The sequence below is a fragment of the Leucoraja erinacea genome, chromosome 8, assembly GCF_028641065.1.
Source record: "Leucoraja erinacea ecotype New England chromosome 8, Leri_hhj_1, whole genome shotgun sequence".
NCBI lineage: Eukaryota > Metazoa > Chordata > Chondrichthyes > Rajiformes > Rajidae > Leucoraja > Leucoraja erinaceus.
In genome coordinates, this window is record NC_073384.1 from 48,652,759 (window position 1) to 48,724,847 (window position 72,089).

Consider the following 72,089-nt stretch of genomic DNA (forward strand, 5'->3'; position numbering starts at 1 on the left):
CAGCACGGAAACAGGCTCTTCGGCCCAACTTGTCCACACCGCCCAACCCGTCTCATCTATGCTAGTTTCACCTGCCTGTGTTTGCCCCATATCCCTCTAAACCTGTCAATGAGAACAATGTAGACAGGTGGATTGCAGATGCTGATGTACAAATAAAAGATAGTATTGGATTAACTCAGTGGGTCAGGCAGCATCTTTGGAGAACATGGATAGTGGCCCTTTTTCAGACCGATTGTAGTAGGGAAAAGAAAACTGGAAAAGTGGGAGGGGGGGGATAGGTGGTAACTGATAGGTGGTTATAGGTGAGAGTGGTTTTGATTGGCAGATGGTTGGACAAAAGATAAAGTGAAAAGAGGACAAAAGACTGAGAGATGAGGAGAGAGGAGACACACAATGTGAAGCCAGTGGAAAGGTGGCATGGAGGCGTAGCGGTGGCGTTGCTGCCTTACAGCAACAGAGAACCGGGTTCCATCCTGACTATAGGTGCTGTCCGTGTGCAGTTTTTACGTTGTCCCTGTGACTGCAAGGATTTTCGCTGTGTGCTCTGGTTTCCTCCCACATCCCAAAGAAGTTGTAGGTTTTTAGGTTAATTGGCTTTGGTAAAAATTGTAAATTCTCTCTCATGTTTAGTGTGTGCTAGCGTTATGGGGATTGCTAGTCAGCACAGACTTGGTTGGCTGAAGGGCCTATTTCCATGCTGTATCTCCAAACTAAACTGAACTAAACAAAAGTTGGAAGGGAGCAGGGAAAGGGGAAATGGGGAGGAGGGATTGTGGAACTCTGGAACAGCTTCTATCCTGCATACTAGGGACAATTTAGAAAAGCCAATTACCCTACAAACCTGCCGTCTTTAGAATGTGAGAGGAAACGAGCACCCAGAGAAAACCCACGTGGTCACAGGGAGAATGTACAAACCCTGTACAGGCAGCATCCGTAGACAGGATTGATCCCGGGTCTCTGGTGCTGTTAAGGCAGCAACTGTACCACTGTGCCACTGTGCCATGGCAATAATACAACTAAACTTAAACCATCTAGGAAACAATTTAGCAGAGTGAATCTTATTTATTTAAAAGGCAAAGATATTGCATTTGCAGAATTTGCTGCTTTATCATTGTGTCATCCAGTTGAAAATGTTCCCTCAACAATTTGCAAAATACATCTTTGTAACAATGCAATGGAGGTGATTTCCCAAACGTTTCACCTGTTGAGTGCTCAGATATTCAATGCATGATAAACATTAGTCCACAATGTTGATGCAATATCTATTGGGCCTACGTCTGCAGTAAATGGACATCCGAGTTAGAATGTCCCCCATGTGTGCGGCACGGTGACGCAGCGGTAGAATTGCTGCCTTAAGCACCAGAGAGACACAGGTTCGATCCTGACTACGGGTGCGGTCTGTACGGAATATTTTATGTTCTCACTGTGACTGCTTGGCTTTTCCCTGGGTGCTCCGGTTTCCTCCCATGCTCCGAAGACATACAGGTGAGTAGGTTAATTTGGCTTTGTTAAACAAAATTGTAAATTGTCCCTAGTGTGTAGGATAGTGCTAGTGTGCAGGGATCGCTGGTCAGTGGGGACCCGGAGGGCCGAATGGCTTGTTTCCACGCTGTAAACTAAACTAAGCTAGCAAGAGAGCATGTCATCACCACCCCAGGTGCCTTCCTGTTTCCCTGATGCTGCACTACCTCGTACATGCAACCTGACTCCAAAATCAAAGGAACCTTTAGAATCAAAATTATGTTGATTGACTTTTAGCGAAAATATATGGTTTTATATATGTTTTTAAACAAGTGCAGGTTGCAAAACACATCTCTGTGCAGTGCAGGCTCCATGATAATGTAAAAAGCATTGGTTTGGAGAACCAGATGTCATTTGATCATAGGGTTTCCATTACAATAAACTTACCTTCCTTATAATCTACATTTGACATTTTCATGACATATTAGCTATTTCCTTTGCTGGCAATTTTTTCATTACGCATTCCTTTCATCCAATCATGTTTTGTGCAATCTTCTTACCACGTCCATCAATGTATGAGGTGATAATTATCCAGGCAGTTCAGCAAAATATAGCACTTTTCTTGTCAAGTTTATTTCTTGTGAATTCCTTTATTATTTTATGCAGTTTGCACTTTGGAGTTGAACATTGGGCTTTCTTGTGGTTTTGGTTATGGTTCCATTTAAATTTAACCTTTATTACTAAAGGCATTGTCTGCTGGATTCAAATGAAAAGATGAACTGGCTCATTTCCTGTTATTAGAGTACGACATCAGAATAATCTCAACCATTTTACTACTGGTAGTAAATGAATGTACAGCACTGTGGAAATTATAACATTGACTTTGTGCCAAAATGTTTTAACACGTCATGGCCTGATATAATTTCAGGATGCATTTTGATGTCAGTATTTCCTTAGCCATTGAAGTTGCATTTGTGATGGTGAGTGGTAAATGCTTATTTTGCTGTGGATTGTAACCCTTGCTTGTGTAGTAAGTAGTAATTAGGGTGGCACAGTGGCACAGCATTGGAGTTGCTTCCTTACATTGTTTTCAGCGACAGAGACCCGGGTCCGATCATGGTTACGGGTGCTGTCTGTAAGGAGGTTGTGCATTCTCCCTGTGACCTGCGTGGGTTTTCTCCGAGATCTTTGGTTTCTTCCCACGCCCCAAAGATGTACAGGTTTGTAGGTAAATTGGTTTGATAAGTGTAAAAAATTGTCCCTAGTGTGTGTAGGATAGTGTTAATATGCGGGGAACGCAGGTCAGCACGGACTTGGTGGGCCGAAGGGCCTGTTTCCGCACTATCTCTAAAACTAATCCATGGACTATCTTTCCAAAGCTTCTGATTTGCTTTAAACTTAGCAGATGCAAAGCTGCTGAAAATGAAGTATATTTTTGTATTATTATTTTCTTTGAGTTGTGAGCACCACTGGCAAGGTGACCATTTAATACCAATCCACAAAGAAAGCAAAAAGTGGAGGCACAGGAGACTGTAGATGCTGGAATCCAGTAAAAATCAAATTGCAAGAGGAACGCAGCAGGTCGGGCAGCATCTGTAAATAAAGTTATAGTAAGGGACTTCTTTGAATCACTACAAATCTTTTTGATGAAGCTTCTGCCACTTGGCTGTAAAGTGGGAGGTGGGCCAATAACATCTGAATTCTCGATTTTATCTGATAAATAATGAATGACAGACAATGCATTCCAATTGGGCTTTTATTCAAAAGACAGGAAACGAGTAACTGGTACACGAATTAAACTTAGTTTAGTTTTCTTCAGAGATACATCATGTAATCAGGCCCTACGGATCACCAAGTCTGCGCCAATCAGCAATCCCCGAACGCCAGTTCTATCCTACACACTAGGGACAATTTACCGAAGCTATTAACCTCCAAACCTGCACATCTTTGGTGTGTGGGAGGAAACCGGAGCACCTGGACAAAAACCACGGATTCATAGAGAGAACATATAAACTTAAAGGGTTGGACAGGCTAGATGCAGGAAGATTGTTCCCGATGTTAGGGAAGTCCAGGACAAGGGGTCACAGCTTAAGGATAAGGGGGAAATCCTTTAAAACCGAGATGAGAAGAACTTTTTCACACACAGAGTGGTGAATCTCTGGAACTCTCTGCCACAGAGGGTAGTTGAGGCCAGTTCATTGGCTATATTTAAGAAGGAGTTAGATGTGGCCCTTGTGGCTAAGGGGATTAGGGGGTATGGAGAGAAGGCAGGTATGGAATACTGAGTTGGATGATCAGCCATGATCATATTGAATGACGGTGCAGGCTCGAAGGGCCGAATGGCCTACTCCTGCACCTAATTTCTATGTTTCTAAACTCTGCACGGACAGCACCCATGGGCAGAATTGAACAATAAATGATATTGTCAAGCTTGAAAGGTTTCAGAGAAGATTTAAGAGGATGTTGCTAGGACTAGAAGGTGTGAGCTAGAGGGAGAGGCTGAGTAGGCAGGGTCTCTATTCCTTGGAGCGCAGGAGGATGAGGGGTGATCTTATTGAGGTGTATAAAATCATGAGAGGAATAGATCGGGAAGATGCACAGACTCTCTTGTCCAGTGTCAGGGAATCGAGGACCAGAGGAGATGGGTTCAAGGTGAAGGGGGAAAGATTTAATAGGAATCTGAGGGGTAACCTTTTCACACAATGGGTGGTGGGTGTATGGAACAAGCTGCCAGAGGGGGGAGTGGAAGCAAGGACTATCCTAACATTTAAGAAACTGTTAGACAGGTACATGGATAGCTCAGGTTTGGAGGGATATGAACCAAGCACAGGTAGATGGGAACATGTGACCAGTGTGGGCAAGTTGGGCTGAAGGGTCTGTTTCCACACTGTATCACTCTCTGACTCTGACTCAATGACTCTATGAACCTTTATCTCTGGCACTGTAAAGCAGCAACTCAACCACTGTGCTGCCCTAAAAGTAATGTAAAAGTCATCTGATGAAAACCCAGAAAATGCCAGAGATACAGGGATGCTGGAATCTTGAGTTAAACACCAAGTGCTCGAGTAACTTTGTGGGTCAGGCAGCATTTGTGAAAGGAAATGTGTCAGGTCAGGAATGCTCAGTTGGCGAAATGTTGGAATTGCTCAGTGGGTCGAGCAGCATACGAGTTGACCAGCTGAGTTGATTCAGAGAAACAAAAGATTGTGAGGAACTGTTCACACTGATGAGAAAGGACATAAAATGAAAGTGGTCAGCTAAAAAAAAAAAAGCAGAAGTAGCTTGAGGAATAATTTGTCCACCAGTTTAGTGGTTAAGATAAGAAATGCACTGATGGGAAGAATAATGTTTACACATTTAATGGTCGCATTCAAAAGGGTGTTGGATTAATTTCTGAAAGGGTCGTTTTTGTGGGTTTCTTGGGTAAGAATGGAAGAATGGGACCGTCTGGATTCGTTTTAAATTTGGAAAAATGTCCTCCTTGTTGCAACCAATTTCTAGTGGTGGAATTCTGTGCTCTATTTCTGTCAGAGTACAGTGATTTTTATTCTGTTGTTTTCTACGTTTTATGTGCTGACGATCAAATTAATTGAAATTTTATGGATTCATTTGATCCCAGCAGAGGACAGCAGGCGGCACCGTGGTGCATCAGGTAGAACTGCTGCGTCACAGTGCCAGAGAACTGGGTTCGATCCTGACCTCGGGTGCTGTCGATGTGCAGTTTGTTCGACAAACTATTAGAAAGAAAGTCTCATGCAGACTTGATCAAAGTCTACACAAAGACTCGATCCCATGTTATCAAGTCACAAACATTGCAGAATGTAAGATATGCTTCCTGGTGTTTCATACAAGCAAGCCCTATTTAATAGTTTGATTTTGCCACACATTGCGCTTGGTCCGCCAATGGTGCTGAATAAGTTTAGGTTTAGGATCCACCAGTTGTTGGCCATTTGAACTCCGCTTCCCATTCCCCTACTGACCTTTCAGTCCTATGACTCCACCATTGCCTATTGGAGGAACAACACCTCATATTCTGCTGGGGGTAGCTTGCAATCTAATGGTATGAACATTGAATTCTCCAATTATAGGTTAACCAACATATATCCTCCACTCTTTATTTTCTCTCCCTGTGCCCTACCTGTTTGGGCATCCACTTCATAAGTTCCCAAGTTATAGGAGCAGAATTAGGCTATTCGGCCCATCAATTCTACTCTGCCATTCTATCATGGCTGATCTATCTCTCCCTTCAAAGCCCATTCTCCTGCCTTCTCCCAAGAACCCCTGACACCCGTACTAATCAAGAATCTATTTATCTATCTCCACTATACTAAAACTCTCATCATGTCTTCTTCCGGTTTGTGTTGTTTTTAAATTTGTGCAAAAACGGTACCCTACATCGCTAGGATTTTTTCGTCCCCTTACTTATCGTTCTCCTCTACTCCAAGCTCACCAAGTTTTGTTTGGATCAGAGGAATATTAAAAATGTTATGAAGATTTAAAAAATAATGAGATCAGCAGATTGGTCTTCTCACCTGTCAGCCACCATGAAGGTAAAGCTCCCTCCGGCACCCGCTGTCAATCACCGGGGCGAGGAGAATAAATCCCCGGAGTTCACCTGACCTGTTGAGCTATTCCAGCATTTTGTGTTTTTAAATTAAAAAATCAGCTCCTGCAGTTCTTTATGTCTCGATTTTCTTTAATGTTACATTTGAAGATACCTTGTCACAGTTGGAGCAGGAAGCCTGTAAAGTAATGAAAGAGTGCTTTACTGCAACAAGTGCTGAGTTTCAGATGGGACGGTAAACAGACATGTTGCCTCCCCTCCGGGACGCATGGCAGAAATAGAAGAGGATCAGGGCACGTTCCACAAAGATCTGACTAAGCTGCTGCTCCGGAGCTGGAAAAGGTGCAGAGAAGATTTCCCAGGATGTTGCCAGGACTCAAGGACTTGAGCTATGGGGAAAGGTTGAGCAGGCTAGGACTCTATTCTTTTTTATTTTTTGTTGGGGTGTGTGTGTGGGGGGGTGGGGTGGGAGGGAGGGGGTAACTTTTAAATCTCTCCCTGCACGGAGACCCGACCTTTTCTTTGTAGGGTCTCCGTTGTCGTTGGGGCTGCAACGAGGAGCGGCCTCCAACAGGAGAAAACCGGGGACTCTGGTGCCGACGACTCACCTCACCGTCGCGGAGCTGGCCGAGTCCGGAGCGGGTGGAGCGGTGGTGGAGCGCTGCTGCTACTGCGGCCCGACCTCCGGAGATTCGGAGGCTGCAACTGCGGGTCTGGTAGATGGCGGCACTGGATGCCCGCGGGTCCCTGGAGGGTCCCTGATCGCTTTTCAGGGCTCTCGCAACGGCGACTTCTCCCGCCCGAGTTGCGGGGTCGAAGAGCTCCTGGAGCGGGGCCTTACAGCACCGCCCCGCACGGCTTGGAATGGCCGCGGGACTCTGCGAGCACACGCCGGGGGCTCTAACACCAAGACCCGGTGTGCGACCTCGCACCACCCGGCGTGGCTTTAATGGCCGCGGGACAATCGCCATCGCCAGCCGGGGGCTTTGACTTTGACTCTGACATCAAGTTTTTTTGGCCTTCCATCCCAGCGATGTGATGGATGTTTATGTAAATTATGTTGTGTCTTGGGTCTATTGGTTTGTAATGTATGGTTGCAGAAACGGCATTTCGTTTGGACCTCAAGGGGTCCAAATGACAATTAAATTGAATCTTGAATCTTGAACATTAAAGTTGAAATGAACATCATTGAACATGTTGGTTGATGTCGGCAAGTTGGACCGATAGGCTTGTTTCCATGCAGTATGACTATGACGTTTTCCCATCAGTAAAACGGCCTGAAACAATGTATTTTCTGGGATCTTTCAGTACACAAATTGCCTGTTGCATTCTGCTATTATATGGACTACAAAGTATTTTGCATTTGTCTTGAGCACCTAAAGAGTATTCAATGATTTAAGCTTTTGAGAAATAGGGGGTGGAATAAAGATTGGAAGCTGAATTTCCACTTGATGGATCCCCGATTATTTTGCGTTTGATTACATTTTTCTTGAGGGTAATTTGTGGCAGGTCATATCAGAGGAATACAGTATGATAGTTATTTGAAACATAAACAAATAGCAGTGTCTGGGAAACCGCCTATGATTTATTTTTATATCTATGATCAGATGCATCTGTTTTCCACTTCTGTGCTGCTGCAAACAGCTTTTAACTTCAGTTATTTATGTTTCCAGGCATCTCAACACCCCTAACTTAAGACCCTACTCTACCATGCTTGTTTGGAAGCTGGAGAGAAAGTGGACCCCTATCTCATCTAAACTGCCATGAAATGTTTATGGCAACCAACCCAGTGCAAAAAGGATTGAAGCATGACCCAGGATAAGTCATTCAAATGTAATAAGATAGGTTGCATAACAGTCATTTAGAGCTATTCTAGACATTGCTGCTTCACCATGCCCCGACATGCTTTCCTACAGGGTACAGCTCACATTTCACTAGGATCATGTTCGCTGTTGAGAAACAACTTCAGCATGTCTGCTCGCAAACAGGATGTGGTATCCATTATTAAATACATCACAGCGATGTTTATATTCTGAGATACAGCACTGAACATTCTTCCCTCAGTTGCTCATGGGCAGGTTTTTGGGGGCATTTTCTTTTCTATTGTGTACTGAGACTTTCTAAATTGTAATGTGTTCCTACTGCTTCTGATGTCAGCAGTTGTTTGATGTTATAATAGCTTCTGATGCAATATTTAGTGGATAGACTACAAAAATATCCCTGATGTAAGTTGACTAAAATCTATATTTGCTACCCTATTTTTCTTAAAACTGGCATCCGTGAAAATGCTCTACACAATCATACGATAGATGACGACAAATGTATCAATGGCCTGTGTTGGCAATCTCTCATAGAATCATACGGCATGGGACCAGGCCTTACAACCCAACTTGTCCATGCTGACTCAGATGCTCCATCTACACTAGTCCCGCCTGCCCACATTTAACCCATATCCCTCTAAACCTTACCTATCCATGTACCTATCCGAATGTCTTTAAATGTTGTTATTATACCTGCTTCAGCTACCACCTCTGGCACTCGTTGCATATACCCTGTGTGAAAAAGTTGCTCCTCGAGTTCCAATTAAATCTTTCCTCTCTCACCTTAAACCTGGTTCTTGATTTCCCTACTCTGGGTAGAAGACTCTGTACATTTACCCTATCTATTCCCTCACGATCTTGTACACCTCCATAAGATCACCTCTCATCCTCCTTGTGCTCCAAGGAATAAAGTGCTTGCCTATCCAACCTCTCCCCATAGCTCAACCCATCAAGAATTGGCAACACCTTTGTAAATCTTCTCTGCACTCTTTCCAGTTTAACAACACATTTCCTACAGCAGGGTGACCAAAACTGAAAACAATACTCCAAATGTGGCCTCACCAAGTCTTGTACAATTGTAACATGACATCACAACCTATATTAGAAACATAGAAACATAGAAATTAGGTGCAGGAGTAGGACATTCGGCCCTTCGAGCCTGCACCGCCATGCAATATGATAGCTGATCATCCAACTCAGTATCCTGTACCTGCCTTCTCTCCAAACCCCCTGATCCCTTTAGCCACAAGGGTCACATCTAACTCCCTCTTAAATATAGCCAATGAACTGGCCTCGACTACCTTCTGTGGCAGAGAGTTCCAGAGATTCACCACTCTCTGTGTGAAAAAAGTTCTTCTCATCTCAGTTTTAACGGATTTCCCCCTTATCCTTAAGCTGTGACCCCCTCTGTGACTGTATTCTCAATACCTGGCTCTCCTCAGCTTCAGAATAGTACATTGTTGCTTAAAGATGCTTCCACTGAGGTTGCACCCATAAACCCAATCTTGTATGATAGGTTTTAATTGCTCTGGAGATACCTGTGACAAATTGTCTAAGTTACTGTGGGATCCATGGAACAAAAATGACCACAATTAGATACTGCTTTTAATGCAGGACAATGTTTCATCCTGAATCACAGAAGTTTAACGGCACATGAGCTTGGCCACAGAATAAGGTATCGGTGGAGGTTAAGTAAGTGGCAACATGAAAAAGTTTATCGTAAGATCATTGATTTGTTACAATACAGAAGATATTGAGTTCAGACTGGACTTCAATAGAAAAGACACAATATGCTGGGGTAACTCAATGGGTCAGGCAGCCTTTCTGAAGAACATGGAAATGTGATGTTTTGGGTCATTGAGTCATACACCATAGAAACAGGTCCTTCGGCCCAACTTGCCCACACTGACCAAAGTCCCATCTATACTAACCCCAGCTGCCTGCATTTGGCCCATATCTCTCCAAACCTATCCTATCCATATACCTGTCCCAATGTTTCTTCGATGTTGCGATAGTTCCTGCCTCAATTACCTCCCCTGGAATCTCATTCAATACACCCATGACCCTTTGTGTAAAGAAAGTTACCCCTCGGGTTCCTATTAAATCTTTCCCCCCTCACCTGTAGCCCATGTCCTCTGGTTCTCGGTTCCCCTAGTCTGGGCAAGAGACTTTGTGTGTTTACCCAATCTATTCCTCTCATGAATTTGTGCACCTGATTGATTCAGCCTGAAGAAATCTTCTGACCTGAATCATCACTAATCCATGTTCACCAGGGATGCTGCCTGATCTGCTCAGTTAGTCCAAATGTTTTGTATCTTTCCTTGGTAAATCAGCATCTAAAAGTGTTTCTTGTTTCTATGTCTATACTCCAGTAGACTCCAATATCATTTCCTTGCTCTTTCCTAAATTCCTGAAATTTACTTCCTTTCAAATGCCCAACTAATTCACGTCTAAAGATGCTGATTGACTCCAACGCTGCTTCCAGAACCCTACACACAAATACCAGATCACCACCAATCTTGAAGTGCCATGGTCTTTCATCGTGTCTCCCTAATGTTCAACCCTCATCACTTTATATCCATCTCATTATCTTTGTATCTTCTTCTAAAATAATCAGCTTCTTCTATTTACCTTACAACATTTAGTGCTTGTCTGGTAGCTGGGACAAAGTGCACTCCATCTCATCCAAAGCTTCATGGAATGCTTGTTTAATGGTGCACAAACAAATGAATGAATGACTGAATAAGTTTATTGGCCAAGTATGTTGACATACAAGAAATTTGCCTTGGTGCTCTGCTTGCAAGTGACAACATGACATACAGTGACAATTAAGAATGACACATAAAACATTAAACATTAATAATAGAACATTATCGATTAAACATGTGAATTAAATCAAACTCGTGGTAAGTACGTAGAATGTACGTCGGAGCTCATGGATGTCTCGTAGCGGCTCGTAATGCTAACAACAGGTACTCTGGAAACGCGGAAACTCGTGAAGTTTGTTCAACGGTGTGAAAAATTTCCAAGAGTAAAAAAATACTCGTGATGAAGTACCACAAGTTTGATTTTTTTTTTTAACTCGGGAGAGCTCTTGGGTAAACTCTTATTGTGGGATTGGGGCTTTACAAACTCAGAAATCCATGACTAAGAGAATTTTGGTGCAAAACAGATGATAGTTCATGTTTGCAAATACATGAATAAGCTGCATATAATGGATTGGTTATTTTCTATGACTTTGCCTATGTTTTAGCAATGAATAAAACACAATGCTGGAGTAATTCAGTGGGTCAGACAGCATCTCTGGAGGAGGTAGACAAAGTGATGTTTTCGGTTCAGGTCCCTTCCTCGCACTGTAAAGCACAAAGTGCTGGAGTTATTCAGCTGGCCAGGCAGCATCTCTGAAGAACGTGGATAGGCAATGTTTCGGGTCGGGACCCTTCTTCAGATTGTCAATGAGTTGTGTTTGGCTTGCTTCAGATTTTATTTTCAAAAGCTAATACATTCTTAACAATAATCAGTTCAATGGTTGCTAAAGGCATCGCACTGGGGCCACATCAATGAATTAAATGGCAGAGCAGCTACTTACTGAGTTAAAAAATGATGCCAGCATCTGCATTCTTGTGCCTCTGGCTGCTCTCCGAGTATTCTGTCATTGCAAATTTGCTAACACTAAACAAAGAATATTCCGCAAAATGTGAAGTCATCCACAGAACCTTTTTGGTACGGTGCTTCTCTAATTATATTTATTGTGTTTTAAAACAACGGTGAGCTTATTGGAGTTTAGATTTGCCTGAAGCAATGAGTCTTAAGTAACCAAGAGACAAGACAGCTCTTGCTGCAAGGTATACCACCCAGTCCTTTTGCAGTAATCACTGCTGACACTGATCCTCTGAAGTTTAACCCTCTAAAAGCATTGAAAAATAAAACAGGTCAAAGTTGCCATTTATTTTCTGTTTATTTTATAAGACACAATCTGTTCTATTCTTCCAAAAGAAAAAAAAAATATTTAAAACCAATTATAAAACATTTCGCATTTGTAACATTTTCTGCCTTTATCTCTTAAATAGTCGAATTGTAGATCTTGACTGAGGTATATTGAAGGTATCTGCACAATGGTATTTCTGATGAGTATGAGTAGTTTGTTTACTAGTTTGTCTACTTTGTAAAAGTTAAATTTGTACATATTTATAATGTAAATATATATTAAACTAGTTAATGGAGTAGGGTTGGAATCCTACTCTCAATCAGTGGAGGAAACTCTCACATACTAATGATATATCTTTAAAATCATTTTCTTTTTTTTAGAGATACAGTACGGAAACAGGCTCTACAGCCCACCAAGTCCGCACCGACCAGCAATCACCCCATACAATAGCACCATCCTGCACACTAGGGGCTATTTACAATCATACCAAAGCCAATTACCCTATAAGCCTACACGTCTTTGGAGCATGGGAGGAAAGTGGAGCACCCAGAGAAAACCCACGTGGTCACAGGAAGAATGTAAAAACTCCGTACAGACGTCACCCGTAGATTGAACCCAAGTTTCTGGTGCTGTAAGGCCACCACTGCGCCACCTTTGATATACACATGTATTGCAGAGTTGCAACCAATAAACCAAATAAATAAGCTTTCCAATATTAGAAGCTGCAATGTAGCCACGAGTACAAACAAAAGTAAATAAAGAATCAGACAGCAATTTACATCACTTGGGTAACGTGAACTGCAGATTCTGGTTTACACTGAAGATCGACACAAAATGCTGGAGTAACTCAGCGGGACAGGCAGCATCTCTGGATCGAAGGAATGGGTGATGTTTTGGGTCGAGACCCTTCTTCAGTCTGGGGAGAGGGAGACACAGAGACAAGGAAGTGCAAGGTGTGAAAACGAGGCATCAAAGGGGATGAGGTCAAGGAAAATGTGGAATAGATCATTATTAGCTAGAAGAAGGTGACAACGAAGCATACAGAGATAACATACTCATGGGGGTCAGTCAGAACTAGGAAAGGGGAGGGATGGAGAGAGAGAGCAGGTATATCAGTTAGTGAGAATCTGAAGACAATATTGTGTGCTACATCACCAATTTTATCAGAGGTTAACATTATTTCTAAATTGAAACAATGAAATCAATTTCACAACCAGTCATCTGATTGTAGAGATTACTCTTATTTTATTAAAACTAATAAAAATACCAAAAGCAGTAACGTCGGCAGTACAACTATACCGTCTCGACTAAGAAATAAATTTATTGCTCGTCAATATTTCTCTTCAATTGTACCTTTGGAATACTCGTCTTAAATTTCCAGCACAGTGATAATTTCATTAGATGAAAATAAATGCACCGGGTACATGTGCATTTGGATTTATTTTAGATTTTAAAGTAGACCTATAGCTATCCATAAAATAAGGAAGAAAAATTTGTCACGGTATTTTGGCTATTCGATTGTTTTTCTCTTTCATCGTCAGTGCAGAATTTCATCTTCATAACAATCTATTCCTTAAGCATTTCCATTTTGCAGAAGTCTATTTGCAGGACCTTACTGTGCATAAACTGGCTGTCACATTTTCTGCATTAAAAGAGGAACAACACTTCAGAAGTACTTAATTTGCTGTGAAGGGCTTTGGGATGTCCTGTAGTTGTGAAAGCTGTTGGAAGAATTTAAGTTCTTCCTTTTATATCAGGCAGGAAATTCCCTTCATCAGATCGCCAATCTGGTGGGCGACATAAAAGTTTACCCACTGTTTCTTCATTTGCCTAATCAAATGCAACCCATATTGGGGGCATATATTCATGTTATCCCACTTTCTCATCCACTCCCTACACACTAGGAGCAATTTACAGAGGTCAATGAAGCTACAAACCAGCACCTGAGTATAGAGGTTAGGAGGTCATGTTGAAGTTATATAAGACGTTGGTGAGGTTGCATTTAGAGTATTGCGTTCAGTTCTGGATACCATGTTATAAAAGAGATGTTGTCAAGCTGGAACAGGTGCAGAGAAGATTTACAAAGATGTTGCCAGGACTTGAGGGCCTGAGCTATAGGGAGAGGTTGTGCAGGCTAGGAATCTATGCCATGGAATGCAGGAGGGTGAGGGGTGATCTTATAGAGGTGTACAAAATCAAGAGGGGAATAGATCAGGTAGATGCACAAAGTCTCTTGTCCAGAGTAGGGGAATTGAGAACCAGAGGACATAGGTTTAAGGTGAGGGGGTAATGAGAATCTGAGGGGTAACTTTTCACATAAAGGGTGGTGGGTATATGGAACGACCTGCCGGAGGAGGTAGTTGAGGTTGGTACTATCACAATGTTTAAGAAATATTTAGACAGGTACATAGATAGGACAGGTTTCGAGCGATAGAGCCAAAGACAGGCAGGTGGGACTAGTGTAGATAGGACATGTTGGTCGGTGTGCAAAGTTGGGCCGAAGGGTCTGTTTCCACACTGTATGACTATGACTATGACCTCTTAGGGATGTGGGAGAAAATGGGAGTGCCTGGAGCAAACCTACAGGATTCACAGGGAGAACATGCAAACTATGCACAGACAGCACCTGAGTTCACGATCAAATCTGGGTCCCTGGCACTGCCAGTTGAGCCACTGTGCTGCCTTGTATTCTTTACCTAACCAAAGGTCCACAATAGGAAACAGATGATAGTTTAGCCTGTGTAGAAAGGAACTGCAGATGTTGATTTACACTGACACAAAATGCTGGAGTAACTCAGCGGGACAGGCAGCATCTCTGAAGAAAAGGAAGAAGTGACATTTCAGGTTAAGATCCTTCTTCAGACTGAGAATTAGGAGAGAGGGATGCTGGAGGTATGAAAATGTATAGAACAAATTGATGTCTGGCATTGTCTGGAATTGGCATTCAAAGTGACTGCCAACAAATGATATTTGAAAATGAAAAATTAACATTCAAGGAATTCTTCCAAACCTTATGTCGCTGGAGCAGATTAGTTGCCTCTATTAATCTATAATTACATTACATCCAGTGCCAATGACAAAAAATTCCAATCTTCAGTGCTAACCATTCTCAGTCTGATAAATGTGTGAATTATTTAAAAACCCATGCTTGATTATTTTCCCTCAATTCCTTAAACAGTTTGTGTAAACAGGAAATGAATGCGCATATCCGGTGGTGAAAGTTGTCTGCTGTGTGCACGGTACTGAGAGATTGTGATTACGTGCATCATTTTGTCAAATTATTTCTCATCACTGAGAAATCTCCCTGTCTACCTTGAGTAAAGATACTGAATTGCCATCAGAAGCTTTGTCAATGACCAAGGTGCTTGTGATCACCTGGATCCCTTCTTGTCCTCTTAATGACTTCCTCTGACAATATCGTTCACATATTGTTCTCAAATCTGTATTTATTTGCTGATCAATAGACAAAGAGAAGAAAATATTCTGACTCAATCATAACTACTAACTAATTTATACATATTTCTAATGATGTTAGATTAGAGCAGCGTTTCTCAACCGGGGTTCCCCAGATCACTTGGGTTCTGCGAGGTCGCTAAGGATTCCAAGAGAAATATTATTATTTTATTTTATTTTTATTTTTTTGTCCCGCCCACTTCCCTGACTTCAGTCTGAAGAAGGGTCTTGACCCAAAACGTCGCCCATTCCTTCTCTCCAAAGATGCTGCCTCAACCGCTGAGTTACTCCAGCATTTTGTGTCTACCTTTAATCGTACATAAATGCATTTTTGAGTCATTTTTGTGTTTAATTTCATATTCGTAATTTTATATTCATAATATTTAGCATATTTAGCTACGTCTACACGGGGCCAGTGTGAAACAGCCTTTAGTGGTCAGCGGACAGGAGCTGTACCTGTCGTATTTGTGTATCATCAAGTGACTCACTCGAGTACAGACGCATGCACGGTCTCCATCGGTCCTGTCTGTATTTCCTGGCATGCAGGTACAGCCCCTCATTCACCCACATTATTTAGTCATTTTTACCCATCATTTAGGGATGTTATATTAATTTTAAAAACTTGTTTGTTTATGTATATTTTTGTTAGTTTATGAGAATTTGATTTGTGTATATTTTGTTAGTTTATGAAAAATTTGTCTCCTCTCCTCTCCTCTCCTCTCCTCTTTTTGAACAAGCAGTTTGATTTCAGTTTTTTTTTTTTTGCATTGTCAATAAACTTGAGAAAAACGTGTTTTTTTTTGCTTAAACCAGTTATCAGAAAAATATATGATGTTTGCCTTAAGGGCCTGTCCCACTTTTACAACCTAATTCACGACCTCTGTCGAGTTTGCCCTTGACTTGTACTCGCAGCATGGTCATCACGAGGTCGTGGTACAAGTCGTGGGTACTCGTGGCATCAAGTAGGTTGGGGCGCTTTTCGAGCCTGATGAAAAATGTCCACGAGTAAAAAAGGTCGTGAATTAGGTCGTGAAAGTGGGACAGGCCCTTTATGAACTTTATGAAAGAGGAAGAAAGGGATTAATAAAGATATATCATAATTTTTATGCCGGGGTTCCCTGAGACATGAACTTAGAGGTTATTGGACAGTATCCTAGCTTATGGAAGAACCATTCATAAACCTGGTAACGGAGAGGAAGAACTGCTCTTTAACCTGGCGGTGCAATATACTTTCTATCTTCTCTATCTTCTGTCTGTCGGGAGTGGGGAGAAGAAGGAATGACCAGGGCGGGACAAGTCTTTGATTATCTTTGTTTGCGTACCATCCAGTGAGATCATTCTATACATGGGGTCAAGGAAAGAGTGTTCATGTTGTGGCCCTGCTTCCACCAATCTTTCCACACTATGCACAAGCACAAGAACTGCAATACGCCATTGTATGCAGATGCAGAGAAGTATGTTCAGCTCTGGCTGAACAATTTCTAATATTGCGATGTGGACTCGATAAGAAGATTCTATACACGAGTACAATTAATCCATAAACAAGTACAACAAGTAGTGCAAAGAGAAATTATCAGGGTGCAGAATATAGTATTACAGATTTAATAGCATTGCAGTTGCAGAGAAAGTGTTGATAAAAAAAAGTGCATGGTCTGCAATGAGGGAGGTTGGGTGATCGGGATCTCAACATTAGTTTAGGGAGGGCCATTCAGTGGTCTGATAATGGCAGACTACTAAAGGTTTCCTTGGTTAAGGAATGAAGATCACAGTAATGGAATAAAGGATACATCAGTCTGAAGAATGATCCCGGCCCAAAACATCACCCATCACTTTTCTCCGGAGATGCTGCATGACCCACTAGGTTACTGCAGCACTTTGTGTCCTTCTTTGATATAAACCTGTAACTGTGGTTCTTTGTTTCTACACTTTTTAGGACTGAGGAGACATTTTTTCACGCAAGTGGTGGTAAATCTTTGGAATTCTCTTTCCAGAGGGCTGTGCAAGCTCAATCACTAAGGTTGTTGAAACTGAGATTGGTAGGTTCCTCGATATTAGGGGAATCAAAGGATATGGTGACACTGATGTAAAATGGTGCTGAGGTAGAAATTCACCCATGATATTGATTAATGGAGGATTAGACTAGACATGGCATGTGGCCTATTCCAGTTATGTAATATTTATATAAGTTATATAACAATGCAACGGGAACTGTATTATTGCAGCAGAGATTTTTGGTGTTTATTTGTTTGTTTATTTGTTTCCAGTGATAAAATACTTTGGCCAATATCCTTTTGTGAAGTGAAACGGGGCAGAAAGTTCCAAGTTGTATTCCTAGCTCCCTGTTCTGGACCAAGTTGATTTCATAGGAAACAGTAAACATGGTAGGTTTGAAAGAGACATACAAAGTTCTATAGAGTAACTCAGCAGGTCAGTTACTCCAGCACTTTGTATCTATTTTTGGTATAAATTATGTATTCAACTGAGAGTTAGATTTAGCTCTTAGGGCTAAGAATCAAGGGATATGAGGAGAAAGCAGGAACGGGGTACTGATTTTGGATGATCAGCCATGATCATATTGAATGGCAGTGCTGGCTCATAGGGCCGAATGGCCTACTCCTGCACCTATTTTCTATGTTTCCATGTTTCTAAACCAGCATCTGTAGTTCTTTCTTTTGACATGGTAGGTATTAAGACTGGCTTTGGCATCCATAAGCTGAGGATTCCTGTCCCCACCGTTGTCAGAGGTCTGTGCTATTTAAGCTGTATCTTCACTCGGCCAGCCAAGACTTCCCTTGTGTAGAGAGCACATGTAGAGCGGCCCAAGTCAGATCACCTTTTAATACACTCGCAACCAAAACCTCTGCATTGAGTTAATATGCTGCAGACATTAGCGATACTGTTTTGTTCATTATCATTAGCGGTGGCTTAGGTAATTTTTTTTTCATCTCCAGACTGAGCCTCGCAACGCCAGAGAGCCGGGTTTGATCCTGACAACGGGCACTGTCTGTGTGGAGTTTGCATGTTCTCCCTGTGACCGTGTGGTTCTTTTTCCAGGTGCTCTATTTTCCTCCTACATTCCCAAGACATGCAGGTTTGTAGGTTAATTGGCTTCGATAAATTGCTGCTAGTGTGTGGAATAGAACTAGTACGGGTGATCACTGGTCGGTATGGATTCGGTAGGCTGTAGGGTCTGTTTCCACATTGTATCTTGCAGCTCCCTTTGAACGACTGAAACTATAAGAGGTGACATTAAGATAATAGGAAGAGCTGGCTGAGTTGCAACACAGATCAGTGTAGGAAACACCAAGAGGAGCTACTCAGCTGCTCCTGTACATTGTATAGCCACATGTATACATTGTGATCATGGTAGAAACGTTCAAGGGGAATTGGATGTACTTGGAGAGTGAGTCCCTGGGAGACGATCCAGGAGGGTTCACCATTAATGTGCCCACAGTAAACATGGGATGAACTGGAGTTCAGTATGAAGCAAATCAGGAGAAGAGCACTGCATTAAAAGCAGCATTCATTCATCATAGAAAAGGTAATTTTTTGGATATGGTACTTATTTGAACTGACAAATTTGGGCAGCATAGTTGCGCAATGGTAGAGTTGGTGCCTTATATCGCAAGAGACGTGGAGTTGATCCTGACTATTGGTGCTGTCTGCGCAGTGTTTGTACGTTTGTATGTTTTTCCCTGTGAATGTGTGGGTTTTCTCCGGGTTCTCCAATTTCCTCCCACATTGCAAAGACATGCCAGTTTGTAATTTAATTGGCTTGTGTAAAATTGTCTGTAGTGTGTTGGGTAGAACTAGTGTATGAGGTGATTGCTAATCGGCACAGAATCGATGGGCTGAAGAACCTGTTTCCATGCTATATCTCTAAACTAGAGATAGACACAAAATGCTGGAATAAATCAACGGGACAGGCAGCATCTCTGGAGAGGAGGAATGAGTGACGTTTTGGGTTGAGACCCTTCTTCATACTGGGAGTCAGGAGGAAGGAAATCTATAGATATAGAAGGGTAAGGTGTGAAAATGACAAATCAAAGCAGATGCTGAGAAAGAAATGTAGAATGGTTTATTGTTAGCTGAGGGGAAGGTGACAACACAACTTTGTAAACTGGACTGAAGTTAAAATAAAAACTACCGATGCTAAATCTCAGATGGGGACTGCAGTCAAACTGACCGTTAGAAAACTTGCCACACTGACTCTGGTATTTAAGCAGTTAAGAGGAGTTTTACTCTTTCTTAGCAGTTCAAAATATGAAATGTGTAACGTTGTAACTGTGAAATGTAGATAATACTATTAGATTCACTACAGTATACAATGAACTTTCTTTCTTAGTTTTGGGTGATGTACCATGGCTGTGGAAAGCCAGATGGTATACATGAGCTGTGGATTTTCCTGCAATTTTACACTTGATTCTACTTCAGAAGTTTGTGGTGGACTTTAAAGGTCAACATAGAAATTACATCATACATCATACATTGTATCTGGGACAGTCCACAGACAACTCTTTCACCCAAAATACTTACTTTATAACAATATGCATAATAGAGGGATTTAATGTCTTATGACAAATTCCGCACATTATGATCCGTTGCTGGCTATTTGCTCTAGTTTTCTGCTTCTGTCATATTTGACCTTTTGCCAATGTTCCTTCTACACATTGGCTTTCGTGTTCAGCATGAGCAATTACTGGAGTTATTCTCTCTTGTCTTCTGTGCTAATCATCAAGCCTTTCTCGTGACTTTTCCGGTGTGCGTGGAGCAATCGAGTGATCAATTTTAGTCAGGATACCAAACCGTGTCAAGGGTGCAAAATGGCACTGTCCATGTGGAGTTTGCATGATCTCCCCGCAACTGCAAGGGTTTCATTCTGGTGCTCCGGTTTCCTCCCACATCCCAAAGACTTGCGGGTTTGTAAAGTAATTGGCCTCTTAAATTGCTTATTGATGTAGGGAGTTGATGCAAAAGTAGGAGAACATATATTTAGGTTTAGGTTTATGTTTAAATTTATTATCATCATGTGTACCAAGTCGAAAGGTTTGTTTTTCATGCTGTCCAATAGCAGATAACGCTGTACATAAATACAATCATGTGAAACCCAAGTACAATAGGGAATAAAAGGGGAAGATACAGTCCAGAATATAGTTCCCAGAAATGTAGCACAGCATGCAATATCCACAATGGGATAGAGGTGAATCTGACTGCACACCAGCTTATGGAAGGACTGCTCAGAAGCCTGATAACTGAAGGGAACTAGGCGGCACAGTGGCAGAATGGTAAAGTCGTTGCCTTACAGCGCCAGATACCCCTGCTATGGGTGCCATCTGTACGGAGTTTGTATATTCCCCCAGATCTCGTTGAACTTCCCCTTTTCCCAATTTGACACCATTCAGATAATAATCTGCCTTCCTGTTTTTGCCACCAAAGTGGATAACCTAACATTTATCCACATTAAACCGCATCTGCCATGCATCTACCCACTCACCCAACTTGTCCAAGTCACCCTGCATCCTCATAGCATCCTCCTCAGTTTACACTGTCACCCAGCTTTGCGTCATCTGCAAATTTGCTAATGTTACTTTTAATCCCTTCATCTAAATCATGAATGTATATTGTAAATAGCAGCAGTCCCAGCACGGAGCCTTGTGGTACCCCACTAGTCACTGCCTGCCAGTATGAAAGGGACACATTAATCCCTACTCTGTTTCCTGTCTGCCAACCAATTTTCTATCCATGTCAGTACCCTACCCCCAATACCATGTGCTCTAATTTTGCCCACTAATCTCCTATATGGGACATTATCAAAGGCTTTCTGAAAGTCTAGGTACACTACATCCACTGGCTCTCCCTTGTCCATTTTCCTAGTTACATCTTCAAAAAATTCCTGAAGATTAGTCAAGCATGATTTCCCCTTCGTAAATCCATGCTGACTGACTCAGACCGATCCTGTTACTGCTATCCAAATGTCCGGTTATTTCATCTTTTATAATTGACTTCTGCCTCTTCCCCACCACCGATGTCAGGCTAACTGGTCTATAATTCCCTGCTTTCTCTATCCTGTCTTTCTTAAAAAGTGGGATAACATTAGATACCCTCCAATCCACAGGAACTGATCCTGAATCTATAGAACATTGGAAAATGATCACCAATGCATCCACGATTTCTAGAGCCACTTCCTTATGTACCCTGGTATGCAAACTATCAGGCCCTGGGGTTTTATCAGCCTTCAGTCCAAACAGTCTACCCTACACCATTTCCTGCCTAATATGAATTTCCTTCAATTCCTCCATCACCCTAGGTCCTCTGGCCACTAGTACATCTGGTAGATTATTTGTGTCTTCCCTAGTGAAGACAGACCCAAAATACCTGTTCAACTCGTCTGCCATTTCCTTGTTCCCCATAATAAATTAACCTGTTTCTGTCTTCAAGGGTCCAACTTTGGTCTTACCTAATTATTTCCTCTTCACACACCTAAATAAGCTTTTACTATCCTCCTTTATATTCTTGGCTAGCTTACCTTCGTACCTCATCTTTTCTCCCCGTATTGCCTTTTTAGTTATCTTCTGTTCCTCTTTAAATTTTCCCAATCCTCTGGCTTCCCGCTATCATCTTTGCTATGTATACTTCTTCTCTTTTATTTTTATACTGAACTTGACTTAGAAACCTCTAGATACTTTCAAGAAAGAGCTAGATAGGGCTCTTAAAGATAGTGGTCAAGGGATATGGAGAGAAGGCAGGAACGGGGTACTGATTGTGGATGATCAGCCATGATCACATTGAATGGTGGTGCTGGCTCGAATGGCCTACTCCTGCACCTATTGTCTATTGACTTCCCTTGTCAGCCACGGTCACCCCTTACCCCCCCTTAGAATCTTGGAATGAACTGATCCTGCACCTTCTATAATATTCCCAGAAATACCTGCCATTGTTGTTCCACTGTCATCCCTGCTAGGGTATATTTCCAGTCAACTTTGGCCAGCTCCTCCCTCATGGCTCCATAGTCCCCTTTGTTCAACCGTAATAGTGACACTTCCAATTTTCCCTTCACCCTCTCAAATTTAACTAAATTATTTGTGTGTCTGAATGGGTGATCGAAAGTCAACGTGGACTCTGCAGAATTTACTGTAGAGATACTGACTTGTTTCCCTGCTTTATTTCTAAACAAAACTAAAACTACCCAGTAAATGAATCACAGTAGAGATGATGGATATTATGTATGTATGTTATATTATATTAATTTGTGGCCACTAATTAGCTTTAATGTTGTTACCCCTTAAACGGTTGCTATGGTGTTTGGGGTCAGACAATCCCAGAAACATTTGCTTGAAAGAAAGCCACAGTCAGAGATGCTGTTTGGCACTGTATGTTCTCTCATTAATAAAGATTCCTTGATGTTAGTTTAAACCTCCAACTGTTTCTCAGTTTCTTAGATGGATAATAAGAGAGATAGTTAGATGTGTCATCAGACATACTGCTTGATCAAATTATGAAATTTATATATCATGCTTGAATTGAAATTATGAATGGTGGGCGTGATATCTCCAAAAGTGGATATGCAGCAAAAGACAGTAAACTCTATGGTCCATTTCAAATAGTACATATGAAACAAATAAAGCCACCTAATTTTATTACATTTGGACTTTAGAATTTACTTTAGAGATACAGAGCGGAAACAGGCACTTCAGCCCACTGAGTCAACGCCAACCAGCGATCAGTCCCATCCACCAACACTACCATACATATTAGGAACAATTTTACAACTTACCAAAACCAGTTGACTTGTAAACTTGTATGTCCTTGAGGTATGGGAGAAAACTGGAGCACCTGGAGATAACCCACATGGTCACAGTGAGAATGTGCAAATTCCATACAGACAGCACCCATAGTCAGGATCGAACCTGGTGCTATAGGGTAGCAACTCTACCGCTGCACCACTGTGCTGCCCCTTCTTGGTGCGCACCTTGTCTACGTGTTTTAAGCTGGCTTTTGGCAATTAAACCAAAGTAAATGAGAGTTAACATGTTATCTCATTGGCCACAAGGGGAAAGAAATGAACCATACGATAAATGCTTTAACAGAAGCCTGAGGACTAACTTGAGACAGTAAAGGCACACGGCAACATGGCTAGAAATTAAGCAGTTAATTATTACATGTTATATTATACCGTACCAATAACCGAAAAAAACGCTTGATTCCAGCTGCCATACCTGACACCATGCCTCCTCCTTGGTCCTTAAAATATGGCCCACAGCTCACCAAGGACTATCAATTTAATCATCAGACACCATCTATTTCCAAAGGGGGATGGAAAGCAGGAGAATAATGCTAAGGTGGTGTAGAATTGCTGAAGAGAGCACCTCCGCAAGCATCTTGGCCTTTATCAAGCTCCAGCCCAAGAGGTAACAGACAATGTTGCGTGTAAAATTATTAGTGAGGGTGAACTAAAAGTCTCCTCACAAAAAAAGTCATAAAGGCTGTGAGAAAAATAGAAAGTGTGAAAAGGTGGAGAAACCATTTTGGGATGACCAAAAGAAGATGTGTTTTAATCATAAGAGAGAAACAAAGACTTGTTGCCACAACATGTTGGAGACATGGTGGGGATCCCACATCAGGCTAACATCAGGCCAAGCTGAAGGACAAGGTGACTGGATGTCCCAGATTATGTGAGGCCCAGTATGGAGGCAGCTGTCTCATAGGGAAGGAACAGAAGCCATCTCATAATAACTTCTGACAAGGTTTGCATGTGCTGAGCACCCTTGGAGTTGATAGTAGGTGTTTTCCTAACGTTGTAGAGTGACTATAACACAGCTTGTGGTCAGATACTGAGAGAAAAATTAGTCAATTAAAAACCAAGTCTGAAGGGCAGTCTGTTGATCCATGTATCTAGTAGACTTTGTCTGCACATACTGCAATAAATGATTATTTATGTTTTATTATGCTTTTCCTTTTGTCATTCATTATGAATGTGTCTCACCTTCTGACCTCACCAGACATTAGCACTACCTAGTCTACTTTAGTTTTTTATCACACGTACAGAAGTACCGCAAAATGCTTTTTTGTTGCCTGCTATCCAATCAGCGGAAAAACTATGCATGCTTACAATCAAGCGGCCCACAGTGTACAGATACAGGATAAAGGCAATAATGTTTAGTGCAAGATACAATCTAGAAAAGTCTGATTAAAGATCGTCCGAGTCTCCCCAATGAGGTAGAGGGTAAGGGCGGGAGATGAGCATGATGGAAATCTTTCCAATTGAATGGGATAGTTGATAACGTGCCTTGAAAGGTATTATGTCAGAGGATGATGTTCCTTTAAGAAGTTAATGTGATTTGTGTTCGGCAAGCTCATGAACTGGCTGCCGTAAAGCACAGCAGGGAAAGAAAACTTGCTGGGCGGCGAGAGAAGAGTTACAATCTAGCTTGAAACCTGGACTGATGCAAATCCTGAAATGTAACTGAATACACGCACATTGATGGGAATAAATGGGGTTATTGTACTCTGTGCCTGAGGTGAAGTCACCTTTGAAGGGCTGAATGTATGACTGGGCAGAATGAAATGTGGAGATGAGAGAATCTCACAGGACTGGAAAGGGTGTAAATGAAGACACTATAAGTCTCATTCGAGATATTTTGTTTTAGTTGCGGAAGCCAATATTTATTTTGTCAATGTTTAATGTTTATAAAATTGCTAAACCAATCTAAACCCTCAGAAAGAAAAAAATGATTCCGTGACATTTTGACCGATTTCCTCCCATTCATGCCGTAACTCGACATGAATGTGGAACTCAAAGCAGTAATTTAGTGAATGTGACCTTGTTCAAGTTGCTTCACTAGAACCAAACCCAAAGTTTGCTGAAGTTAGAGCCAGGATCCGTTGAGTCATTAACCCCAATCATAAGGTCATAAGTGATAGGAGTAGAATTAGGCCATTCGGCCCATCAGGTCTACTCCGCCATTCAATCATGGCTGATCTATCTCTCCCTCCTTGCCCCATTCTCCTGCCTTCTCCCCTTAACCTCTGACACCCATACTAATCAAAAATCTATCTATCTCTGCCTTAAAAATATCCACTGACTTGACCTCTACAGCATTTTGAGTTGGGACCTATCTTCAGACTTACCCAGACTGAAGAAGGATCCCGACTTGAATGTCACCTATCCATTTTCTCTGGAGATGATGCCTGGCCCGTAAATTATTCCAGCATCTTTGATGAAGCAGGACTTGAGTTGAATTGCTTTGTAATACTGTACTTTACAAGAATGATCCGAGGAATGAGTGACCCGCTGAGTTACTCCAGCACTTTGTGTCTATCTTTGGTATAAGCCAGCATCTGCAGTTCTTTGTTTCTACATTCTCGCTTCATCAAGATGAGTTCTCAATTCCTATGGAATGGGTATTCCTACCATTTTGCAAAGTCACTGAAACTGTATTACAATGGAACTTTCTCACACAAACCAACAGATTTTTGCTTTAAAATTAAATAATATTCTACGAGTCAAGAAACCCAAGAAAAGAATAAAAGAATACTCAAGAAGCAGCAGGCACTGTGGCGCAGCAGGATGGTACAGTGGTGTAGCAGGGTGGTACAGTAACACAGCAGGGTGGCACAGTGGCGCAGCAGGGTGGTACAGTAACGCAGCAGGGTGGTACAGTAACGCAGCAGGGTGGTACAGTGGTGTAGCAGGGTGGTACAGTGGAGCAGCAGGGTGGTACAGTGGCGCAGCAGGGTGGTACAGTAACACAGCAGGGTGGTACAGTAACACAGCAGGGTGGCACAGTAACGCAGCAGGGTGGTACAGTGGCGCTGTAGGGTGGTACAGTAACGCAGCAGGGTGGTACAGTGGAGCAGCTGTAGATTTGCTGCCTTACAGTACCAGAAAACTGGGTTTGATCCTGACTACAGGTGCTGTCTGTATGGAGTTTGCACGTTCTCCCTGTGACTGCATGGGTTTCCTTCTAGATTAGATTAGATTAGATTAGACTTTATTAATCCCCTTATTCAGGGGAAATCCAGATGTCCTTGCAGCACACTAATAAAAATACAACATAGTATTCATGAAGAAATTCAACACCAAACATAAAACATCCCCCCACAGTGATTCCCACTGTGGGGGAAGGCACAAAGTCCAGTTTCCTCCCACAAACTCGGGTTTCCTCCCACATTCCAAACACGTGCGGGTTTGCAGGTTAATTTTCTTCGGTAGATTGTCCCTGGTATGTGGGATAGAACTCTTGCTTGGGTCGTCAGCGTGGGCCGAAGGGCCTGTTTCCATGCTGCATTTCTAAAAAAATAAAAGAAACAACAAAAAAACCCAGTACTATTAAAGCAAGTAAGGTATAACAATTCATGCAAAAAGTTCATAGAGTGCAAACAATATTTGCTGAATGTTTATCTCCATCTTTGTCAATAATTGCATATCTTTCTTCAGATGAACTCGCTGGCAAGTGGATATATTTCTTGCCATTTCTGGCTGGGTAGTGGGAGGGGGTGCGGGGGTAAGGAGTGAGGTTGAAAGAAGTTTTGTGATCTGGCAAGACTAGCCAGACTTCACGAAAGGACCTCAAATAACATTTGGTATTTGCACTTCTTTCCAGGCAGCTGGCGAGACTGAAGTGAACACTAACACTGGAAGTCGGCCATGGGAGAAAATACCAGAAATTAATGGAGGCAAAGTAGGATTGGTAGTCAGGGAGTGGGCGTAAAAGTCAGCAGTTGAGAGTGGGGAACAAAGTAAACTTTAATGATTTTAGCCTCTGCATTGGCGATCAAACACTCATGTTACTGCTAGTACATCGTGATTATTCCTTATTGCCTTAAAATAACTTCATTACCGCGTGGTGTTTTATAATGGGAATACACAGAGTGTTATTACAGCAGACACATAACCCTGAGTCTGGGCCTCGGAGAGGGACAGTGAAGATGTTTGAGAGGGAGCATTTATTTTTGTACTTGGGGTTGTGTCTCATATGTTTTACTTCAAAAACTCACTTTCCCAAGTATATCTTACACATTATTGGTGGTGGTAGTGTCATAGGGTCATCGAGTCATACAGCGTGGAAACAGGCATTTTGGCCCCACAAATCCACGCTGACCAACATCGTCATCAACACGTTATATCTGCCTGCGTTTGGCCCTTATCCTTCTAAACCTATCCTATCCATGTACCTGTCCAAATGTTTCCTGAATGTTGTAATAGTACCTGCCTCAACTACGTCCTCTGGCACCTTGTTCCATATATCTACCACCATTTGTGTAAAAAAAAAAAAATGCCCCTCAGGTTTCCATTAAACCTTTCACCCCCTCATCCTATACCCATGTCTGGTTCTTCATCCCCATACTCTGGGTAAAAGACTCTGCATTTACCCAGTCTATTCCTCTCATGTTGGGTGAGTGGGGGGTATTTATCATCAAGGCCCATCTCTCTCCCAGCTGTCCCAGAGACCCAGATCTGAGATCTTGGTAACCAGTTTGGAGGGGATGATGGTATTAAATGCCGAGCTGTCGTCAATAAATAACAGCTTGACATATGAGTTTTTGTTGTCCAAGTGGTCCAGAGCGGAGTGGAGAGCCAGTGAGATCGCATTCACCATTGATCTGTTGTGGTGGTAAGCAAACTGCAGTGGGTCCAGGTTTTTGTCGAGGTATGAGTTGATTTGCGCCATGATCAGCCTCTCAAAGCACTTCATCACCACAGAATTTAGTGCCTCTGGTCGATAGTCATTGAGGCTCTTCTTGGGCACCAGTATTATTGATGCCCTTTTAAAGCAGGTGGGAACCTCAGACATCAGAAGTGAGAGGTTGAAATTGTCCGTAAAAACTCCAGCCAGTAGGTCTGCACAGGTTTTTAAAACACGCCCGGGTATACCATCAGGTCCATGCGCTTTCCGAGGGTTCACCCCTCTGAAGGATCTTCTGACGTCGGCCTCTGTGACTGTGACCGAAATAACATCATGGCAAATGGAGGCTCCATGTGAGTTTTCTAAGGAGCATGGGAACCGGCTATGGTGAAGTTAAAAAAGGCAGGAAACAGGATCAGCTAAGTTAGATACCAAACCATTCCAAACTATTCCCGTGCCATAAACCAATTTAACTTATTTTTTCTTAATGGTTCACATCTTCTTTTATTTACACACAATTTATTTCACATTATACGTTGGACTGTGGTTCCCTGAAAATGTTGGAGATTTCCTTTGCTTTCCCGATCCTTTTGTGACTGGAAGTCATGGCCTCTAACCTATCTGGACAGCAACTAGTACAGCTGCTGCCACCTCAAAGTGCTAGAGACCTAGGTTTGATCGGGACCATGGGTGTGGTCTGAGTGGAGATATCCATGTGGCTATCCAAAAACCTGTCTTTATTCCAATCACCTGTAAGCTCTAGGCTTTAAAGTGTCCTTGGATAGACACAAAACGCTGGTGTAACTCAGCGGGACAGGCAGCATCTCTGGATAGAAGGAATGGGTGACGCTTCAAGTCGAGACTCTACCACTGCGTCACCATGCTGCCCTCGTGGTGCAAGCCATGTAGATAGTTAGTGAGGTGGCACACAGCTTCTGATACCTTTGCTGGGCTTCTGTGAGCTTCTAATGCATTGTCTTGAGATACTAAACCCCATTCTGAACGCACCTTCACAACTTTGGGTGGTTATGGGCCATGGATTCCCAGGATTACGTGAGGCGGTAGCAATATTTGCATGGAAGCTTTGAGGACATCCTCGTATCTTTCTCCTCTCTCAACTGGTAATCACTTTTCAGGATGGAGCTCAGGAAGGAGAATCGCGCGGGAAAGGCTAGTTTTGCGCATATGGAATCAACTAGTCTGACTAATGGAATCAACTGAGTGGAATTAGGACTTCAATGAGAACCAGTGGCCTGAGAGAGAATCCTCATATGTGTTCACTTATTCTTCCAGTAGATGTGGATGTACACTTGGTGCTATCTTTCATCTTCAGGGTTCTGCTTCCTCTTGCTGGCCAATCCACAGCCAATTTCTAGAACTAATGGAAGTTTTCCGATAAATGTGAATGTTGGAATGGCATTAGACTTTAGACTTTGGAATTTAGAGATACAGAGTGTAACGAGGCCCTGTGGCCCACTGAGTCTGCGCCGATGAGTGATCACCCCGTACCTTAACACTATCCTACACACTAGCGTAAACTTACAATTTTCCTGCAGCGAATTAACTTACAATCCTGCACATCTTAGGAGTGTGGGAGGAAACCGGAGCACACGGGGAAAACACAAGAGGTCACGGGGAGAACGTACAAACTTCGTACAAAAAGCACCCCACAGTCAGGATAGTATGTGGGTCCCTGGTGCTGTCAGACAGCAACTCTATTGTTGTGCCACTGTGCCGCCCTTTCTGAGATTAGATGTCTGATTTCTTCTGGGGGAGCACAGAGGATATCTACCAGAGAGGTCAGGCTGGATGTTGATGTTGAATAAATGAGGAATCAACAAGACACATCTATTAACTGGCAAGAAACCGTGATCAACTTCCCATTGGTACGAATGGAAGAAGGGTCAGCGATAAGTGTACAGTATATACCCTGGCAGGCAAATTAAGGGATTCTATATGTCTTTCTGGCTTCAAATGCAAACCCAACTGCACACACATGGATGGGAAATGTTACTACAGGAGACATGTTCTATTGACATGTGGATGGTGTGAGATGCCAGGAGTAGAAACACAATTATCCAATGAGTTCCCACAATACTTTCATTCTGCATCAATCCAGGATGCCTCCAGCATTCAAAAGTCTCATGGTAATGAACACATGGTCATTGGAAAGTCAATATCATCCTTTGTATCCCAGTGAAGCCAATTAGCACCCTCTCACTACTTGAGTACGCCCGCAGGTAGATGCTTGTACTGAGTGCACTATATGTGAAATGCCAACGTTTCTAAAACCATTACCATCTGCTACAGGGTAAGTAGCATTACCTTCCGAAGGAGAGTCAACTTGCCATTAAACAATTTGAAGGCGTTGCATAAATGTACACTGGTGCTGTTAATAATTCCTTGGTACAAATTAATTTGGAAGGGAAGCCAAGCCCAATTCAGGTACAAAGTGCTGGAGTAAATAAGAGGCAGCATCTCTGGAGAAAAGGAATAGGTGATGATTCAAGTCGGCCTGAAACTTCACATTCCTTTTCTCCAGGTGCTGCCTGACCCGCTGAGTTTCTCCAGCATTTTGAGTCTATCTTGCTTGCTTCCTAATGCATCTTTTGTGGGGGATTGCCGAAATGAGTCGAGGGTCAAATATATTTCATTGTTATATGTACCAAAACAGAACAATGAAATTCTTACTTGCAACAGCACAACAGCTTTGTAAACACAGTACGCAATAGATAATATAATAAAACCAAAAAAAAACAATACTTTTTAAAAATCCAATGTGGTGCAAAAAAGCCTATATTGTGCAAAAATACAATATAATGAATAATATTGAAGTGGGGATAAAGATTTACTTGATTAAACAAAAGCTGGCTTCACTTCCAAAAAAGTAATGGAAAGTTTGTCATTCCATTACTTTTTAAAAGTCAATGAACAATTCAATGTATTTATGTGAAATTTGCCCCAGTGCATAATCAACAACACTGACAGTACACTTATGTAATGCCGTCAACATAATGAAATGCTTCAAAATGTTTTACAGTAGTTCAAGCAAAACATAAACACCATTCCGAGGAAGCAATTGGGGGAAGCAGTGATCAACTTAAACTTTGGTCAAAGAAAGATTTTAAGCAAGGAAGATGGAAAGACAGAGGTTTGGGAGGCAGTTCCTACTGCCATCAGAATATTAAAACCTTCAACCACCAAATATGCTCTAACTACATAGACATAGGGCAATGGTTTGGGCTTTCTGCACTATCATTGTTTGTTTTAATATATTATATATTATATAAGCCTACTTTGAAGACGTTCTCCTCCTCTACCCATCCATTTTTTCACGAGATGCTGCCTGACTCGCTAAGTTACTCCAGCACTTGTGTCTATCTTTAGTATAAACCAGCATCTGCAGTTCGTTTTGTACACTCGGAGTGGACGTGGAGATGGATGTTCAGATCAGGTCTAAGGGAAGCTAAAGCTGCAAAGGAGCCTTCCCGCGGCTGGCCAGTGCAATTGGCTGTCTGTAGGCAGGGACGGAAGGCAACGTTCTCTGTCTGATATGTAAGAAGGAACTGCAGCTGCTGGTTTAAACTGAAGATAGACACAAAAACTGGAGTAACTCAGCGGGACAGGCAGCATCTCTGGAGAGAAGGAATGGGTGACGTTTCGGGTCAAGACCCTTCTTCCGACTCTGTCTTATCATTGCTTGTTGTCTTCCCATAAATGTGGCTTTTAATCAAGCAGCTTTGCTAGCTGCTGGCGATAAGGTCATAGTCATAGAGCGATACAGTGTGGAAACAGGCCCTTCGGCCCAACTTGCCCACACTGGCCAACATGTCCCAGCTACACTAGTCCCACCTGCCTGCATTTGGTCCATATCCCTCCAAACCTGTCTGATCCATGTATCTGGCTAACTGTTTCTTAAATGTCGGGATAGTCCCTGCCTCAACTACATCCTCTGGCAGCTTGTTCCATACACCCACCACCCTTTGTGTGAAAAAGTTACCCCTCAGATTCCTAACAAATCTTTTCCTCTTAGAGCTTTTGTCCATAAGTGAACGGAAGTCGATTTCATGCCCTTGGACAATGTTACTGAAAGGCAGCATGTAGTTACGATACTGAAGCCGTTCATAAGTCAATCCTATAAAAACCCAGTGGTGCAGGGGTGAGAAGAAAAGAAGGAGGTTTATAGGAAGAGCTTTGTCTGAGATCTCTGGCAAACAAAATGGTTTTAGCCACATAACATAGTAAGAAGTAGAAACAAGGAACTGCAGGTGCTGGTTTATACAAAAATACTTAACATGCTGGAGTAATTCATTAGGCCAAGCAGCATTTCTGGAGAACATGGATAGATGAGATTTTGAGTCTGGACCCTTCTTCTGACTGACCCGACCCAACCCGACTCGAAATGTGACCTATCCACGTTCTCCAGAGATGCTGCTTGAGTTACGCCAGAACTTTGTATCCTTTTACATTGTAAGAAAATAGCATGTTTTATCAAACCAACAGCAGCAGAGAGGTGATGAAAGACAGGATTGTGGACCATAGTTACAGTGAGAGGGATGGTACATGCATTTCAGTAGTTATTAGCTGTATTGCCTCATTATACATTGTTCAAAAGTTAAATAGTTAAGAATCTATTTGAGTCACAGCTCCATGGTAACGCCTGAAATTGATCTGAGTACTGGTCAATGTCTAATCTCACAGGTCAACAGGTATAGCCATTCTGGATATATCAGCACACTCTGACCATTCTAATAACCAGACCCAGCACAGTAATTTGGAAATGGTACAAGAACATAAAGGTGAAGAAATGACTGGGGCCACTTTAACAACTGGTTGCCACCATTAGCAGAAGAACCTTTGCACTGTAATTTGCTGTTAATGGGTGAAGAAAATAGTCTGGTGCCATCTACAGGACTTGTGTAAACAGGGCAAAGATGAATATACATATAATCAAGGAAATGCAGATGCTGGTTTACCCAGGAAAGCTGGAGTAACTCAGCAGGTCAGATAACATCCTCGGAGAACACGGCTAGGTGATGTTTCAGGTCAGGACCCTTCCTCAGATTGACTGCAATCAGTCTAAAGAAAGGTCCTGACCCAAAACATCACCTATCCGATGTCATGGTAACTGACATCATATTTAAATAGATCATGTGTTACTATGAGTTAGAAAGGTCAGAGGACACATGTTGCCAGGATGTATAGAAATGGCGGACAAATAAAACAAAGCATTTATGTTCACTGTCCTTGAATGCTTATTACATTCAGATCCAGGTGAGGATCTGACATTCATGTTCTGAAAGGGTGCAGCCTGACCCGCTCAGTTACTGCAGCAATATGTGTCTTTTCAGGGAAAAGATCCATCTCTCTCCACAATCAATCAGACTGGACATGTGAGGAAGTGTAGAGCCAAAACAACGAAAAGTAAATGGGAAAAGTGAATACAAAATCTGACCAGTTATAGAAAGCCATATAAAGGGAGAGAGAAAGACTGGATTAACAGAAACAGGGTGAGGCAGAGAATAAAGGGAACCATAAACTCATTTAATTCTTTTGAAATCAACAGTGATTAAAATCCAAAGCAATGAAATACTCATTATTATAACCATTACTTTTCTATGTTGGAATGATTGTTTGCCAGTAATTGAATGTGTCATTTAAAGAAAAACATTTAGGTTGAGATGAATAACCTTTAACTTTCTGTGGTGAGATTAGCTCATATTTACTCTGAAGATATCTATCAGGAATTATGCTGCTCAATCAATTTGTATGTTGAGTCAGAGAGAAGATTCCATTTTGGGATGCTCTCTGCAGAGCATGCCAGAGAAAGCAGTTAGACTTTACTTTAGACTTTACAGATACAGCGTGGAAACAGGCCCTTCGGCCCACTGAGTCCACACCGACCAATGATCACTCCGTACACTAACACTATCCTACACACCAGGGACAATTTAAAATTTACAGAAGCCAAATAACCTACAAACCTGTACATCTTTGGAATGTGGCAGGAAACCGGAGCACCCGGAGAAAACCCATGCAGTCACAGGGAGAACGTACTAACTCCGTTCAGACAGTACCTGTAGTCCCGGGTCTCTGGCGCTGTAAGGCAGCAACTCTACCGCTACGCCATTGTCTGACCTGAGGCAAATAACTGCAGATAAAGGAAGTCCAAATAGAAATTGAATACGGTGGAATTATACCACAGGTCAGGTAACATTTGTGGAGTGGGAAACAACGTCAATGTTTCAAGTTGACAACCTAACCTCAAGTAGATACCTTTTTCAAAACTGCCAGTGGGTTTAAGCAGAAGTAATGATATGTCAGGAAATACATGCAAAGTGCTGGTGTAACTCAGTGAGTCAGGCAGCAGCATCTCTGGAGAAAAAGGATGGGTGACGTTTTGGGTCGGGACGCTTCTTCAGATAGCTATATGTCAGTAACTCTAATGTGGTTTTGCCTGCAAATTCTGGTCCATTAAGAAAATCTAATACTCAGTCTGAAGAAAGGTCTCAACCCAAAATATTACCTGCAGTATTCTTGTTCACCAGAGATGCTGCCTGACCTGCTAGTTACTCGAGCATTTTGTGTCCTTTTGTATCCCTTGACACCCCTGGTCATAAATTTGGTGCAAAAATGCTCCAAAATAAGTCTTAGAATGCACCAGAGAGCATCTAAAACCCCAGAGCTCCCAGGGCCTTTAAGCGGGCCTGGACCCCAGCCGTAAGGGTCTTTGAGCTTCGCACTTGTGATATGTGCTGCGTGCACTTATTTCACATAAAATGTTTGTAATCCTGCCATGCCACCCCCCTTTTTGAAAAGCTTCATACGGGCCTGGTCTATTGTCTATTGTCTATGTTATCCCAATTTTACATCCAACACACTCAGGGCAATTTACAGAAGCCAATTAACTACAAACTTGCATGTCTTTGGAATGTGGGAGTAAACTGGAGCACCTGGGGGAAACCCACACAGTCGTAGGGAGAACGTACAAATTCCATACAGACAGCTCCCGTGGTCAGGATTGAACTCAGGTCTGTGGTGCTATAAGGCAGCTGCTCTACCAGTGTGTCACTGTGCCTCACTGTATCTGTGCACATGGCAATAAACTCAACTTGATTCCAGCATCTGCGGTCTCTTGTGTCACCATCATTACAGGACCAAAATCATGCAAACTGCACTTCCAGTAGATATATCTCACATCTGACATTCAGAATACCTCCAGTACAGAGGTTCCAACACTGCTCTAGAAATAAAACTAAAAATCACCCTGACTGTCCGAAACTTTGCTTCGGAATTCTTCTAGGCTGCCTATCTTACTATATGCCATGTGTGATATGCACACATGTCCACACACACACATGCGCATGCACAAAACACACACACATGCACACACACAATAATAGTGCAAAGATAAAAACCAATGCCCCCAACTCTATGTAGTTCAGAGTTTATTTAGAGCAGCGTTTCTCAACCAGGGTTCCCCGGAATGCTAGGGTTCCGCGGGAGGTCGCTAGGGGTTCCGAGAGAAATAGTGATAAACAGGCTAATCATATGTAAATGCATTATTGAGTCATTTTTGTGTTTAATTTCATATTCGTAATTTTATAATACACGTTCAGTATACTTAGTGACGTCTATTTAGCATTTTTAGCGACATCATATTTAGCGACGTCTACACGGCGCCAGTGTCAAACGGCCTTTGGTGATCATTGGACAGGAAATATATAATATTTATGAAAGAGATAGAAGGAGATTAATAAAGATATATAATACATTTTATGTAAGGGTTCCCTGAGACATGAAAATTATTTCAAGGGTTCCGCAAGGATAAAAAGGTTGAGAAATGCTGATTTAGAGGTTGTAGTGTTTAATAGCCTGATGGTTGCAAGGGGGAGCAGCCCCAGAACATGGACACAACAGTTTTCAGGCTCCAATGACTTCTTCCCGAATGCAATAGTGAAATGAGAGGGTGGCCAGGGTTGTGTGGGTCTTTGATGATGCTGCTACCTTTTTGAAGCAACAACTCCAGTAGATCTAACAGGATAGAAACATCGAAAATAGGTGCAGGAATAGGCCATTTGGCCCTTTGAGCCTGCACTGTCATTCCATCTGATCAAGGCTGATCATCCAAAATCAAAATCCTACTTTTTCCCCATATCCCTTGATTCCATTAGCTCTAAGAGCTAAATCTAACTCTCTCTTGAAAATGTCCAGTGAAATGGCCTCCACTGCCGTCTGTGGCAGAGAATTCCACAGATTCACAAAATGGTTTTCCTCATCTCAGTCCTAAATGGCCTAACCCTTATTTTTCAACTGTGACCCCTGGTTCTGGACTCCCCCAACATGGGGAACTATTGTCCTGCATCTAGCCTGTCCAATCCTTTAAGAATTTTATAAGATTCCATTAGATCTCCCTCTCATCCTTCGAAACTCCAGTGAATACAATTCCAGTCGGCCCATCCTTTCATCATATGTAATGGAGGATGGCTGTACTGTTGATTTTTCTGAAATCCACGAGGCACTCATGCCTTTTTGGACACCTCTCTGCCCTGCTGGAAATTCACTGCTGCGAGAGCATGCTTCCTGTGTGCACTGTTTAAGTTCCTCTGCTCACTCCCACTCCTCTCCCACTATTGTAGCACATGATCATTCCTCATCAACACACCCCACTAGCTGCATGTCATGTCATACTATCCACTTGGAAGTGTGAGTATTTTGTGCTGAGAAATTGGACATAATTCTGCTATTTCTGAACCACAGTGGCAATAAACCAGGGAACCTGACCGTGCTCACTTTGAACAGGCATTAACGAATTAGGGGATGTTTTACATGGCTTTACAAAATAAATTTAGCCAGGTTAGAAATGTCATTCTAGCATTGAAAACTGTGGCAGATGAATTATTGGTCTTAATAAGTTAAAGTTCTAAATTAGTGCATGCCCATAACATTTCCTTCATTGCCTTTCTAATTTTAAGCAGACTCAAAACAATTAAAAAAAGGGGAAAGATTGGTCTTTAATTCTGGACTATTTTCGCCTGCTGGTGGTAATTTCTAAGCAGGTACAATTAGCCACGAAGAGATCATGGGAGTTCAGGAGCAGGCAGTCATTAGTATTTCGTTTGGCCAGTTGAGGCCACCTCTCCACAGGAGTCATCTCATTAGCAGCCTTAAAGGAAAACACCGCATTAAATATGATGTAGGAAGGAACTGCAGATGCTGGTTTAAACCAAAGATAGACACAATAAAGCTGGAGTAACCCAGCGGGACAGGCAGCATCTCTACAGAAAAGGAATAGGTGACATTTCAGGTCGAGACCCTTCTCCAGACTATGATTAAATATAATTCTTGTTTTTCTGACCTAAACATTACAATTGCATTTTAGAATCCAGACTATCCATGAACAATACGATAAATCTATTAGCTCCTTTCAATTAAAAAAAAAGTCACCTGTACTATTTCCTGTCTTGCAAATAACATCAACAAATTTAATACAATGTCGGTGATAGTTTAGTTGAGGTAAGTAACTCCAAATCTTACTTCAAGGCAATGAAACCCATGGTTAATTCAGCATGGTGTTCAGGGTGGAGGGAGGAGTTTATATGCTGGTGATTTAGAAGCAGAACGCTTAGTCAGTTCATCTTTGTTTCTTTGTTCAATTGTTCTATTTGCAAACCATACTTTCTGATTCCAAATTCCTTATCATACCCCATCACATCCCATCAGTCCCAGTGGGTCCGCACCACTTTATAATTTACACTGAGAGCTGAACACAAAGATGGCTAGAACCTTTGAAATATGGTCTCAGGATTGTATCTTCTCACATTTCACAGAGCAAGGAGACAAACACATTGACCTGTTGCCATGGAAAGTTTTGTTTCGAGATCAACACTTGAGTTGAGGAAGCAACAGGTTTTTCTTTCTGCACAATGTGATATCCACAAGCTTGCAGGAGCATTCCGTGCAGTGCCTATAAAAGGAGATTTTTTTTTAAGGGGGAATACTGCAAGATGCGTGATTTGCCTGATCAATCTTAACTTGTTTGCGCCCGTTACCTGTTTTTGATAATGTGATTGAGGTCTGTCTAACTCTTTCCCTTCCTCCTCAGTTTACACTGAGAAATTTATTTGCAGTTTGTACAAACTCCTTTTATGAACATCCTTCCAGCTAATTCTTGGATAATGGGATAAATATGCTCCCTCATTTGGCGAAACATAAATTGATAAGTTGCGAGCATAGAATGACCTTTTCCCCTTCATAATCCAATTTCAGCTCAGAGTTACTTCAAATCCTCTGAGGATGGAACTTGTTCATTCTCCCACAGAGCTGAGGTTCCCTTCAGCACAGCTGGCAGGAGTTATTAGTTATAACAATATCTCAGGAGGAAGGGTTTGAGCCTTGAATGAGGCCATTGTCTGGGCTTATATGAAGCCAGATTCATTATGCTTTGCGGAGCACAGTTTAAAGCCCAGAATTAGAATCCCTTCTTGTGACTAAAGAAAGGAGAAAACACGAGAACTGAAATGCCCTTCATTTAAATCAGAGGAGAAGCCTTGGTGGAGTCTGAAAGCGAAGCAGGAACGAGAAAAAAACACCAATTGAAAGTTTTAAATAGTTGCAAGTCAGTAGCCTCGACTATTGTCATTAAGAGGCTGACTTGAAGAAAACTTTTCATTCACATCAGCACTCTGCAGATGGTTGTTCTACCAACCTAAATTAGTCCTCCCAATGTGCTTGTACTATTCTTTAAAAAACAGCTATTAAATGAAGGTGCAGAACAACAGCCTTCGAACCACATGTGATACTGGCTCAGTGCTTTGGAACATTTAGCCACATTTTAAATTGAATTTAAAATAATAAATCTGGACGCCCTGTTTCTTGTTTTTAAATATTCTTCAAGGGCCAGGTTTAAAGTGTTCTGTGATACATAGCATTTGCTTGTTAAGAAAACAAAACACTGAAAGGTTTTTTTTAATACTTTTTCCAACTCTTTTCTCCGTGGACCCCCAATCCAGACACAGCAGCACATTAATAATGCGGAACAATATCTTGTGAGAAAGGGGTTGCCAAATGAGGGATCGCAAGCAAACAAACACTGACAATGGTGCTCTGTAGGGGGGTGCATGTGAGTGCTCTGGGCCCACTCACTTTCTGATCTCCCACTCCTTTTGTTTCTCTCCCATTTAACACCCTCCGCTGACAGCCGCTGCCAACATTGGGGATGAACAAAAAACACCGTGAATCATGGGGCCAGGATCTCTGTCCCAGCCCTCCACGCTGTAGCTGGCCATTGCAATCATGTGTCACCTCACAACTCCGTAACAGAGGACTCTCTGATTTACGGGCTGTTCCCAGGACCACATTCAAAGGCAGACATCGAGTTCTGCTGGGAGGTCGTCGACTCTTTGGTCCGCCTGATACTTGTTGATCTCCAAGCAGAGCGGGATGTCCATCAGGGAATGTTGCCCACTGGCCTGTTCCAGACTGCAGGAGTACGTGCTGAGGAATGCACTGAAGCCTGATGCAGCCAACGCCAAGGCTCTGTGTGGGAGGACCACAGTCTATGGTCCTTCCCCTGTTGGACATTGGGGGGTAGGGACTGGTGGAGTTGTCCCTCAAACAAGAGAATGGATATCTTCCCAGGGGGGCACATGAATGGCAAGTGCCTGGTATAATGATAATTTTGTGAACACTAACAAATACAACGCTAATGAATGTATGTATGTATGTATGTATGTATGTATGTATGTATGTATGTATGTATGTATGGCCACTATGAAAATTTTTGCTTAGTTCTTGTTTAGTAAATATTATTTATTCTGAATAAAGTTTATTTTCTGAATAAAGTTTATTTTAAATAAAACAACGTGTAATCCAACAGGACATAAGCTAAACATTTTAATTAATAGCTGTACCAATAGACTAAAAAATAGGTGTCAGCAAATTCTTAGTATTCCTCTTCGCATTCTTGGAGCAACATGTTTTTCTTTTATACAATTACTCGATGAGCATCTGGTTCATAATTGTATTTTACTCACTAAGGAGAGCACATCATTTAATCACCTTGGATCTTAGAATCAGAGTTAACATTTTAATGGACATCCTTAGTTGTTCTAATGCCATGGTCCTTGTGTTTACTAATTCTCACATTTGCTGAATTAATTGCAGTATCAGTCAATCCAGATGGTGTGAAAGCTGAAGGAAATGTACATGTTCATGTGTTTATACCAGGTGAGTAGTACAGTGACGGTTGCAGGTAGCTTAGGTTCACTTCAGACCTGCAATGCTGTCTCTGTGGCACTTGCAAGTTCCCCTGCGGGCACTCTTGTTTCTTTCCACATCCCAATGAACATGCCGAAGATAAACACAAAATGCAGGAGTATGACTCAGTGGGTCAGGCAGCATCTCTGGAGCATAGGAATAGGTGGCATTTCGGGTCGAGATCGTTCTTCAGACTAAGAGTCAGGGGAGAGGAAGACTAGAGGTATGAAAAAGTTCTGAACAAATTGGAGCTGGCACCGAGGACCAAGGAAGGATGGACACAAAGGTCTATTGTTGGCTATGGAAGAGGTGATAATGAAGGGAAATATATGAGTTCATAAGTTCTAGGAGCAGAATTAGACCTTTTGGCCCATCAAGTCTGCCATTCAATCATGACAGATCTATCTTTCCCTCTCAATCCCATTTTCCTGCCTTCTCCCCATAACCCCTGACATCTTTACTAATCAAGAATCTGTCACACTCTGCCTTAGACTTGGCCTCCACAGCTGTCTGTCACAATGAATTCCATAGATTCACCACCCTGGATGCAAACAGTGGAACCAGCAGGACGACTAGGGTGAGATCGCGGCAGAAAGAAAGGGAATGCAAAGGTTACATGACATTAGTGAAATCAAAATTGTTTTAATCTAATTTGCCAATGTAATTGACATGTTTGGTGGCTGTTTCGATGATTCAAAGATTCAATCATTCAACCATTGGGGTTTGTGGTGGAATAGGATCGACGAGATTACTCTAAAAACCGGCACAGACTCAGTGGGCTGAATGGTCCTCTTGCATGAAAACCAATATGAAATATTGATTTTACAAATATGACCCATATGCCCCATTGTTACTTCCATCTTGCCTTATTTCAAACATATATGTTTTTGTTACTTTCTGATTTGATCTCATTCTCTCTGCACAGTGATGTAGTGATCAGCCAACAGAGTTATTGTCTTACAGCGCCAGAGACCCAGGGTCCATCCTGTCTGTGCGGAGTTTGTACGTTCTCACTGTGACTGCGCATGTTTTGTCTGGGTGCTCTGGTTCCTTCCCACATTCCAAAGACATACAGGTTTGTAGGTTAATTGGTCCCCAGTGTGTAGGATGCGAAAGTGGGATAACTTCAAACTAGTGCAAACGGGTACTCAATGGTCAGCGTGGACTCGGTGGGCTAAAAGGGCCCAATTCCCCATTGTATATCTGTATCTAATTTATCTTAATATTCCACAACTTCTGTTGTCATTGGTATCTATTGTATTTATTTTGGGGCCTATTAGTACAGCTATTAATTTGAATATTTAGCTGTTACCACTGACCTCCTGCTCTTTAATACATTGAATTCAACTTTATGATATTCACCCTTCCCGAGACTTTGTCTCTTTGTCGTATACATAACCTCTAATTTAGCCTTGTGCATCTTAAGGGCCTGTCCCACTTGGCCGTCATTTACGCCTCATTTACGCGTCATATGTAAAATAGGTCGTTGCGCCGTTATGCGCAACGTCATGCGTAAATCACGAGTCATCATGCTGTCTGGTGCGTGTGACGTCATTAGAATACCCTGCATGGCGCGGCGACGGATGGTTACGCATGGTGATGTAACCATGCATCACCAAGTGATACACGTGAGACATCGGGACGTAAGCGTGTGACGCCAATGCGTCAGCGTGCATACGTGATACTTCACGCAGGTGGTGCGCGAGGATTTTGTGTAGCACAAAATCCTGGAGCGCCGCGCGATACCGCGCGCAACTCCACACTCCTCCACGCCTCTCCATGCGCCTGTCCCGCGCTACCCACACGCTACCCGTGCATCACAAAGTGACGACCATATGTTTGGAGGTCGCGTAAAAGGCGCGCATGTGACGGCCAAGTGGGACAGGCCCTTTATCTTCCTTCCACCAAGGTCTGTCTTTAGCTTTGATTTCTCTATCCTCTAAAGCTCTCCACTTAGCTATTTCCCTCAGGTTTTCCGAAGGCTGATGCAAACAATCCCTGCATCAGCCTTTCAGGCTCTTCCAATACCTCCATTGTGGTGAAGTTTTAGCTCTGAGGAATGCTCTGGCCATTTCCGCACTTTTCAAAGTGTTGATAAATATCAGTTGTTGTAAGTAAACAGCAGCCTTTCATCTGGGCTTACGAAACGGGATTGTGCAGTGGGTAATTTCCACTGTCTGATAGTTGTCTGGTGCCTGCAACCCATAATCCAGAAACTTGATCACATTGCATTGTTTTCCATCAGCACTGGGCTTGTAAACTGGTTTAACTCTGAGTAAATGCGGCTGTGATCATTCCCACATTGAATCGGCCGAATCATGAAATTTGACCAGGCACATTATATTATCACAAAAGGACACAAAGTGTTGGAGTAACTCAGCAGGTCAGGCAGTATCTCTGGAGAACATGGATAGGGGACAATTTGGGTCGAGACCCTTCTTAGAGTCATAGTCAAACAGCATGGAAACAGGCCCTTCAGCCCAACTTGCCAATGCTGACCAACATGCCACATCTACACTAGTCCCACCTGCCTATGTTTGGCCCATAATTCCTCTAAACCTATCCTATCCACGTACCTGTCTAAATGCTTCTTAAACATTGTGATAGTACCTGCCTCAACCACCTCTTCCAGCAGGTCGTTCTATACACCCACCACCCTTTGTGTAAATAAGTTACCCTCAGGTTCCTATTAAATCTTCCCCCCCCTCACCTTAAACCTATGTGTTATGGTTCTCAATTCCCGTACTCTGGGCAATTCTTCAGATTCAAATTTCAGACTTCTTCTTAATCCGAAACAACACGTATCCATTTTCTCCAGAGATGCTGCCCGACCTACTGAGTTACTGCCGTATTTTGTGCCCTTTGTGCATGAACCAACATCTGCAGTTCTTTGTTTCTACATACAGTTGTCAATTGCTCTTGCAACTTTGGTGTGAATTTTATGTCAGGAATGCCTGGGTTGATATTCGCCAAGCAGTCCTCCTTCGGAGCAGAATTTGGGCCACGTTATCAAGGGTCACCCGTCAATGGCACCTCTCAGCACAATAGGTTTTAATCTCCCAACACCGAGCTAACATTTTCCAAGGATGTTGCCTGGATATACGAGGATGTTGCCTGGACTTGAGGGCCTGAGCTATAGGGAGAGGTTGGGCAAGCTAGTACTTTATTCGTTGGAGCACAGGGGGCTGAGGAGTGATCTTATAAGGGTGTATGAGGGGAATTGATAGGGTAAATGCAGTCTTTGAATTGATAGGGTAAATAGAGATTTTTACCCAGAGTAGGGCTTCAAGAACCAGAGGACATAGATTTCAGATGAAAGGGGAAAGATTTAAAAGGAACCTGAGGGGTAACATTTCACTCGGAGGCTGATGGGTATATGAAATAAGCTGTCAGATGAGGTTTTTGAGGTAGGTATAATAACAACAACATTTAAAAAGAGACTTGGGTAGGTACAAAGATAGGAACGATGCATAGATAGAAAGGAAATGGGCCAAATACAAACAAATAAGATTACCTGAGATGGGAAATATTGGTCAACATAGGTGAGTTGTGCTGAAGGGGTTGTAACATGCTGTATGTCTCACTAACTATATGGGTCTATGACATACAGTTAAACAAAATACTGGCCCAAATCCTTGAGCCCCTCCACTCTGCTAAGTGGACTAACCCAAAACGTCCCAATGTGTGGATGAAGGAACCGCAGATGCTGGTTCATAGCGAAGATGGATACAACGTGCTGGAGCAACTCAGCAGGTCGGGCAGTATCTCTGGAGAGAAAGGATGGGCTCCGTTTTGGGTCGGAACCTGAATAAGGATTCTGACCCGAAACGTCACCCATTGAGTCTGAAGAAATGTAGGAAGGAACTGCAGATGCCTGTATGACCCATTAAACTCAACGGGTCATACAGCATCTCTGGAGAAAAGTGATAGGTGACATTTCGGGCGAAGAATGGTCTCGACCCGAAACGTCACCTATTCCTTTTTGGGCCAGATTAATTGGCTTTGGTAAAAATATGTGTAAATTGTCCCAAGCATTGCGTCAGTGTATGGGGATCGCTGATCGACATGAACTCTGTGGGTCGAAGGGCCTGTTTCCGTGCTGTATCACTAAACTAAACTAAGGTAAACTAAAATAAGGTCTGGCAGCCCCAAGTCACACTGACCCACCAAAACAACGATGCTATGACTCTAACCTCCAAAGTCAAGAACCCAACTGATCTCAGCCACACCACAAATACCATGGTCCTCACCAATTCCCTCCATACCTAACCATCACCCCTTGCCTCTACCAGAAGTGAAGAACACCGTTCCAAACTTTCATCAGTGAGTGGAGGGAAGTCACTGACAGGCCAGTTTGGGCCTACGGTTGTCCTGCCAAGCCGAGCCTCGGGGAAGAAGGGCCAGGTGGCATTTTTTCATGTGGGTACTACTAATTTGCCTGCCCAAAACAAATTGTAATCTGATTTTTTTCCTATTCCATTGTTAAATTGTTTTGCGATGTTTTTAGCTGTGCAGCAACCTGTCCAAATAGGGCAGTCAGTAGGTTGCTGCTGAACAAGGCAAGTTCCTGACTCACCTACCTGTTTGTACAGAAAGGCAAGCTTTTCTCAACACTGCACACAAACCTCCACCAGTCCTATATTAAGATGCCTGTAGACCGGTGTCTGCCTATCTTGTGAGAACGAAGATAAACACAAAACAATGAAGAAGGGTCTTGACCCGAAATGCCACCTATTCCTTTTCTCCAGAGATGCTGCCTGACCCATAGAGTTACTCCAGAGTCTTCTGTGTAAACCAGCATTTGCAGTTCCATCCCACATATCTCCTTAACACACTCTTTCCTGGAATCAGAGTGAAATCTCCAGAGCCCTGGTGATGTTAGTAGGCTCAAAGTTGGCTGTGAATCAATTTCAAGGGAATATTCATTCAAAATGTAATTTAAAAAAAAAATCCCCAAATAAACTTATCATAGAGATACAGTGCGGAAACAAGCCCTTTGGCCCACTGAATCCGCACCGACCAGTGAGCACCCCGTACACTAGTACTGTCCTACACATACAAGGGACACTAGTTATTCTACTAGAGACAATTTTATAATTTTGCCAAAGCCAATTAACCTACAAATCTGTAAATCTTTGGAGTGTGGGAGGAAACCAGAGCACCCGGGGAAAACCCATGCAGTCACAGAGAGACCGTAAATCTCCGTACAGACAGCACCCGTAGTCAGGATTGGACCCAGGTCCCTGGCGCTGTAAGGCAATAACTGTTTAGTTTTGTTTGGTTTAGAGATACAACGCAGAAACAGGCTCTTCGGCCCACTGAGTCTGCGCCGACCAGCGATCCCCGCACACTAATGCTATCCAATGCACACTAGGGACAATTTACAATTATACCAAGCCAATTAACCTACACCCTATCCGTCTTTGGTGTGTGGGAAAAAAACTGGCGATCCTAAAGAAAACCCACAAAGGTCACGGGGAGAACGTTCAAACTCGGTACAGACAAGCAACCGTAGCTCGGGACTCTACCGCTGCATCACTGTGCTGCCCTAGGATGATTTTGAGACATTAGCACCCACAAACATGTGCTCTTAACTGAATTACTGGTAGCAACTAGGAAGAAGAACTTTAACTTTTTTGCCCCCTCTCCTTAAACCGAAGATAGACACAAAAAGCTGGAGTAACTCAGCAGGACAGGCAGCATCTCTGGAGAAAAGGAATGGGTGACGTTTTGGGTCGAGATCCTTCTTCAGGCAGATGTTGGTTTAAATCAAAGATAGACACAAGATTCTGGAGTAGTTCAGCGGAACAGGCAGCATCTCTGGAGAGAAGGAATGGGTGACGTTTCGGGTTGAGACCCAGTCTCGATCCGAAACATCACCCATTCCTTCTCTCCAGAGATGCAGCCTGTCCCGCTGAGTCACTCTAGCATTTTGTGTCTATCTTTCTCTGACTGCTAACTTGGTTGAAAATCAGCTCACTTGGCACAAACTAGAGTTTACTTTGGGTGCTGCCCTAACATTACATTACAAATAAGAAAATACAGAAGTGTTTAGCTTTCCCGCATTAAACATTAAACAGGAGATCACGTCTCCTTCATAAAAATACTGCCTATTTTACTAAAAAGGTGGATTATTTGTTGTTCCCATTCCAGATATTGCCTAAGTAATCTGATGGGTTGAAATGAACCCCAGAGTTGAACTAATTCCTTTCTGGATTAAATGTATTTATTTTCTCCACATACACGTATAGTTATCTGCGCTGGTGTAAGTTTCCAGTCCCGAGGGAAATCTCAAAACTGAAGTAATTGAATCTGCCTTTTGTTTCTTTAAGCAGTGATTTCCCTTGGTTGAAATGCCTACAGTAAAAATCACTGCTCACAATTGACTGTCGAACCCATACTTGCACCTGAGATACACAACATTAAAATAGTTATGGCCTTCTGTTTTCCAGTCTCCAGAACGATCATTAACTACAGTTTTGTTCTTTAAAGAAAGGGCTGGTAAGCGGACCATAACAAATTATCCTGCCAATGATTTGTTACACAAATCACCGTCCTGACATTAATCAACAATGGCTATTTGTACTTGCTTCTGCCGCCTCTTCCTTTGCATTGTCCTCGAGTGGGATTGTTTTGTTGGTGGGGAGTAAGAGAAAGATAATGTTCAGGCAGTAAACTTAGATACTGCTGGCAAGTTAGAGTGAAACAAGACAAAAGAATGAGACCTTCGGCAGAACAGAAACTGACAATGAAAGCAAATACAGCAGGATAAATATGCAGGCGTGAACAGGTTTTTGCGTGGCACTGTTATGAATGATTTCAGTCTATATCATAGTTCAGCATCTATACCTTTGGGCAACTTCTCCTTTTGAACAACTCCTCCATGTTCCCAGTCCATTCCAGTGAATTAGCAATCCTGGCTGGAAACTCTGTGTATATGCATGAAAAATAAGTACAATGTAAGAGTTGGTTATGTTGCTTTTTATGGTTGAATAGTCTGCCAGTTTCAATTGTCGCTAAAGAATAGGACACTTTGATGAGGCAGTGAAGGGATATGTTAAAGTCTATGAGATTTTACTCTTACAGAAATTTCTTAATCAGGCAATTTGTCTGGCCAATTCAGACAAATAAATATTGAATAATGGTAGATACTCGAAATTTCCCAAGGACAATCTGCAGACTTTACAATTAATTCTATATCCATTATTAACTTCACTTCTGGTGCAAAACAGCAGGCTCCACAAAACAACAATACACAGACTTTAATATGAAACATATTATTTAAATAGTCTTTTTTTTCTGAAAAGCTGTCTTAGATTACAGCAAAGTTGAGATGCAAATGACCCTTAACCTGAGGGTCAGCCCCTCATTATGCTAACAAAAACCTTTTGAACATCTTTGTAACCAGAAAACCAGATTGGAGTTTATTTCTGACAGTGCTGCATGGATTGGATTTGAGCATAAATTAAGGAAGAGTGGTGCAGACATCTATATACGCCTTACACCAATGTCCGATAAAATAGTGTGATGCTGTGTGAAGTTATTAACAACTGGTGTGTGCAATGTGTTTTTGTTACAGAATTTAGTAATGTTGGTAGAGTGGTTCGATGTTATGTTGCACCCATCTGCGGTGGATCTGACCTGCGATAGAGAGACTCAGCACTGAAAATCCTTCCCTCGCTGAACAAAATATCCCCTCAAATAAACGAGGAAAACTTCACCTTGAATAATCTAACCAAAAAAAACCCCCCTGCTCGACAGCAAATGTAACTGTGCGGAATGCCATGATAACTATTTCCAGAAAGTTCTTTCTTTGCATTGGATCCCTTAATTTACAACACCTGTTTCCTTTTAAGGTAAAACGTGACGACAGAAGTTGTTGGTCTTTAAGTCGTCGGTCATTAAGTTCCTGTCCGAAAGTAGACATTTGAGCTGCACTAAGAGTTTTTACTGATGAGCGTTAAATGGAAATCTGATGATAAAGGCATATTTTAGTACTTGTTTGTTCAGCTTCTTTTTCTTCTGCATCAGAATGTTGCATCTAAAGCACCGTAAAGAGTGGTGATAAATGTAATTGGGGGAGTGGCACTGTTCTGTGGCTGTAAGTGACACGGAGTGAAACCAGTGACCCGCCATCTTCCTCATGTCTAAACAGAGATACACCAAGGTTAATTTTATGCCTGGTTTAGGCTATTCAATTCTATAAGCTATAGGCACTAATCATGAACATGTGGTGCAGGGATAGAGTTGCTGTCTGACAGTGCCAGAGAGCCAGGTCCAATCCTGACTATGCACGCTGACTGTACGGAGTTTGCACGTTCTCCCTGTGATCACGTGGGTTTTCTACGGGTGCTCCGGTTTCCTCCCTCAGCCTAAGGATTTGCGGGTTTGCATGTTAGTAGGCCTTTGATAGGTTGATAGGCTAATTGCAGGTTAAATTGCCCTGAGTGTGTAGGGAGCGAATGATAAAGTGATAAAGAGCTGATGATAACATAGAACGATTGTGAACACGTTATCGATGGTTGATGTGGATTTGGTGGGCTCAAGGGCCTGTTTCCTTGCCATATATCTGAGATAAACTAAACTATACATGGAATTTTTCTGTAGACCAGAGATGCAAAGACCAAAATTGGTAAGACCAATCTTCCACAGAAGAGAGGGCTTCAGTTTTACATTTGATCAATAAGGCGGGATCTCTGAGAGTTCGGTATTCCTTTAGTCGTGTACTGAAACATGAGTCTGAAGTTTTGTCTTTGACCGTCTGCACTGGGCCTAAACCCAACCCAGTCTGACTGCCCAATACTACCCCAGACACAATATGAACTGGAGGCCGAGCCTTTTCTGTTGAGTGCACTCACTCTCTGGATAAACTTGCAGAGTTGTCACAGAAAAAGACCCAATGTGCGGCAGTAACTCAGCAGGTCGGGTAGCATCTCTAAAGAACATTGATAGGTGATGTTTTGGGTCGGGAGCTTTCTTCATGCCGATTGCACTGGGGGACAGGAGAAAGTTGGAGGAGAGGAGGAGCAAGACAAAGCCGGGCCAATGATAGGTGGCTGTTTCCTTTATCATCGTTACTTTTTTGCATATCTTTCGCCGTCTATATCACCGTCTATATATTTAATTTTCCTTTCCCCTGACTGAAGAAGGGTCTCGACCCGAAACGTCACCCATTCCTTCTCTCCAGAGATGCTACCTGTCCTGCTGACTTACTCCAGCTTTTTGTGTCTATCTTCGGTTTAAACCAGCATCTGCAGTTCCTTCCTACACAAGGGATATAGGTGGAAGGGTAGGGGGACAGAGAGAAATTGGTGCAACTCTGAGTGGGACACAAGGAGTTAAAGAGAACAACATGAAAAATAAGGGTGGTTGTGTGCAGGTTTGTACCTAAAATTGGAGAATTTAATATTCATACCATTCCCCATGGTATTCATACCATACCATTCTCAAACTTTTGAAAAGATTACATCTTCATCATCAAACATGGAAAGTTGATACATGCCCAAAATTGAAGAAATGTTTCAAATAAATATAAACGTAAGTAATGATGAAGCGGGGCTACTTTACTTTTAAATGTACTCAAACATGTCAAGCTGCAAGACAAATTCAGTACTGATGGTGTCCATTTTACAAAATATGCTTTCAATCATTCTCTAAGAATTGATTACTTTAAGTAATCTGACAAATTACTCACTGGAGTTCAGTTTATGTTACACGAGATTTCAACATTATGAAACGCAGATCTGAACAAAATTGCTACCCGAAAAAGGGTTTTGCTTCATTTTGTAAATAAAGGAATAAAGCACAATTAGCCTGTGATATTGGACTAGGTCATGGGCATGGCAGCCCAGCAGTTTAGTTTAGTTTAGTTTAGAGATACAGAATGGAAAAAGGCCATTTGGGCCACCAATTCCGCTCGTCCAGCGATCCCCGTACACTAGCACTATCCTACACACTAGTAACAACATACAATTTTTACCGAAGCCAAATTAACCTACAAACCTGTACGTCTTTGGAATGTGGGAGGAAACTGGAGCACCAAGGGAAAACACATGTGGTCACACATGGGGAGAACGTACCAACTCCGTACAGACAGCATCCGTAGTCAGGATTGAACCAGACTAACTAGCGCTGTAAGGCAGCAACTCTACTGCTGTGCTGCATAGTTCTGCAGGGAGGTGCAGGGTTCAAGTCAGTGTGCGCCGTGTTTTTCTGCCTGCACGCTGCAGTGCATGGATATAGAGGGCACTGGAAGTTGGGTCCATCTGATGTACCTGTCTGTGGATGCATATCAATAGTCAATAGTCTATTTAATTGTCATTTGGACCCCTGGAGGTCCAAATGAAATGCCGTTTCTGCAGCCATACATTACACACAAATAGACCCCAGACACAACATAATTACATTTTACATAAACATCCATCACATAGCTGTGATGGTAGGGCAAAAAAAATTATCTCTCCACTGCACTCTCCCCCCCCCCCCGATGTCAGAGTCAAAGTCAAAGCCCCCGGCTGGCGATGGCGATTGTCCCGCGGCCATTAAAGCCACGCCGGGTGGTGCGAGGTCGCACACCGGGTCTTGGTGTTAAAGACCCCGGTGTGCGCTCGCAGAGTCCCGCGGCCATTCCAAGCCGCGCGGGGCAGTGGTGTTAGGCCCCGCTCCAGGAGCTCTTCAACCCCGCAACTCGGGCGGGAGAAGTCGCCGTTGCAGGAGCCCCGAAAAGCCGTCTCCCTCCAGGGATCCGCGGGCTCCCGGTGCCGCCGTCCGCAGACCCGCAGTAGCAGCCTCCGCATCAGCAGCAGCAGCAGCAGCGGCAGCAGCAGCAGCAGCAGCAGCAGCAGCAGCAGCAGCAGCAGCAGCAGCGGCAGCGGTAGCGCTCCTCCACCGCTCCACCCGCTCCGGTCTCGGCCAGCTCCGCGACGGCGACGGTGAGTCGTAGCACCAGAGTCCCCGGCTTCTTCCTGTTGGAGGCCGCTCCTCGTTGCGGCCCCAACGACAACTGAGACCCGACGAGAAAAGGTCGGGTCTCCAGTGCAGGGAGAGATTCAAAAGTTTTCCCACCCCCCCCCCGCCCCCCCCCCACACACACACACCCCAACATAAAATAACAAAAACTACATAAAAACACAGACAAAAAATAATAAAAACGCGGACAGGCTGCAGAGGCCGCTGCTGGCCAGAGTCGCGCCGCCTACCGGATCTTCATATTTAATCTTTTCTCCCCGTATTGCCTTTTTTATTACCGTCTGTTGTTTTCAACATAGAGTCATACAGTGTGGAAACAGGCCCTTTGGCCCAACTTGCCCACACCGACACATGTCCCATCTACACTAGTCCCACCTGCCTGCGCTTGGCCCATTTCCCTTCCTATCCATGTACCTGAGGTGACCGGTGCTGACATGGAAAGTCAAAGACAGCATAAAACTAAAAGAGAAGATATATAACATTGCAAAGATTAGTGGGAAGCCACAGGATTAGGACGCTTTTAAAAAACACCAGAAGGTAACAAAAAAGGCAATACGGGGAGAAAAGATTAACTATGAAGATAGGGTAGCCAATAACACAAAAGGGGATATCAAAAGTTTCTTCAGATATGTAAAGAGTAAGAAAGAGGCAAGAGTAGACATTGAACTGCTGGAAAATAATGCAGGAGAAGTGATACTGGGGGATAAAAAAATGGCAGAGGTATTGAATAACTTTTTTGCATCAGTCTCCTCAGTAGAAGACACCAGCAATGTGCCAGAGACTCAGCAAGTGGAAGTTAGTGGAGTGGCTATGACTGGAGAAGGTGCTTGGGAAACTGAAATGTCTGATGCTCGATAAGTTTGTCTTGAACCTTGCAATTGACTGGCACGTGGCAGCTTGAATCACTAATCCCCAGCTCCCTGTGGAATTAGATGTTGGGCACAACGCTGATCCACTAGAGTTATGTACGTAAGTTTCTTTGAACGAGCGTGTGTTCCCTTGAGATGTTATGGGATAATCGACGGTGGATCCACGCCTTCTTCTACGGGAAGGTGTCATCACCACCCAGTGATGACACCTTCTCCCATCTCCGATATTCATGATCCTCCTGGACTGCCCCAGATGGCCATCTACACTCTATGGACCTTTTTATCTCTAATTGCCGGCGAGACATCAACTGTCTTGACTTCTCTACTCCTTACCTACCATAATCTCAGCCCAAAAGAGAATCTGAAGAAGGTGACTGTCCCAAAACGTCACCTACCCTTTTTCTCCAGCATTTGGTGTTTATCCTTCTGTGCCCTGCCTGTCTAAGTGCCTCTTAATTGTAGTAAGGCTAGAATTGAGGGTCCACTAACATTCCTTCGTATTGTTGCATTTAACAGCTGCTCCTGGTGAAAGAACTGTTAGTTAAAGTCCTGCCCTATCATGGAAAGACACAAAAAGCTGGAGTAACTCAGTGGGACAGGCAGCATCTCTGGAGAGAAGGAATGGATGACGTTTTGGGTCAAGACCCTTCTCTAGACCCTCCCCAGTCATTCTACTAGTTCCAATGTTCACATCCTTGTTTCCTTTCGTCAGCAGATCTTCACCAGCCAACAATGGACCATTATGGACTCTGCCCTTCCTGAGGTCATCTGTTGCTGGCCTTGTTTTGTTCTGGCCTTCTCTATCTTTCAGTGTGAGGAAGTGTTCCGACCCAAAATGTCATCTATTCCTTCTCTCCAGAGATGCTGCCTGACCCGCTGAGTTACTGCAGCATTTTGTGTCTATCTTTGGTGTAAACCCGTATCTGGATCTCCTTCCTACTGCATGTAGAGGTTGCCCACTAACAATCAGAGCCTTGTTCGGATGTTGGAGGCACAAGGGAATATCATGCTCTGCGGAATTCTAGCTCTCAAACTCCAGAGCAGAAAGGGAGAAACAAATAGTTTTACTGTGTGTAAATATAGGTACAAAATGCTGGAGTAACTGAAGAGTCTGAAGAAAGTTCCCGACCTAAAATGTCACCTCGCAATTTTCTCTGGAGATGCTGCCTGACCCTCAGAGTTACTCCAGCACTTTGTGTCTACCTTCGGTATAAACCAGCATCTGCAGTTCCTTTTTTGTACAGTTTTACTGCGTTCACACTCTTCCCTATTGAACACAACATGGCTTGAGTTATGACAGCTTGGAGTAATAGAGTCATACAGCATAGAAACAGCCCCATTAAACCAACTTCTATGTGCTGAACAACAACTCTAGACCCACCTGCCTGCATTTGGCCCTTATCCATCTAAACCTATCCCATCCATGTACCGATCTAAATGTTTCTTAAATATTGCGATAGTACCTGTCTCAACTACCTCCTCTGGCAGCTCGTTCCATGCACCCATCACCCTTTTTGCTGGATGTATTCAAGTTCCTATTAAATCTTTTCCCCCTCCCCTTATTGTGGCTAAATCATAATATATATATATAAGGAAAAGTACTTTACTGATTAGTATGCAAAAGGCAATAAACAGGCAAAATATTTGTTGCTAACTCTTGGCTTTTCGCATTATGAGAGGTGTTTTGCAGAAAGTGGATATCATAGAAATCATTGGATATCATAGATGTCTTGGAATATAATTTTTGTCGAGTGAATTGTGCACATCTCTGCAAATGTTGGCTTTTGGATTCAATGCAACCACGTGCCTTACACAGCTGGAATGGTTGGGTCGAAAAACTGCACAAACAGTTAAAAATACTTCTGAATGTAAATGCCCTTGTGACTGCAAGAGCAAGTACATTGCAAATCTGTGGAGCAGAGAGAGAATTTGGGCGGGTTTATTTTTTGCCGATTCAGAGCCAAGAATTTGGAAATATCTTTTAAATGGCTTCATAAGGGAAAAACCCTCGGTGCAAAAAGTGTTTGCGTCTTTTCTGACTCGCTGTGTTTCGATAGCTGGCTGTTATATAACACCTATTGTGACAGGCAATGGCTATAAACGCACAAAGGCACAGCTAGAAACACTATTCACTGGGCTGCCTTTTTTATCCGAGCCAACTGAAGCGGCATGGAACAGAAGGGCCTATCTTTAAATTGCGGCAACAGGGCCTGTTTTTCATCACTGATTAATAATTGAGAGTCAGGATCGTCCTCCTGTGTAGAAACTCTGCTTCCCACAGGCCCCTTTAGCCCTGGAATTAAGGCTTGCTCCAATTCAATATCACGACAGTGTTTAAAATGCTTTGAATGCCTTTTCACTAGCTCAGCACAGGAAGAGGTACGTGTGACCTCTTGAACTCCCAAGATGTAGGCAGCCTCAGCCAAGGCTGTTGAGAAACACTCTCAAAAAGTTCTCTCAGAACATTGTTGTCCTTTCGAGAAAAAAAATGGGTTTTAAAAAAGCAAACCCTCCACGACTATTTTCAATGCGTTCTTTACTTTAAAGCAATTACTGGTCTGATTATTTACTCTTAAATAAATGTAACCTCAGACTGTGGAATGCTGCTTGAATACACTTGGCTGTCGTTCAGGTCAATAGATTGGAAAATTCACTTTTTTTTCAACAACCCCTTCCACAAATAAATTTAGCAAGGGAGAGATGTAGGCACTTATTTTATTAGGAAACAAAGATCTGGTAGAAGTTGCAATTTGTGTGTCAAAAAAAAAATCGCAGCGCAGTACCCCGCATTCCAAATTATCTCGCAAAAGTGATAGCAGTTCGGAAAATCATTTGGCAAAGCTCCAAATCACAACCAGCTGCATCTACCCTGAATTTGTGAAATGATTCAACAGAACAAGATGGTAACTTTCAGAGGATGATTTCTCCAATGTGAACAGTAAGGCTCAGAACTCATCTGCAAGTAATGAAATGATTCCATGAGAGAAATATCTGCGATGAAAGAACAAAAAGTAAAAAGACGTATTTATATAGTGCCGTTCACATTCCTTCCCCGGATGTCCAAAAGTGTTTGCAGCAAATGGAATAATTTTAAACGCGGTTACTGGTTTAATGTTGGAAAACCGGGCGACACAGTGGCGCAGCGGTAAAGTTTCTGCCTTACAGCGCCAGAGACCCAGGTTCGATCCTGACCACGGGTGCTGTCTGTACGGAGTTTGTATGTTCTCCCACGGGTTTCCTCCGGGTGATCCAGTTTCCTCCCACAATCCAAAGACATACAGGTTTGTAGGCTAACAGGATTGGCATAAGTGTAAATTGTCTCTAGTGTGTGTAGGATAGTGTTAGTGTATGTGGATTGCTGGTTGGCATGGATTTGGTGGGTCCAAGGGCCTGTTTCCACACCGTATCTCGAAGCTAAACTTAAACTAAACTTTTTTGCGCAGATTAATGATATTCAAAAAATAGATACAAAACGCTCACATAATTCGGCGGGCCAGGCAGAATGGTCTTGCTTAAGAATCTTCAAGTATTTCTGGAGCTTCTGAAATTATCGCTTTAAGTTCTATTTCCTTTTTTAAAAAAAACTATAAATGAGCACATGCACACGCATGCACACACTACACAGATGAACATTTGTGCAATTGTAATTTCCTATATATAATAATAAGCATGTATATAGTTTTTAAATGTATAGACACATAGTTGGCACACAAAACCACACACGTACATGTAAACCTCGAGCATGCACTCATACAAACATGCAATTTCCCAGTACATACACTGGCCCATTTCAGGGCACTATTTTGTCCCGGCCGCAGGGACCTAAGATGCCATTGGTATTGTCCCGTGGGCTCAATGCCATTTAGCTGGTGAACTGCTGGCAAAGTCTAATAGGAAACTGCATGGTTCGTTATTACTGGAGACTTCCGGTAAGTGTACGGAGACTCAGTATCTGTGATTTAGCCAACGTAGAGCTACAGCTCTGACCGGAGTCTGGGGGAGAGATCAGTGCCTAAAGAACGTAGCCATCCTGAGCTTATCGCTATATTAAATAATGAATGGCTCTCCTGTACTTGTCCTCACCTTTTCCTATCAATTTTATCTGCTAGTTCTCCAGCTTTACCATACAGCTCTCAGTACCAATGCGTTTATTGTCACGTGTACCGAGGTACATTGAAAAGTTTTTGTTGCCTGATTACATGATTATAATCGAGCCATCCACAGTGCACAGATACATGATAAAGGGAATAATGTGAATAACGTTTAGTACAAGATAAAGTCCAGTCAAGTCTTATCAAAGATAGCCCGAGGGTCTCCAATGAGGTAGATAGTAGCTTAGGACCACTATCTGATTGTTGGTAGGCTGGTTCAGTTGCCTGACAACAGTTGGGAAGAAACTATTCCTGAATCTGGAGGTGTGCGTTTCTACACTTCTATATCTTTTACTCGATGGGAGAGGGGAGAAGAGGGAGTGACCAGGGTGTGACTCATCTTTAATCATGCTGCTGGCCTTGCCGAGTCAGCGTGAGGTGTAAATTAAGTCAATGGAAGGGAGGTTGGTTTGTGCGATGGTCTGAGCAGCATCCACAATTCTCTGCAATTTTTTGCAGTCTTGGATGGAGCAGTTCCCAAACCATGGGACATGCCGAGCTTCCTCAGCCTTCGAAGGAAGCAGCGACATTGGTGTGCTTTCTTGGCCATAGCTTCAACATGGGTGGTCCAGGAGAAGTTGTTGGTGATATTGATTCCTAGGAATTTGAAGCTTTCTCTATTTTCATGCCGTCAATGAAAACCGGGGTATGTGTACTGCTTTGCTTCCTGACGTCGATTACTACCTCCTATGTGTTGCTGACATTATGAGAAAGGTTCAAGAAGGAACTGCAGATGCTGGAAAATCGAAGGTACACAAAAAAGCTGGAGAAACTCAGCGGGTGCAGCAGCATCTATGGAGCGAAGGAAATAGGCAACGGTTCGGGCCAAAACGTTGCCTATTTCCTTCGCTCCATAGATGCTGCTGCACCCGCTGAGTTTCTCCAACTTTTTTGTGTACCTTGTGAGAAAGGTTGTTGTCTCGACAGCAGGTCACGAGGTTCTCAATGAAGATGAAGAGCTCATACATATACCCAGATGCTGATCATCTTGATTTTTCTTACAGTGTTCATTGTGAGCACGCTGGTTGAGACGTTGGGCACTAGTATGCGTGGGCATCATCTGCTGGTGCCCATCCTCTCTAATGGATCAGTTCCATTGAACCATCTGTCAGTGCACAAATTTGCGGATGCCTCAGAAGGGGATAATGACCATTTCCTACCACTTCGTTGCTGGCTTTCGCAGAAGCTCTTCATGTGTTTGCCCTGCAAGCATCAAATCACATCCTATCGAACGAAGTGCTGCTGTTGTCTGGGTGATCACTGTTTACTGTTTTCCACATTGATGGCACAAAGTCAAATGCATTGTTACAGCAGCAGTGCAGATTACCCGGGCAAACCATCAGAGTGCCCATGCATTTGGAAAGTCCGTGAATCAGTGCCACGTTTTTCAATGCGCGATGCTCTGTCAGGTTCACAATGGATTGCCGTTACCATGCACTGTAAATTAACGTTGTACAAAACAGAAACCTGCAGGGGCCAGTTCTTGGCAAACGTCCCCAGATCAGCCAGTCTTTCCCTCGTTTATGGCCTGCCTGCACCAGCAATCCGCTAACAACACGTAAATATGCTGTTGAACTATTTTCACAGTGTAAATTAATGGTACATGGAATGATCCTGTGGCAGTCAGGACCAAGGAATGGAAGAGGATAATGTAAGCTCAAAAAACTGGTTGCACTTCAAGAGGGAGGTCAGAGGAAATGCACCACACACAATGGGGGGGGGGGGGGGGGGGGGGGGGGGGGCTCAGTGAGATGTACTGGGAGTCAAATGGACATGTGACCCCAGACAATTTTACGAGGCTAGACCGACCTTTTTAAGAGATGAACCACCTGGCCCATGAGTGAGAGCGAGAGTTTAGCGTGGAAGAGACACAGCGTGGAAACAGGCCCTTCACCCCACCGAGTCCGCGCTGGCCAGTGATCACCCCGTACACTAGCACTATCCTACACACCAGGGACAATTTACATTTTTGAGAAGCCAATTAACCAACAAACATGTAAGACTTTGGAGTGTGAGAGGAAGCCTAAGCATCCCACGCGGTCACGGGGAGAATGTATGAACTCTGTACAGACAGCAGCCGTGGTCAGGATTGAACCCTGGTCTCAGTTACTGTAAGGAAGCAACTCTACCGCCGCGCCACCGTGCCACCCCCAATGATCTAAAATCACCTTTAGGCAAGATTGTTATCTGAATGTTTTTCTCTTTAGTGAAGGTTTTAGGCCTGAATGGAAGAAGCTCCAGTGAGGCTGCTGGAGCAGCTCCAGGATTACACAAGAGCCGCTGTGGAAGAAAGATTTACGGCATCCGTATTTATTACGCATGCCAATCAGGGAGAGAGATAAAAGCAGCTGCCATGGCAACACCAAGTTTCATTTGTTCCCTTCAGTTCACATCGTAGACCATGAAAGAAAGTGTTTGTGCTCATGGTCGACCCGGCCTTTCACTGAATTCTCTGTATGTTGTGTTGAAAACGCAGTAGAATATCCCTTCCCAGTGGGGGTTGGGTTGTGGGAGGAAGCCAATGAAACAGATTAAAGTTTTTTTTTTAAACATCCCTGATAAAAGTGGGGTTTTTTTTGGTGTGATATGAGCTGAATAAGTCTTTATTAATTCTCTTGAACCTTTGAACACATCCTGCGTATTATCAGGGTATTATCAGGCACTTTTATGTGTTTTCTATCCTTGGTTGGAATGAGGTGGAGAAGCAACCTCCATGCCTTGCCTCCTCAGACCTCATTTTTACTTAAGTGCCAGTTTCCAAATAGTGATACGTGTTCAAATGCAGCTAAATTGTCCATGCTTTTAATTTACCTACATTGGGTTTTGGGGGATTAGATGGTCCACACGTTGACTCACATTAATGTAGTTTGGTCATTTTGTCAGTTCCCCAAAAGTAGGGTCATTTATCTCATTAGTCACAGGCAATGTTGCGCATCTCCCATCAGTTTTATTTTTCTACTGAAAGCAAGTTTAGTTTAGTTTTAGTTTAGAGATACAATGAGGAAACAGGCCCTTCGGCCCACTGAGATTAGATTAGATTAGATTCGTTTATTGTCATTCAGACCTTGCTGTCTGAACGAAATTTAGTTTCCCTGCAGTCATACATATAATAAAAAATGACAAAAACACACAATCAACACAAATTTAACATCCACCACAGTGAGTTCACCAAACACCTCCTCACTGTGGTGGAAGGCAAAATCTTAACGCCTCTGTCTCTTCCCTCTTTGTTCTCCCTCTGCGCCGAGGCGATCCAGGCTCCAGATGTTGTGACCCCACCGGGTGATGGTAAATCCCGCGGCTCAACCGTGCTCCGCGAACGGGCCGGTTCAAACTCCGCGGGTGGTCGCTGCCGCCGCCACCTCCGGGGCCAGTCGGGTCTCCGCTGCCGGCTGCCAGTTCGGGTCTCTCGGGTCTCCGCTGCCGCTGCTGCCGCCGCCACAGCTCCGAGGCCGCCAGCTCCGCCATTAGGCCTCGGCGCAGACACCACGGAGACGGGGACGGGGAATACGACAGAAAAAAAGTCGCATCCCCCGAAGGAAGAGACCAAAACATGTTTCTCCCACCCCACCCACACACATACACAACTTAATAAAACAAAATTAACTAAAACATGACAAAGGAACAAAAAGAAAGAAAAAAAAAACAGACGGACTGCAGGTGGGCCGCAGCTGTTAAGCCAGCGCCGCCATCTTGAATGTCCGCACCGACCAGTGATCCCCGCACATCAACACTATCCTACACACTCTAGGGGCAATTTACATTTATACCCGGCTGGGGGTTTACTCCTCATTGGTCGGAGCTCATTGCCAATAAGGTCTGAAAAGGGTTTCGAAGCAAAACATCAGCCATTCCTTCTCTTCAGAGAAGCTGCCCGTCCCACTGAGTTACTCCAGCATTTTGTGTCTATCATTACCATTAAGAGACAATGTGGAACAGTTTTCAAGATTGAAATGGAGGGTCTGGCACATAGAAAATACTGTAGAAAGATACCGTACAATTGCTGCAATGCGCATTTAGGGTGGCACAGTGAACTGCTGCCTCACAGCGCCAGAGACCTGAGTTTGATCGTGACCTCGGGTGCTATCTATGTGGCGTTTGCACGTTCTCCCTGTGACTGCTTGCTTTTGCAATTCCTCCCACATTCCAAAAACCTGCCGGTTTGTAGGTTAATTGACCTCTGCAAAATTTCCTATAGTGTGTAGATGCTGGATGTGATAGTGGGAAAACAGAACTAGTGTGAATGAGTGATAGATGGTGAGCACGGACTCAGTGGGTATAATGCCCTGTTTCCTTGTTGTACCTTTACATTGAATCACAGAAATATAGACAGAGAATGTGGAATACATCACAGAACAGGTGCTTTGGCTCACAATGTCTATGCTGGACTTTGCCAAATTAAACAACTCCCTTTGGCTTGCGCATGATCCATATCACTCAATTCCCTGCATATTCATGTGCCTATCTAAACGCCATTGTCATCTATGCAAGTGCCACTCTTGTAGCTGCCAAGAAATGCCAAGTATGTGCCAGGAAGGACATGAGTGCCCTCTATGAATTTTGGAACCTTGCGCTACAATAAAACACCTCTTCTCGATGTGAAAGCAGAAGTCCTATTAACCAAAATGGACGTTTATCGACTAGATTAGTAGAACTTTTGGCCTATAATGAGCTGCAGAGTGCAACCTGGGGCATACTTCAGCAAGGAGAGAGAGGCTGTAAGGATCCCAAGGCAATGTCTGAGATTGAGGGTGACCTGACTAGTGGTGGGAGAGTTGTGCAGGCACTTGAATGAGTTTGTCCAGCCAGCAAGCACAAGGGTTTACACAATGGTCCATATTCCCCTCCTTTCCTCTCAGAAAACCTAGCCTCCAGATCCTTGCAAGCAAAAGGTAAAGGTGTGAGAACACACACCTCCAGATTCAGGGATTACCCGTTCACATTAGTGCGATGATATCCCACTTTCTCACCCACTCCCTACACATCAGGAGCAATTTACAGAGGCCAATTAACCTTCAAACCCGCATGTCTTTGGGATGTGGGAGGAAACCGAAGGAAACCCAGAGAAAACGTGCAAAGTCCACACAGACAGCAGCCAAGGTCAGGATCTAATCCAAGTGTCTGGCTCTGTGAGGCAGCAATTCTATCAGCTGAGTCACTCCAAGCTTCTGCAGATCTCTTGGCGAGTTGCTAAACATACGTCTCATCTGTTTTCTTCGATTGGTATTGGTTTATTATTGTCACATGTGCGGCACATATAGAGTGAATGTGGAAGGATATTTCCACGGGTGGGAGAGTCGAGGACCAGAGGTCGATGCCTCAGAATTAAGGGGAGCTCTTGAAAGGACGAGAGGAGGAACTTCTTTAGTCAGAGGGTAGTTAATCTGTGAAACTCATTGCCACAGAGAGCTGTGGAGGCCAGGCCCTGAAGTCAATAGATATTTTTTAAGGCAGAGATAGACAAATTCTTGATTAGAACGGGTGTCAGGGGTTATGGGAAAATGGCAGGAAAATGGGATTAGGAGGCAGGGGGATCGGCATGATTGAGTGGCGGAGTAGACTCGATGGGCCGAATGACCTAATTCTACTCCTATAACTTGTGGACGTGAACAATCTTACTTTTGGATGGATGCAAGGGGAAGAGCAGCAAACGTAATGATATCTTGGCCAATATTTATCAATCGGTCAGCATTGCTACATCAGGTTCGTTAGCCTTTATTGTATTGCTTTTATGGGAAGTTGCTGTGCATAACCCTGTGTGTCACACATGGACCACAGATTGAGATGCCTGAAAGGGATATGAATTGATGGACACTATTCAGTGCGATATTGAGCTATTCGCCTCAGGACAGAAGGAACATTTCCGCTGAGCATTTCAATGTGTACAAAACAAAACATAAGTACATTCTGAAATTATCTAGTAAGACATTTAGTTTAGTTTGGAGGGCAATTAAGGACGGATAATCACTGCTGGTCTTGAGAATGACATCCTGATCCCACAAATGAGTAAATAAACAACATTAGAATAAAGATGCAGTATTTGTGAGCATGCAGCATTCAGAAACGCATGACACTGCTTTGAATTGGAAAACTAGTGAAGAAATTGAGACCGCAGATGCTGGAATCTTAAGCAATATACAAACTGTTAGTGGAACTCAGTGGGTCAGGCAGTTTTTGTGAAGGGTGTCTGTAGGAAGGAATTGCAGATGATGGTTCAAACCGAAGACAGACACAAAATGCTGGAGTAACTCAGCGGGACAGGCAGCATCTGTGGAGCAAAGAATGGGTGACGTTTCATGTTGAGACCCTTCAGACATGGAATTGATAGGAGATGTCTCTGGTCGGGACACTTCTTCAAACTGACTGCAGCTTCTACTGTTCCTTGTGTCGCAAAATAACCATGTGTTTGGCCTGGATAGGCCTTGGTATAACAAAGCTGGGGGATGAGATGGGATTAGTGGTCACGAGTAATGAGAGGTTGCATGTTTTTTTCCATCATTAACAACTCGGTAACTCAAATCTCGTTTTGAAGAAATGATGTACATCCGCATCCACTTGAGGCTTGGATCAAGTTCAGCTGCAAGGCAGTGCTGGGTTGAATAGCTCTTTGACTAGGCTCGCATATAAAAGTCAGCACCCCAGTGAGATAATGGTGGTGCCAAGTATGTCTAGGACTGTAGCCCAGAAATAGTGAGCTCCTTCAAAATAGCGATGAAAGCTCCTCAAAGCGCTGGAGGCTATATTAATTATAGGGAGCTCTGGTTCATCAGCAGAACTATGTGACTGAATGGAAAGGAACAGAGCAAACGGAGCTGAATAGTAGGAATCAGATAAAGAGATGAAATTCCTCTGTTCATGAGTAACGAGGGATTGTATGTTTTCTTCATAATTAACAACTCACCAACAGCATCTCATTTGATGAAACTGCATTCAAAAGTCACTTGTTCCCGCAACTTTTGGATCATGCTTTGTTGAGTCATTAATTATGGATGAAAACAGACCTTCCTCTGTTGAAAGTGGAATTAAGCAGTAGTTTGAGCTACCACCAGACTTTGCAAACTGATGACTGGAATCATTAAGCGAGAGAGAGGGAGAAAAAAACTCGGCGTTGAGAAACAATGATTCCCAAATTCATGGCAAATATATTGCTGAAGATTATAAAAGCTGCCATTGTGTGGGTGTGTGGCATTGTGTTGCAGTTCATAACGGAATGAAGCTGGACTGCTACATGGATAGAAAGCCAAAGTATGATATGATTATTTTTCATTTCTTATTATCATAACATCGGATAGGTTTTTCTTTCACAGTACTCACCACAGTTATTGAATGACCCATTATTTTCCTTTCATCACTCAGTCTATGAAGGTAGTAAGGACCACAAGCAGCATTCCAGCATTTGCTGACATGGATTTTTTGGATAGCTGTTATTATCCGGTGTGGAAGAGAACTCTTGCCTTCATTATTGGTGGCAAGCAGTCTGGCTGTCACAGGTGCCTGTACAAAACTGTGAGGCCAGGATATTTCATGTCCCCACCACTCTTTTCCACCTTTCTCCCCACTACTGCCCTCAGTCTGAAGAAGGGTCCCAACCCAAATCATCCCCCGCCCATTCCCTCCACAGTTGCTACCTGACCTGCTGAGTTCCTCCAGCATTTGTGTTTTGATCAAGATGCAGTTTCTTGTGTCTCCTGGATATTTCTCCTTCATTTCAATTTGGTTTTAAAAAAAGTTGAAACAATTGCAGATACAGTCAGGAGGAACTGCAGATGCTGGAATCTTGCATGGGACAGAACCTGCTGGAACAACTCAGCAAGTCAGGCAGCAACTGTGAAGGACAAGAACAGGTGATGTTTCGGGTCAGGGTCCTTCTTCAGATTGCAGATTCAGTGTGTATCCAGGACATTTTACATTCTATTTGATTTAAAAAGTTGCAGCAATTGCAGACACAATGTGGTTAAAGAGGTTTTCCTTTGAAATTTAACATGTTATCATTCACTGGTGGTGACTGGATTAACTCTGTTTGAAAGGAATTTACTGCATAGAACAGTACATGACGGAGGTTAACTGGAGCTAAGCTCTTGGCAGATTATGACATCCATTGGGACCAGTGTTTCACAAGAGAAGAGCTCACCAGGGTGTTAGAGTGGAAAGGCCAACACTGGCGAAGAGGTTGCAAGGTGCAATTAACCAAAATATATAGGAAGGTAAAAGAGGCAGAGGAAGAGGGAGAGGGGAGAGAGGGAGAGGGAGAGAGGGAGAGGGAAGAGGGGGTAGGAGGGAGAGGGATAGGGGGAGAAGAGTGGGAGAGGGAGAGGGGAGGGGGGAGATAGGAGGGAGGGGGAGAGAGAGAGAGGGGGAGAGAGAGGAGGGGGGGGGAGGGGGAGGAAGGGAGGGAGGGGGGGAGGGAGAGAAGGGAGAGGGAAGGGGGGGGAGGGAGAGGGAGGGAGGGAGGGAGGGGAGGAGGGGGAGAGAGAGGGAGAGAGGGAGAGGGGGAGAGGGAGAGAGGGAGGGGAGAGGGAGAGGGAGAGATTGAGAGGAGAGAGGGAGAGGGAGAGGGAGAGGGAGGGAGAGGGAGAGAGGGAGAGAGGGAGAGGGAGATGGGGCGTGGGAGGGGATGAGCCTGGCCAGATAATATAATCGATGTCCTCCACTACTGTTCTGCCGCTCCATGCCACTGCAGGCTGCATCTCCTGGCCCTGATCCCCGCAAACCCCAGGCTACTGCAGGGCCTCCAGCGGCCCACTCCACCAGCTCCTCTATCCGGACACATCGACCCGCGAACACACCGTCCATCTCCTCACAAGGCCACTGCTCAGCCTTAGTGCACTGGGACACTCCCGCAGCCAACCTCAGAGCACCACCGAGGATGCAGGAGGTAAGATTCCAACTCGCTCTCCGGCACTAATGTTTCTCTGTGTCTGCTGCCGCCACCATCTTGAATGATGACATTGCGGATAGCTTATCCACTTTCCAATATTAATCAATTTAAGCCAACATTCCCAAATCACCTTCTCTATTTTTAAACACTTCCATATTCTGTTTCATGGTGAAAAAGACACAAAGTGCTGCGGTAATTCAGCGGGTCAACCAGCATCACTGGAGAACATGGATAGGTGACATTTCAGGTCGGGACCCTTCTTTGGACATTTTGATTCAAATTCTCACCTAACATTCCCTTGATGTTGACGCCTTTACCCAAAGCCAGACGTTGTCTCTTTCCCCTGTCCGGGCCTTCTTACAGTTATCACACTTGTATTAGGGGTAAGCTGGTGGTTGCCCTTGATCCCTCCATTAAACTGGGTATTAAATATGTACAAAGTCAGCCCTGGATGCTTCACCTTTGCAACGTCTTTCCCTTTGCCAACAGAGAATCTGGTTTCCAGATGGTACCAAGCACCAAAATCAGTTACAGTGGGTGAAAAGTGATAAAAACACAACTGCATTTACCACTTTCCAGGACATCCTTCCCTTATTGTGCGTAAGACCGCAACATATTTCTTACAGGGCTGTTAAAGAAGACTTAGATGCACTTGAGTGCTGCACATTTAACCTTCTATTTGCATGAGGACCTGATCCATCTGGTCCATAGAGAGAAACAGATTTTCAACCCACTGTGAATGCTTTGATTTTCCAAAAACAGTATATAAAGAAAACATGTATCCATAAAGAGTTGGAGGATCAGTCAGCAGATGACAGCAAATTAAAGTAAACCTTCAAGGATGATTTAGATGATCAGTGAAGATATCGCAACTTCAAAGTAAAGCCTATTTTCTCTCTGTTGGTAACTATAGAAACAGATGAAATTCAGGGTTTTGAGATGGCCTTTAATGTTTGCCTTATTTTAGTCAGATTTTTTTTTCAATGTGGTTCATATAATATATTAATATCCTCCATGTTTTTGTAAGTCTTCACTCTGCTGACATCATCCACTTTTCATTAACTTAGCTGTAAATGTGAATGCTCAACTTCTTTCCTCTTTGTAGAAAGAAAGAACTGCAGATGTTGGTTTATACCAAAGATGAACACAAAGTGCTGGAGTATCTCAGCGGGTCAAGCAGTTTCTCTGGAAAAAAATTGGGTGACGTTTTGGCTCGGCTCGTTTCTTCAGGCTGAAAGTAGGGGGTGTGGGGGAGGAGGGTGTTGAAGAGCTGGAGATGAGAAAAGACCAGGACAGGTCAGGGACAGCCACAATTGACCTCAGGCAGGCTGTTGCTTGGCAGGTCCATCGTTGGCTCGCGAAGGTGTGATCTCAAGAGAAACAATGTGGATAACACATTTCTTCCTCCTTGAGCCCTGTTTTATCCAAATAAATCATACTTACAAAAAAGTTCATGAAACACCTATTTTCATTTACACCAAAACCACATCAAAGACCCACACATGAAAAATATCATTTAGACAGGTTTCTGGATAGGGTAGATTTAGAAGCATATGGGCCAAACGCATGGAGGTGGAACTAGTGTAGATGGGGCATGTTGTTCGGCGTGGGCAAGTCGGGCCGAAGAGCCTGTTTCTATGCTGTATGACTCTGACCACCTTGGCCACACTCTCATTTTCCTACTTCCATCGGGAGGAAGGTATAGGAGCCAGAAAAACGTGGCCACCTGGTTCAAGAACAGCTTTCTCCCAGCAACTATCAGGCTTATGAATGCCACGCGACACTAAGTTCAAAACGATGATCTTTTCTGCACTGTGCACCATTTTTTGCACCATTATGGTTACCTAGCATTATGGCTATTAAATTATTGTATTTTTGGTTCTTATATATTATCTGTGTGTTACTGCATTTATAGGCTTGTTAAGCTGCAGTAACTAAGAATGTCAATGTTCTGTTGTTGGTAAAAATGACAGATACACGCTCATGTCTCTTGCACATATAAATAGCCAAATTAAGCACAAAACACGGTCTCAAACATAACATTAGAAATGCACACGCACAAACAAATACACACACAAAACATATTCACCCAACACAAACATAAATAGGTGCACATTAACAGGATGGGGAATATGAATCTCATGGTATCTCATGGTTCCACTTGTATTCATCACACACTGCATTACAGAGCACTCAAAGGGTTGGTTGGAAGAGGAGTTAGAGAAGGAACATGTGATCAATCAGATTGCATTGAATTCAGAGTCTGAAGAAGGGTCTCTACCCGAAACGTCACCCATTCCTTCTCTCCAGAGATGGTGCCTGTCCCGCTGAGTTATTCCAGCAATTTGTGTCTATCTTCAGTTTAAACCAGCATCTGCAGTTCCTTCCTACACAATCAGATCAAATGCTGTTAGTGGATCAATGAGAACAGAGCTGGATGATTGGAGACACAAGAGGCTGCAGATGCTCGAATCTTGAGCAAATAATAAAGTGCTGGGTGAACTCATCAGCTCAAAAGGAGGAGGATGGACAGATGACATCTCGCGTCGGGAGCCTACTTCAGACTGATGGATGATTCACCACTATCAGAATGACAAACAATGTTATTCATAGACTTCAAGAGCCATTTAAAATCAATCAGTGGGCTTCCTATTTGTATTCCCCCTCTGGTTCTCTTGCTGTTGTGTTCTGTACATCACTCTGTACATTGTTTACTCAGCAATGCATCTCACGTGCCTGTCAAAGTTGGTGTTCAGGAACAACAGGCTTGGATTTGTTGTAGGAACAAACTTCTGAAGAAGGGTCTCGTCCCGAATTGTCACCAATTCCTTCTATCTGGAGATGCTGCCTGTTCCGCTGTGTTACGCCACCATTTTGTGTCTACCTTGGGCTCCTGATCTGCTTCACCACTGGTGCGTCCTAAGAGGCTGGTGACCTGCAAGAAACATTGCGTTCAGGAAAGAATAGAAGTCTGGGCAGAAATAACCAATAAGGCTTACATTTGTTTGGTGATTATTTTACCTATGAGAAACTCTCACAATTTTCTTGACAAAGAGGCGCATATGAGCATTCAAACCATTTAAGAAAGAACTGCAGATGCTGGAAAAATCGAAGGTAGAGAAAAATGCTGGCGAAACTCAGCGGGTGGGGCAAACCTCTGAGTAAGTTTAATGTTTAAAATTACTGTATGTTTCTTTTACTGGTCAAGTCAAGTCAAGTTTATTTGTCACATACACATACAAGATGTGCAGTGAAATGAAAGTGGCAATGCCTGTGGATTGTGCAAAAACAACAACATCAGAACAGAATAGAACCAGTATTTACATTTCAGAAAAATAAAATAAAAAAAGACACAACACAACAGTGAATTAGTAGGTACACATAAAAGCTGGAGAAACTCAACGGGTGCAGCAGCATCTATGGAGCGAAGGAAATAGGCAACGTTTCGGGCCGAAACCCTTCTTCAAACTGATCGGGGGTGGGGGGGGGGCGGGGACAAGAAAGGAAAAAGGAGGAGGAAAAATTAGTAAATGAGTCCCTGGTGAGATAAGAGTTTATAATCCTGATGGCCTGCGGGAAAAAACTCCGTCTCATCCTCTCTGTTTTCACAGCGTGACAACGGAGGCGCTTGCCTGACCATAGCAGCTGGAACAGTCCGTTGCTGAGGTGCTAGGTCTAGATCTTGTTGGCTCTGGATATGCACCTCCTGGTGTATAGGTCCTACAGGGGGGTGAGTGTTGTTCCCATAGTGCGTTTGGCCGAATGCACTACTCTCTGCAGAGCCTTCCTGTCCTGGGCAGAGCTGTTGCCAAACCAGATCGAGATGTTTCTGGACAGAATACTTTCTCCAGCACTAGAGTAGAAGGATTGAAGGATCCTCAGAGAGACTCTGAATTTCCTCAGCTGCCTGAGGTGGTAAAGGCGCTGCCTTGCCTTTCTCACCAGTGCGGCAGTGTGTGTTGTCCATGTCAGATCCTCTGTGATGTGGACTCCCAGGTATTTAAAGCTGCTCACCCTATCCACAGTAGTCCCATTTATCTCCAATGGCATGTACGTCCTCGGCTGTTGTGTCCTTTTAAAGTCCACAATCAGCTCCTTAGTTTTAGTGGCATTCAAGAAGAGGCCGTTGTCCTGACACCAGAGTGCCAGATCAGCCACCTCCTCCCGGTAGGCCTTCTCATTGTTATTGGAGATCAGGCCCACCACCACAGTGTCAACAGCAAACTTGATGATGGAGTTGGAGATGAAACTAGCCACACAGTCATGTGTGTACAGGGAGTACAGTAGGGGGCTGAGGACGCAACCCTGGGGGGGATCCTGTGTTCAGGGTGAGAGGGTTGGAGGCATGTCTCCCCATCTTGACCACCTGGGGCCTGGCGGTGAGAAAGTCCAGGACCCAGGCACACAGGGGAGTGTTCAGTCCCAGTTCCAGCAGCTTCTCTGCAAGTCTGGTGCGGACTATGGTGTTGAATGCTGAACTGAAATCAATGAACAGCATCCTCGCATAGCCCCCCTTCTGGTTGTCAAGGTGAGAGAGAATGGTGTGCAGAACCTGGGAGACCACATCATCCGTGGATCTGTTCGGACGGTACGCGAACTGCAGCGGGTCCATGGTGCGAGGGAGGATGGTGCAGATGTGATTCTTGATCAGCCTCTCAAAGCATTTCATGACTAGCAAGCTGAGGGCCACCGGTCAGTAGTCATTCAAGCAAGCTGGAGAGGCATTCTTTGGCACTGGTATAATGGTGGATCTTTTGAAGCAGGCAGGGTCCACGGACTTGGACAGGGAGAGGTTGAATATTGTGGTGAGTAATATTGTTTGAAGGAATGGGTGGGAAGGATAGAAGGAATTCCTATTCTTTCTATCCAGAGATGCTGCCTGTCCCACTGAGTTACTCCTGCATTTTGTGTCTATCTTCGGTTTAAACCAGCATCTGAAGTTCCTACCTACACATCCTTGCTGTCTCCTCCCCTTCCTTAACCCTCGAGCTGTCTCCTCCAATCCCCCCGCCCTCGGGCTCCTCCCCCTCACTTTTTCCTTCCTTCCCCCCCCCCCCCCCCCCATCAGTCTGAAGAAGGGTTTCGGCCCGAAACGTCGCCTATTTTCTTCGGAGAATTTTATAGAGATAGATAGTTGCTGCTGCACCCGCTGAGTTTCTCCAGCAGTTTTGTGTACCTTCGATCTTCCAGCATCTGCAGTTCCTTCTTGGACATCCTTCATTCTGATACTGCATTTACTTTCTCAGGCTTCTGAGAAGAACTGACATGTCCACCAAGATTCTTTCGAGCTTCCACAGATGCAGTATAGAAGCCATTCTGATGGGATGAATCTCAGCCTGGTATGGTCATTGCTCTGCTCTTGACTGCCTGAGCCTGCAGAGAGTGATGAACACAGGCCAGTCCACCCTGGAAACTGGCTCGTCATTTCTTTCCAACCACTCCTTCTTCATGATGTGTTGCATCGGGAAGGCTGGAAGTATTATCCAGAATGCCTGTTACCTTTATATCTGTTCAGCCTTCTGGGAGAAGATGCCAGAGCTTGAGAGCTTGGGTGTTTCAAAGTTTCTTCTCTCTGCTGAACCTAACACCCCTTTCTCACCTCATTGCCAGAGATGCTGCCTGACCCGCTGAGCTACCCCAGCATTTTGTGTCTATCTTCAGTATAAACCAGCATCTGCAGTTCCTTCCTACGCAAGTCAAGGAAGGACATCATTTGGATTAGAAGAACAAGAGGCTATTTTAAAACAAAGTGCACAACCATCGCTGTTTCCAAGCTGAGTAATAGCCTTCCTGGTTTAAGTTAGTGATCAACATGATTTCTATTGCCCGGGCAATATGAATCACACGTCTCAATAATAAAAATGCCAGGAAATGTGAAAGAAATAGAAACAAGAATTTTGAAGATGAAATTCGACTTTGTTGCTTTATTTTAAAATGTTTTTAACAATTTCCCCCTTATTTATCTTTTCAGTAAATCTGCAGAATGATGATGCATTCTACACAGAGAGGAAAATTATTGAAAAAAATGTAGACTTGCTTCATCATCGGCACAAACAACATGAACTCAGACTGCTGTTAAAGTTTTACTCAGTCATAATTTTAACTGGGATATTAATCCGTTTTTCCCATGAAACAGGCACGTAGTTCATCTTGAATTAGCATGTTACTGAGACACAATGGGATAGATTTTCAATTTATGACTAAGGTGCAAAACTCTCATCGAGATTTCACTTCTTACAGTTCGACTTGTTTTAGTTGATAAAGAAAAATTGCTCACTCCTCTTGTGGCATCCTTCCTTTATTCCATTCCAACATTTACTGGAGCTTTGGGTCAGGAGAAATGTTTGGTTTCAGGTTTGCCCAGATTTTCCCTGTAGCTCAGCTGATCAACACCAGGGAGATATCATAAACCCTGTGTAGTATATTGAACTTTAGTGGTACCTTGTGCCTCAGCCACAAGAACGTTTTTTAGTTTTGTTGGTAAGGGAAGCAAGAGTTAAAGTTGGGAAATTATTGAAGAAAATTCTAAGGGATAGGATTTATGTGGATTTGGAAAGGTAGCTGCTAATCAGAGATAATGGAGAAACCAAGTCAGAAGATATGATCCCTATGAATTTTAGTAAGGCATTTGACAAGGTCCTACAATACAACACAAGAACGGGAACACAGTGGAGCATTGATAGAGTTGCTGCCACAGTCCCAGACTGCAGGGTTTGATCCTGACTACAGGTGCTGCCTGTATGGAGTTTGCATGTTCTCCCTGTGACTGCATAGATTTTCTTCAGGTGTTCCACTCTCCAAAGAACTACAGGTTTGTAGACTAATTGGCTTCTGTGAATTGTAAATTGTCCCTAGTGTGTTGGATAGTGCTGGTTTACAGGGTGATCGCTGGTCGGTGCGGACTCGGTGGGCCAAAGGGCCTGTTTTCGCTCTGTATCTTTAAAGTCTAATGCCCTTTGGTCGACAATATCTGTGCCAAGATAGACTAATCTCATAAACTAAACTAAACCTCACAACGACAAATAAATCATAACATTAAACTACATGGTGCAAGGCTACTAGGAACAATTTTTTAGGACTCGTATACATCTAGAGTCATCCAAAGATCTACTC